This window comes from Bidens hawaiensis, unplaced genomic scaffold (genome assembly GCF_021521415.1).
Source record: "Bidens hawaiensis isolate Kalapana, Puna unplaced genomic scaffold, B.hawaiensis_p1.1 tig00031883_1, whole genome shotgun sequence".
Lineage (NCBI taxonomy): Eukaryota > Viridiplantae > Streptophyta > Magnoliopsida > Asterales > Asteraceae > Bidens > Bidens hawaiensis.
This window is the reverse complement of record NW_027505228.1, coordinates 137,306-209,394: the sequence shown is the minus strand read 5'-3', so window position 1 is coordinate 209,394 and position 72,089 is coordinate 137,306. Positions and strand designations below refer to the sequence as shown.

The following is a 72,089-nucleotide window of genomic DNA, read 5'->3' as shown; positions in this document are numbered from 1 at the left end:
TTGGTCGATAAAAGGTAGTGGAAAATGTTCTTTTCTTGTGGCGTCGTTAAGCTCCCGGAAGTCAATATAGACTCGCCATCCTGTGATGGTCCTCATTGGTATTAGCTCGTCCTTCTCGTTCATAACTAATGTCATTCCTCCCTTCTTGGGTACTACTGAACTGGACTAACACAAGGTGAATCTGAAATTGGGTAGATTAATCCGGAATCAAGGAGTTTGATTACTTCCTTCTTCACTACATCTTGCATGTTGGGATTGAGACGTCTTTGATGTTGGACCACGAGTTTGTATTTTTCCTCCATGAGGATTTTGTGAGTACAAAATGAGGGATTGATGCCCTTGATATCCATGATCTTCCATGCGATTGCCTTCTTGATGCAGCGATAAAATGAAAATGAAGATCAAAACACGTTGATTCTATGAATTCCCGTGTAGAACTTCCAAACTCCCAAATCCCACCCAAAAGGCTAGGGAAAATGAAAAAGAAATTAATTTATTATCAAATTCAAGTCTGTCCCTTTAGATTACATAACCAGCATATAAATAAAGAGTCTAATACGAAATGGGCGTAAAATGGGCCATGGGCCGAACACAAACCCAAAAACAAAAACATAAAAAGTGCTGAAAAAACATAAAAAGGCCCGAAACTTTATTTAGGAGGCGTTTTTGGGCAGTTTGCCACAACGTGTTCCTCGTCTCAAGTTTCGATTTGACTGGTAATAGGCCTGAAACGGAGCTTTATGGGCCAAGTTATGCCCGTTTTCGTGGGCCACCTTTTATAGCGCAATCTTGGCCTCCAAATACATAATAGCCCGGTCTTCAATACTTAGGCCCTCATCATTCCCCCCTGGATAGAAAAATATCGACCTCGAATCCGTAGCATCTTCATTATCAGAAGTGTCCCCGTAATAAGGTAGTAAATGCTTCACATTAAACACATTATAACAACGAACGTGACTCGGCAGCTTTCGACGATAAGCATTTGAGTTTATCTTCTCCACAATTTCCACGGGTCCAATCTTCTTAGCTGATAATTTGTTAGATTCCCCAACAGAAAAATGATCTTTTGTCAAAACAGCCCACACAAAATCACCTTCTTCAAATTCAACATGTCTTCGCTTTTGATCCGCAGCCTGCTTATACTTTGTATTGGCTCGAACCAGCTTGTCATGCACATCTTTATGAATTCCATGTAGCCCTTCAACAAAATCTTTCACCTTCTTGGGTACAGAACAAGGAACAAGAAGTGACATCAGATCAAGGGGTGCCCGTGGCTGAGCAGAATAAACCACTTGAAAAGGACTAAACCCGGTACTTCGAATGACAGCATGATTATGAGCAAACTCAACTTGACATAGCTTTTGATCCCAAGACTTCACATGATCACCCACTAGACATCGTAAATTAATACCACGGGACCGATTAACAACCTCCGTTTGCCCATCCGTTTGAGGGTGGTAGGCACTACTGAAGTTATGAAGAGTGTTCATCATATTCCACAGGCTGCGTCAAAAATGACTCAAGAAACGAGTGTCCCGATCAGAAACAATAGAAGATGGTAAACCATGCAAACGATATACACCCCGAAAGAATAACCGAGCCACATTAACTGCATCTGTCGTCTTCTTGCAAGGAATAAAGTGCACCATCTTAGAAAACCGATCAACCACAACAAAGATCGAATCGTGTCCCCTCTGAGTTCGTGGCAACCCCAACACAAAATCCATACTAATATCATTCCAAGGCTGTGAAGGGACCGGCAAAGGCATATAAAGACCCGCATTAGTAGCCGTGCCCTTTGAGACTTGGCAAAAACGACACCTCTTAACATAACGATCTACCTCTTTCCTCATAGTAGGCCAGAAGTAGGAAGTCTGCACCAAGTGTAAAGTACGGTCACGACCAACATGACCCTCCCCATGTAACTCCTGAATAATTTTCAACCGAAGACTGGAGTCAGGAATACATAGCTGATTCCCTTTGAACAAAAACCCGTCATGCAAAAGAAAGTCTGACTTCTGACCCGCTTGCACATCCTGCAACATAACTGAATGATACGGGTCAGTGGTTAACTGCTCATATAACATCCAACCCCAGCACATTGATTCTCACGGAAACCAGCAGATTTCCCCTCCTGCTCAAGGCATCAGCAACACGGTTTGAAACACCAGTTTTGTGTTTGACCACAAAAGTAAACTTTTCAAGAAAAGCTAACCAACGCCCGTGCTTATGAGATATCTTGTCTTGCGTGCGAATATTCCTTAGAGAATCATGATCAGTGAATAAAACAAATTATTCATGAAACAAATAGTGATGCCAATGCTTTATAGCTTGGACCACTGCATAAAACTCCAGGTCATAAGTACTATATCTCAACTTTGCCCCTGTTAACTTCTCACTAAAATAAGCAATTGGCCGACCCCCTTGACTGAGAACCCCGCCAATCCCAACCTTCGAGGCATCAGTATGAAGTTCAAAAACTTGTGAAAAGTTAGGCAATACCATAATTGGTGCGGTAGTGAGCTTTTCCTTGATAACCCGAAAAGCTAACTCTGCTCCCTTTGTCCATACAAACGTCTTTCCCTTCATGCAATCTGTCATAGGGGCCATAATGGAACTGAAGTGTGGAATGAACCGCCAATAAAAAGAAGCAAGCCCATGAAAGCTGCGGACTTCAGTAATGGTGGTAGGAGTTGACCAATTTTGAACAACTGCAACTTTAAACTCATCCACCTGTATCCCATCACCTGAAATAACATACCCTAAGAACAAAACTTTAGGGGTCATGAACACATATTTCTTTGTTGCTGCATAGAAACTGTCTCTGCGAAGTAAGGCCAAAACCTTCTTGACATGCACGATGTGCTCACTGAAAGAAGCACTATAAATAAGAATATCATCAAAATATACCACCACAAACTTCTCTATAAAAGGCCTGAGCAACTGATTCATCACATGCATAAAAGAACTAGGCGCGTTTGATAAACCAAATGGCATCACCAACCACTCATACAACCCTTCACGAGTCTTGAAGGCTGTTTTCCACTTATCCCCAAGTCTAAGACGAATATAGTAATAACCACTCTTCAAATCCAACTTTGTGAAAATAGTAGCACCACTAATCTGGTCAAGCAAATCATCAAGTCGAGGAATAGTAAACCTGTACCTCACAGTAATCATGTTGATGGCTCGACTATCAACACACATCCGCCAGGTGCCATCCTTCTTTGGAGTTAACAAAGCAGGAACCGCACAAGGGCTCATACTTTCACGAAAATGACATTTAGAGATTAACTCTTCAACCTGTCTACGCAACTCTTCGTGCTCCCTCGGGTTCATCCTGTAATGTGGTCTATTAGGCAATTGTGAACCAAGCTCCAAATCAATGTGATGTTGGATGTCACGCAAAGGTGGCAGCCCATCCGGCAAGTCATCAGGGAAAACATCAGAAAATTCCTCAAGTAAAGGAATCATAGCTTCTGGAATCTCAACTTCCTCGGGCACCGGTTTCCCTATCAAAACAAACACATTGTCTGCCTCCACCAACTCATCTTCAAACTGACTAATGGTCAACATGTTACCCGACTGCTTTGTGGCTAGCTGCTTGGGCTTGCTAGGAACAATCGTTATCTTTACCCCACCAAACATGAAGCTATAAGAATTTGACCGTCCGTCATGTTCTATACTTCGAACATACTCCCAAGGTCTACCCAACAACAAGTGACACGCATCCATAGGAACCACATCACACACAACATCATCTTTATATGTGGTCCCGATAGAAAAAGAAACAAGGGCCTTTTTTGAGACCGTTACCTCTCCCCCCCTTTTTAAGCCATTGAAGCTTATAAGGCTTGTGGTGACTCTCCTTCTTCAAGGATAACTTTTGGACTGCCTTTTCAGAAATCATATTGTCACAACTTCTAAAATCGATAACAAACGTGCAAACCTTCCCCAGAATGGTACATGTGGTGTGGAAGATGTTATGCTTAAGCCAACCGTCTACATCAGCCTTTGGTGTATAACAAGAACGAATAACCACCAAGTTCACCCCACATCACCGATCACAAACTCCTCCTCATACTCGGGTTCTTCATCATACTCTGGGCCTTTTCATATTCTTCATATTGTTCATCATCATATTCAACAAACAAATGCCTCTTACCCGCCTGTTTACAGTCAACTTGCCGATGACCTGTCTCACCACATTTAAAACACTTCACCCCGCTACTACTAGCCCCCTTAGAAGTCGACCCTGCGTTGTTGGCCCTCGACCTCTGCTGACTTGGCACGACACGAGATCCTCCACTACCCGACCTCGAATTTCCTCCAGCAGGAGCTGGTGAATACGAACCGCCTACCCGACGGTTTTGTTTTTCAAAAGCCAACGCCCGTTGGTATGCCTCGGCGACCGTTAACGGATCAAAAAGATTTGCAGAGTCCATGATCTGAACCCTTAAACCCCCAATATACCGAGCAACGAGTTGTTCATCGGTTTCTTGAATATCATTACGAGCAACCAAATGATACAACTCGGTCGTATATTCATCAACCGATCTGGATCCCTGTTTCAGATTCTGCAAACGTTGTTACATCAACCGTTGAAAGTTGTGAGGTAAAAAAGTATCCTGCAAACACTTTTTCATCTTGGCCCATGTCACGATCCGTGACTTCCCAAGTCTAATTCGTGTCATCTTCAACTGTTTCAACCATGCTAACGCCCTCCCACGTAGCCTAGTAGCGATCAAAGAGACCCGCTTATTTTCAGGGACCTCTCGGAACTCAAACACCTCTTCTACAATAACCAACCAATCGATGAACCCTTCCGGATCCAAACTAGTCCCATCAAATTCTGGGATATCAGTACGGATCCCAGCATCCCAATGTCGGTTTCCATCTCCACGTTTTTGTCTTGGTCCTCTCTCGTAAACTTCTTTGGAAGACGAACCATCATTACCAAAAAACGAATTATCAAACTCCCTGTTTTCAGGGACCTACCTTCTACGATTCATCAAGTCAGCCATTCGATCAGTGAGTCGATCGACCACTTGATCCAATCGTTGCTCCACCCGTCCCATAAATCGTTGTTCCAACTCTCGTTCATAAACTTCATCGATTGGTCTGCTTCTCCTTGGAGGCATTTTAAGCTAGGAATTCAGCTTTGATACCAACTGATGCAGCGGTAAAATGAAAATGAAGATCAAAACACGTTGATTCTATGAATTCCCGTGTTGAACTTCCAAACTCCCAAATCCCACCCAAAAGACTAGGGAAAATGAAGAGAAAATAATTTATTATCAAATTCAAGTCTGTCCCTTTAGATTACATAACCAACATATAAATAAATAGTCTAATACGAAATGGGCCTAAAATGGGCCATGGGCCGAACACAAACCCAAAAACAAAAACATAAAAAGTGTTGAAAAAACATAAAAAGGCCTAAAACTTTATATAGGAGGCATTTTTGGGCTTCATACAGGGACCAAACCGCCGTAGGCCATTTTCCACAATGTGCTCCTCGTCTCAAGCTTCGTTTTGACTGGTAATAGGCCTGAAACGGAGCTTTGTGGGCCACGTTATGCGCGTTTTCGTGGGCCCCCTTTTATAGCGCGATCTTGGGCCTCCAAATTCATAATAGACCGGTCTTCAATACTTAGGCCCACATAACTTCTTATGATTCTTAAGAACCTTAAGAAGTTCGTCTTTCTCTTCTTTAGGAAGGTGAGATGAAATAATTACTGGAAGTTGAGAGTCTTTTTCTAGAAAGCGTATTCGAGATGGTTCGGTAGTTCTTTTAATTCTAAGGCTGATGGTTCTTCAATTAATGGTTTTGATTTTTCATTACATTCGGTGATCTCACATATTACTTCTGATACTCCTTAATCGTCGAGATTTCTGTCTTCCAAAATGGGTTTGTTGATAATTTTGGTTAAGATTTGTGTTTCTAGTGGGTTAATGACGGAGGATTTCCGCACATAGCAACTCACGATAGAATTGATGACGTCAACACAGTATAATGTGCCATCGTTATGTTGCGGGTGTTTCATAGATTTTCCTATGTCAAAAGTGATTGCCTCGTCATTGACCCTAAGAGTGAGTTTGCCGGTGCAAACATCAATGATAGCCTTTGTAGTGGCAAGGAAGGGTCTTCCTAAAATCAGAGGTACACTTTCGTCCCTCCATGTCTAGAATTACACAATCTACTGGGAAAACAAATTTATCAATTTTGACAATCATGTTTTCAACAATGCCCCGAGGATATTTAATGGATCGGTCATCTAACTGAATGCCCATGCCGTTGGGGCATGATGCCAGTAATTCATTTATCTCGTGTTTATTTGTGTCTGTAATCGTTACTTTGTTCTTGTTGAACTTGTTTAGTTTACTTTAATGTTTAGCGAACTTGGGATAGCGAAGTTAGGACAACTTCGCCTAGCCTGTTAGGCGATGTTGTCGCATTATTAATACCTAACTTTGGCTCATTTAGTGTGACTTTTGACGGCTGCATTGGTAACCTAGGTGTTACGTGCTTTGGTGTTTCTGGTAATTACCTTTGCAATATAACAAGTATTTCTTTATACTCGTGTGTTTACGTGTGATTTACGTGTTCATCGTGTTAGCACTCGTATCGTATACATAGGGGATTCCACACCCTCGTGTTACGAGATACTCCTGTGTAGATCCGGCTGGGAACCTTCAATTGGTATCAGAGAATTTTGCTCGCGATTGTGTGGTTCGGTATTATCACACGAGTGTTAAAATTATTCCGATAGACTATTCTCAGAATCTTTTCAGGTTGATATACCGTTCTTTTGCTTGTTTCTCAACTATACCCTTCAATTCGCACCTCATTGTTACCCCCCACAACCTTCGAAATCAAAGAATCTAAGTTGCAGATCTAAGCCGAGCTCCCAGCGAAGTTGCCGTCACAAAGATTAGGGTTTCAGCGAAGATATAAGGTTTTAGCGAAGTTACTTGGTCAGCGAAGTTACAGGGTTAACGAAGTTATTGAGTGAGCTAAGTTGGGGACAAGGCGAAGTTAGCCAGTAGCGAAGTTCTGATAAGTTCGCTCTTCACTGTTCACAGAATATAGTTTTTGGATTTTAAGTCTCGTTTCGTTCAAGTATGACTTCGGTAAACATCACGGAACTGGTAAAGATCGAAGTTGAAGCTGGTTCAGCAACTAAAGCTCCAAAACTTCTAAAAGGAACTGAGTTTGTTGCATGGAAAGATAGGTTTGAACAATATGTAAAGTATCAAGATGTAAAAATGTGGGTCTGCATTCAAGATGGGTACATCCCTCCAACAGTCATGTTTGAAGGACGAGAGTAGCTTAAGAAGTACAATAAGATGGATGATGATGAAAAGAAAATGTATGAGGCTGAAAGTAAAGCATTAGCTGCAATCACCATGGCTCTACCTCAAGAGATTCTTCATACTTTCAAAAAGTACAAATCTGTTAGAGCATTATGGGAAGCATTAGAGAATCGCTATGAGGGTAATGTCGGGATTCGTAACTCAAAGTCGAAGTTGTTGAAAACTCAATTCTCAGTGTTCAAAGGATTTAAGAATGAGTCACTTGATGACATCATAACAAGATACTATCACCTGATGACAGAACTGAATAACTACTCCTTGAAGTACACCGAGCCTGAAATTGTAGAAAAGCTTCTAGATGCTCTCCCACCAAAATGGGATATATACACAATTTTGATGTGAGAAGATAAAGAGTTTGAAACGTTTGATTTGGAAACAGTGGTCAATAAGTTGCGTAATTACGAGTTAAATATGATAAGAAAAGAGACTCCTACTGATCAGGTTCAGGATCCGGGAATGTATGGTGCAAAAGGGTCTCCAAACTCAAGCTCTAAATCAGAATCGACTGCGTATTACTCAAGAGGTGAACCAAACTCTACTCAAGATGGTAATGTGGTGATGAATATGGTTGGTGACATATGCTTTATAGCGGGTGGAAATAGTTCGTCAAAATCTCAATCATCAGCTAGTAACTCCTCAGCCAATGTCTCTAACAAGAATTACTCACAGATTCCTATGAGTGTGAAATCAGCTGAACAACAGTTTGCTCTTTATGCCTCTTTCATCGATTCATATGAGAACTACATCAAGGGAAAGATAGTCGACCATGCAACCTTGGATGAGGATTATGATCACATAGATGCTGATGACATGGAAGAAATGGATCTGCAGTGGCAAATGGCAATGATTGTAAGAAGGGTGAAAAAGTTTATGAAGAAGAATGGTAGAAAATTCGTTGGAGAGAGACCGGGTTTCGACAAGTCAAAAGTTCGATGCTACAACTGTCAACAGAATGGACACTTTTCTAGAGAGTGTACGAATGAAAGAGTCGAACGAAGTCAGAACATGTCTACTCAACAGAATGGAAGTGGAAATAAGGTCAAGGCCATGGTATCTCAACAGAACGGTGGATATAATTGGAATATACAGGTTGAGGAGGTAATTGAACAAGCAAATTTGGTGAACATCAAGAGTGGAAGATGTGACAAAGAGTCAGTGGAGAATCAAGAATACATGGCAGAAGTAAGTGATAAGCTTTCAGAGGTATGTACTGAATCTCAGTGTGAACAATGTAAGAAATTGTTTGAACAATTAAATGCTTTAACTGATCGGTATGTTAACTTGGATAAAGAATTAAAAACGTTAAAAGAGGAACATCACTTCTCTAAAAAGAAAGAAAATAGTTTCTCTGTAAAAATAAAAGCTAGTGAAAAAGATATAAGAAGCCTTAAGGCAACACTTGCTGAGAAAATTCAAGTTATCGATTTAAGCTATGAGGTCGTGGAAGAAAAGACTAAAATTATAGCTGAAAAGGATAAACAGATAGCTGATTACCAAGTAAAAGTGGTGGAATTAAATAGGAAGCTTGAATAGTTTAGGAATTCATCCATGATGCTTGATCATGCCCTAAGTGTTCAACGTTCCCCTATCAACAAAGAGGGAATTGGATATAATGAGGTTCCACCACCTTTCAATAATAATTATACTTATAATCCGTGTAATCAGCCATCTGAAAGTGTTGAAACTAATCATACTGTAACAGGTAAAGTGAACGTCAACACGGTACCCTTTAAAGTCGATAAAAGCAATACTAACGTTAATAATAATGTTAGTAACGAAACTGGTCAAACAAGTTCTCCTGTCACAAGTCATGGCTCAAATTCCGTCAACTCTGTCAACAAAGATGATGAAGTTGTGTTACTCAAACGGGGGGAGAGTTATGTTTTTGATGAAAAGAATTCTTCTTTAAACCCTTTCGTTCCCCCCTATGTTAGACAACCTGTCAGTAACACAGCCCCATCTTCTGCTACAACTTCTGAAAGGAATGTTCGGACGGACACTAGTTGTCCCAACAGGAGTTGTTTTAGGTGTAACAAGATAGGACACCTTGTCAATGACTGTCCTCTGAAAAAGAGAAATTATAGAAATATGAGGCCAACTAAGACTGAGAATAAAACTCACATTAAAACTGATACTGGTAATGATAATAAAGCCTCCGACTTTAATCGTTGGAAAAATTCCATTTTTTAAAGAAATCAACCTCAATTTTACAGAAGAAACCACAGATCAGGTAATTTTGAATACAAGAATGCTAGAAACTCAAAAATGTTTAATTGGCCTCATAACCAATTTACTAGATATCCTCCATTCAGCTCAAATAGAAACTTCCCTAAAAGGAACTTTGGGCAGCCGAGAAGTTGGATACCGTATAATCGATTTGATCAACCCAAGACCAACAGGTCTTGGGTCCCTCCTTTTTAATTTGTTTCTTTAATTGTGCAGGAACAGTCGAACATGGCTGTAAACAACATGTGGGTTGTCGACAGTGGCTGTTCCCGGCACATGACTGGTAACAAAAAATTGTTACGTGATTGGAAAGCTGTTCAAGGATAAAGGGTTAGTTTTGCAGGAGAAAGAGGTGGAAAAATTACTGGAATCGGTATGGTTACTAATGGAAGAATAAAGTTGGAGAAAGTAAACTTCGTGGAAGAATTGAAGCACAATCTCTTGAGTGTCTCTCAAGTATGTGACAAGGAGTACATTGTACACTTTACGAAAGATGATGCACTCGTGCTCTGTCCTGGTTTTAAGATTCCTGAAACCTGGATTGTGATGAAAGCTCCAAGAGAGAAGAACACAAATGTAAATGGACATGCGGTCAACCGAGATCGCAACGGAAGAATCATGTCTACTATCAAAAGCAACGGAGTCTGAATCGGAACTGTGGCACCGAAGGATGGGTCATATCCATCTTCGAAAGATGAATTATCTCGTCAAGAATGGACTGGTACTTGGGGTTCCTTTAAAAAGTTTCAATTTTGAAGATCAATTTCTGTCATGCAAGAAAGGAAAATAGCACAAGAAACCACATTACTCCAAAAGAGTCAAATCTATTGCCAGAACCCTAGATTTGCTTCACATGGATTTGTTTGGTCCCATAAATGTCAAAAGTCTAGGTGGAACATCTTACTGCTTGGTTGTGACGTATGATTTTTCACGGTACTCAAGGGTTTATTTTCTGAAGACCAAAGATGAAACAGTTCAGTTGGTGATCAACTTGATTACCAAAGTATAAAATATTGTTGGGGGAAAGGTCAAGTTCATCAGAAGTGACAACGACACATAATTCAAGAATTATCAAATGGAGATGTTTTGTTTGCAGAAAAGGATTGAACATCAGTTTAGCGCACCATATACTTCGCAACAGAATGGGGTAGCTGAGAGGAAGAACAGAACTCTAATCGAAGGCGCCAGGACTATGCTGGCAGACGCTAAACTTCCCGTGGTGTTCTGGGCTGAGGCTGTTGCCACAGCCTGCTATATCCTTAATCGTGTTTTAAATGTTAAAGATTGAATAAAACCTGTTATGAAATTATGCATGGTAGAAAGCCTAACCTGAAAGGTCTTGAACTTTTTGGGTCCCCATGTTCGATCCTAAAGACTAACTCAAAGTTCGGTGAGAAGGCTGATGAGGGTATTCTCGTAGGCTATGTTGTTGGGACTCCACATAGAGAGTCTTTAACCTATCGAACAACCGGGTTGTGGTGGTCTGTAACACTGACATTACCAGTTATAAACCACCAAAGCCGAGCATGGGACCGGTAGAGGCTTTTATGACAAACAGAAAAATTTTTCTTACTTTTTCAGACACTCATCAAGACTTGACTCAAATTTTCGGGACGAAAAATTCTTTAACATGGGAATCATGTGACAATCGTCAATTTCAGGTTAACTCCGTTAACTCAACTCCGTCAATTCAAACCTAAAGATTACTGAATCTATAACGCACACCTCATTACATTTAAACTAGGGTTTAAATGACGCTTGACACTTACTACATGTGTAGTCTTTCGGGAATTGCACCGAAACGCAAACGAGTTGACGCAAACAATTGGTGAATAAACGAAAAACGTCAAAACAATAATTATGTGATAATTATGTGTTAACATATGTGTTACTTGATTATATTATGTGTGATGCTAGACAAGAAACAAGAACTAGTTAATTAAGCTAGAAAAGTAACAATTAAAAGTTGAGGGACTAAAGTGTAACATCTTGTTATTATTAATATTAACCTAGAACCCTAATCTCTTTCTCTCCTCTCCCTCACAATTGACGGCAGCCTACTCCCTCCCCTCTCCTCACAATCGGCTCACACACACACACATATCTCTTGATTTTTGATCTTGTTTTTCACAATTGAAGCATCCTACATCCGATTCTAGTCAAATTCTACCTTCCTCTTGCTTATTTTTGTGCCTTTGAAGGTATAATTATAAACCCTAGAATCTGGAAATTATATATATTATGTTCATATGACTTGTTTTGATTAGATGATGATTGAAAGATGTATTGATTGTTGAATTGATAACTAGTATTGACGTTATTGCATGTTAATCGTTTGTTTCTTTGATTTTAGTTCAAGCAAAACCCTAATCATGTATGTGATGTGTAATTGATGTGCATGAATAGTGATTATGGTGTCTAGAATGTCATATGAATGAATTATGGTCCATAGATAGTTAATATGTTGAGTTTGGATGCAAACAGTTTCTGGACAGATTGTGTTGTTGATGTTCAATTGACTATAACGGAGTGTAAATGTGAAAATTGGTTGAGGTTATTGATACTACAGTAAACTAGGTTGAGTCTAGATTCTAAAGAATATAAATTTGCAATTTTTGGACGTGTAAAAGTTAACCTTTATGATTTTACAAAAACATTGTGCAAAGCTGAGTTGTTAGACTTGCTGTTAGGTTGTTTTGTAAATGTTATATCTCATGAACTACGAGACCAATTGGGTTGGTTCCACTTCTGGAAGTTGACTTGTTGAGTTAGGAACCTAACGCAAGTGGTCTTGGATTTGTTGGATTTTTCGTTTAACGGGAATTTCAAATAACATTCTGTTGCGCATAAATTTGACTGTTATGAGTTTGCTGTGGTAAATTGATCATTGTGAAAATATATATGGAATAAAATACAACAAAATATGTTCTGGAAACCTAACACATACATGCTTTTGTGATGATTTTTGGTAAATTAATTGAGATGCTATGATTGGTGGAATAGACTAGTTTTACAAGTAGAATTCTGTCGTTAAGAAACTAGTTGCTGAATTTTGTAAAAGTTGCATGAAACATGGTGATTGCTAGCTACTTGTCGTGTTTTGACCAAATTGCCCTTGAGGGGAATGATTGCTAATTAATTGTCGTGTTTTGACCAAATTGCCCTTGCGGGGAATAATTGCTAGTTAATTGTTATGTGTGACCAAATTGCCCTCACGGGGAGTAATTGCTAGTGATGTACATTATTAATACATGACACGTAAATAATTGCTCACACATGTAATGGATCACAAATGTACTTGTTAAAGTCACACACGATTCACAAACGAAACACGAAACATATTGTGTGCATAGGTAGTATGTGATGAGTCTAGAGACTCGATAATAGTTCCGACACTTAGAAAAATCTCCTTGTTATTTTAGAACGCTAGAGAGAGTTTTCTGTGACGCGCATCACTTGGTGATTTATTTTGGGAATTCTTCGCAAACAGTGAGTTTCACTTACCCCTTTAAACTGTTTTAAACGCTTTTCACTTGGGGGAGATAACATACTCTGATAAACGCATTTAAGATTTTGTTAGTAAATTATATATCACTTGTAAAGGCTAAGTGGCAAACGAAACATTTGAAGTCCTACACATCGAACAGGTTAATATTTGGAATAGCGAGTCACTGTTGAGTAGTACTACTGGGTTTGACAAACCCCACCCAACGCTAAACTCGACTGGAGGTCGAGCGGGTGTAATTTTGGCTAACACGTACCATGGTCTGGATGACCTAGTGACAAGGCACTTGATAAACAGTGAGCTTCGGTGTCGGACACTTAGTAATACTTGTTGTATAGGCTAGCTACCTATCGATATATAATTGAGTTAACACTATCTGGTAACGCAAAACGCTGAACGCAAAATGCTGAACGCAAAACGCTGAACGCAAAACGCTGAACGCAAACGCTAAACGCTTTATTTTATTTAAACTTGTGAACTCACCAACCCTGTGTTTACACTTTTAGTATGTTATTCTCAGGTAGCCGAGGCGGGCGCGCGGTATAGGATCATGCATGGTTTTTGAACATTCTGATATGCGAACATGTTTTTAACTATTATTACTTGGGTTTTAAGTCGTCCTGCGTGACGCAACTTTTGTCTTTTGGTTTTTACGCTTCCGCACTTACTTTCATTTAAACGTTTTTATGGTTTGATTATAACTAATGATTCCGATCCTGTTAGTTCTCACCCTCTGACGGTAAAACTCCGTTAGTGGATTTTGAGGGTGTGACAGATTGGTATCCTAGCCATTGGTTATAGCGAACTAGAAATTGCATGCATACTAGACTATAACCGCGACGACCCATTAGTTATAATGATACGCACTGCATATGTTTGTGTAGTCTTTGTTATCTTATCTCTTTACCTCTTTCACTCATACGCGCGCGCATACACGGCTTACCTGTAGAGATGTCGACGCTACCATCATCATCATCTGATCAGATGACTCATGCTCATGGGAAGGAGCCGCAGCTACCTACCTCATCGCCACCCCGTGTAGTCCCGGAACTCGAAGCTCCTGCACCGAAGAGGTATCGCTTATCCGGAGGCATGTACGAAAACGAAGTTAGCTGGGATTGGTACCCTAATCTGATCAGGCGTATGGTTTATCGCGAACAAGTTCCCCCGCTACCCCACCCGAACCATCCTGCTTACCCCAACAACCTACCACCCATAACCGAACCTGTGTAGTGAGTTCTCGCAGCTGTCGTTTCTTGTTTGGAGCGTGATGTGGGTTACATGCGCTATACGAGAGCGAACGTTTCCGGACTGTTAAGAGATGGAACCGAAACTAAGGAGGAAATTTCCCGCCTGACAGCGGCTATGAAGGAAATGCAATATGCTAGCGACCAACAGATGAAGATTATGAGAAAAATGCAAGCAGATATGATAGATTTGCAAGAGCAACTTCTTGTGGCGAGATCCCGGACAGAGATAGCTCTAGAGCGATGCGATATCTTACAGACGCAAATTGCTCAGAATCCGAGGAAGATCCCGGGGAGGAACCCGAAGAGGAACCGGAGGAAGAACCGGCTGAGCCGGAGGCACACTGAGAGGTGTCCTCAGACGATGACATCTGAGAATGATAACACCTAGATGTCTGGAAGAAACGCTGGACACGGTCGCGGTAACATCAACTTAACTGCAGCAGAACTCCAAACCCTGTTGAATGACCATGCGGCGGCAGCTCTAGCCGCACATGTTCAGAATCAAGCTGGAGGTCCAACTGGAACGTGTACTTTCAAGAACTACCTAGACTGCAAGCCCAATTCGTTTAAGAGCACTGAGGGAGCTATAGGCTTCCTGCGTTGGGCTGAGAAGGCCGAATCGGCGTTTGAGATGTGTAATTGTCCCCCTGCCAGTAGGGTCAAATTTGCTGTTGGAACACTTGAAGATTCTGCCCTCACTTGGTGGAATTCAAACATGCAGATCCTTGGATTGGAACTGGCTAACGCTATGAACTGGGAGGAGTTCAAGAACATGATACGAGAAGAGTACTGTCCGAGAGAGGAGATTGCAAAGTTGGAGTCAGAATTTTGGTCATTGAAGATGGTGGGTTCAGAAATCGAAGCCTACACCACCCGTTCTCACGAGTTAGCTGTGATGTGTCCACGGATGGTAGACCCGCCGAGTAAGAGGATTGAAATGTATATTGATGGGTTAGCACCGCAAATTCAGGGCATGGTGACGTCTTCTAGACCAGCCACTATTCAACAAGCGATCCGGTTAGCTCACAAACTGACGGATCAAGCAGTGACCCAAGGTGCGCTACCACCTAGGAGTTCGACCACTAAAGCCCGTGACAAGCCGAGTACTAACAACAACAGCAACAGCAACCCGAGCAGCGGAAAGAGAAAGTTGGCAACACTAGATCCTCATCCTCGAACCCCCCACAGCAATAACACTACCGTAAGCCCGAATTCACTCGGGGCTTCAACAATCAGGGTCACAATATCAATAACGGGGGCAGGGTTCGAGCGGCTATGCTGGGAAATACCCGAAATGCAACAGGTGCAACTATCATCATGCTGGCCCGTGTGACCGTGTCAAATGTCTGAGATGCGGAAAAATGGGTCATCAAGCCAAGGAATGTAGAGGAGACCTAGCGGCAAAGGGTACTCCTAAACCACCTACGATGACTAAAGGATGTTTTGAGTGTGGTCAAGAGGGTCATTTCAGGAAAGATTGTCCCAAGCTGAAACCGAACGACAACAATGGAGGTAATGGAAGTGGCAGTGGTGGTGGAAGCAATGGTAAAGGAAGAGCTTTTGTTATTGGGTCGGGTCAAGCCCGAAATGATCCGTACGTGGTGACTGGTAAGTTCCCTGTGAATGATTGTTTTGCTTCTGTATTGTTTGACACTGGAGCTGATAGAAGTTTTGTGTCGAAAGCCTTTAGTCAACTCTTAGACTTAACTCCAACCCCGTTAGATGCTAAGTTTCCTGTTGAATTAGCTGACGGTAGGACTATAGTAACGACTCATGTACTTGCGGGAGGTAAGATAAAACTGTCAGGTCATATTTTTAATATCGACCTCATACCTTTTACACTTGGTAGTTTCGATGTCGTTGTCGGCATGGACTGGTTATCCGAGAACCGAGCGGAGATTATATGTCATGACAAGATAGTCCACATTACTACCCCTTCCGGCGAGATCATTTCGGTCCGAGGTGAGAGAAGCGGCATGACCACCAGCGTCATTACCCTCATGAAGGCGCAGAAGTATCTACGAAAGGGTCATCCGGCAATTTTGGTGGAGATTGTTGAGAAACCCGCGGAGGAGAAGCGAATTGAAGATATACCGATTGTGCGAGATTTTCCGGAAGTTTTCCCGGAGGATTTGCCCGGACTGCCTCCTATACGACAAGTTAAATTCCAAATCGAGTTGACCCCCGGTGTAGCACCCATAGCACGAGCCCCGTATCGGCTCGCACCGGCGGAACTTCAGGAACTGTCCACTCAGTTACAAGATTTATTGGATAAAGGTTTTATCCGACCTAGCTCATCGCCATGGGGAGCCCCTGTCTTGTTTGTCAGAAAGAAGGACGGGACTTTCCACATGTGCATCGACTATCGGGAGTTGAACAAGGTGACGGTCAAGAACCGTTATCCTTTAACCCGAATTGATGATCTGTTTGACCAGCTTCAAGGATCGAGTTTTTACTCAAAGATCGATCTACGGTCTGGTTACCACCAACTAAGAGTGCGCGAGGAAGATATTTCAAAGACGGCTTTCAGAACACGGTATGGTCACTACGAGTTTTCGGTTATGCCTTTTGGCCTAACCAACGCACCAGCCGTATTTATGGATCTCATGAATCGAGTATGCAAGGCGTACCTCGACAAGTTTGTGATTGTGTTCATTGATGATATTCTCGTTTACTCCAAGAACAAGGCTGACCACGAAGAACACTTGAGATTAATTCTGGAATTGTTGAAAAAGGAGCAACTGTACGCTAAACTCTCGAAATGCGAATTTTGGCTTCGCGAGGTTCACTTTTTAGGACATGTGATCAACGAGAATGGTATCCATGTCGATCCCGGCAAGGTAGAAGCCATCAAAAACTGGGAAGCACCTAACACTCCGACTAAGGTGCGGCAATTCCTAGGACTGGCCGGCTACTACCGGCGTTTCATCGAGGGATTTTCAAAGATTGCTCAACCCCTCACCGCTTTGACTCACAAAGGCACTAAGTACAATTGGAGTGGCACACAAGAATCCGCTTTTCAACTGTTGAAAACCAAACTCTGTAGCGCCCCTATTCTAGCCCTACCCGAGGGAACGGAGAATTTTGAGGTACACTGTGACGCATCGATACAAGGTCTCGGTTGTGTGCTGATGCAACTCGAGAAGGTTATAGCCTATGCCTCTTGACAACTACGGATTCACGAGAAGAACTACACGACCCATGATTTGGAACTCGGAGCTGTGGTGTTTGCTCTTAAGATATGGAGGCATTACTTGTACGGTACCAAGTTTACCATTTACACCGACCACTAGAGTCTCCAACATATCTACGATCAGAAGGAGCTGAACATGCGACAGCGTCGTTGGGTCGAGCTGCTTAAGGATTACGATTGTGCCATCAAGTACCACCCTGGCAAGGCCAATGTAGTGGCCGATGCCCTCAGCAGAAAAGAAACAGATAAACCCAGACGAGTGCAAGCATTGCAACTCACGATTCATACCAACTTACCCGATCAGATTCGCGAGGCGCAACTCGAAGCTTTGAAAGATGATAATCTTCCATCGGAACTCATGCGGGGCATGAACAAGCAACTTGAAACCAAATCAGATGGGGTTCGATACTTTGAGAACCGAATTTGGGTTCCACGATACGGAGAGTTGAGAACTCTAGTGATGGACGAAGCTCACAAGTCCCGATATTCTATCCACCCTGGCTCAGATAAAATGTATCATGATTTAAAGGCATTTTACTGGTGGCCGAACATGAAAGCCGACATTGCCACCTACGTGAGCAAATGCTTGACTTGTGCTAGAGTCAAAATAGAATACCAGAAACCATCTAGCCTGCTACAACAACCGGAACTTCCAATGTGGAAATGGGAACACACTTCAATGGATTTTATCACGGGATTGCCTAAAGCACCGACGGGATGCGATACCATCTGGGTGATCGTTGACCGGTTGACTAAGTCGGCACACTTTTTGGCGATTAAGGAATCGGACAAAATGGAAAGACTGACTTGCGTCTACATGAAGGAAGTAGTGTCTAGACACGAAGTGCCTGTCTCAATCATTTCTGATCGAGATTCTCGTTTCACTTCGCACTTTTGGAAGTCGCTACAGAGCGCACTAGGCACCCGTCTTGATATGAGCACAGCATACCATCCTCAGACGGATGGGCAAAGTGAACGAACTATTCAGACCTTAGAGGACATGTTGTGTGCATGTGTATTGGATTTCGGAAAAAGTTGGGAACCTCACTTACAATTAGTAGAGTTTTCATATAATAACAGCTACCACGCAAGTATTAAAGCAGCGCCGTTTGAAGCACTGTACGGACGGAAGTATCGATCACCTCTCTGCTGGGCAGAGGTGGGTGACAGCCAAATCACTGGTCCAGAACTGGTACTCGAAACTTCGGAAAAGATTGTTCAAATCCGAAACCGCATGGCAGCAGCACGAGATCGCCAAAAGAGCTACGCCGACAAGCGCCGAAAACCTCTCGAATTTCAAGTGAATGACCAAGTGTTACTCAAAGTCTCACCTTGGAAAGGTGTGGTTCGCTTTGGGAAGCGAAACAAACTCAACCCACGATACGTTGGCCCTTATCGGATAACTGAACGCATTGGTGCGGTGGCGTACCGACTGGACCTACCAACGGAACTCAGTGGCGTACACAATGTATTCCACGTATACAATTTGAAGAAATGCCTATCTGATGAAACCCAAGTAGTCCCTTTGGATGAACTGCAAGTTGATGAACAGCTACGCTTCATTGAAGAACCAGTTGAAGTTTTGGATTGGGAAACCAAAATGCTCAAGCACAACAAAATTCCAATCGTTAAGGTTCGTTGGAACTCGAGACGTGGACCGGAGTTCACGTGGGAACGCGAGGATCAAATGATGAAAAAGTATCCTCACCTTTTTGAAGGGCCGACCAAACACCGAAAACTGCGGAACCCGGCAAACCTTCAGAAATCACAGGAGGTATGAATTAAATTTCGGGAAGAAATTTCTTTCTACTAGGGGATGATATGACAAACTGAAAAATTTTTCTTACTTTTTAAGACACTCATCACGACTTGACTTAAATTTTCGGGATGAAAAATTCTTTAACATGGGAATCATGTGACAATCGTCAATTTCAGGTTAACTCCGTTAACTCAACTCCGTCAATTCAAACCTAAAGATTACTGAATCTATAACGCACACCTCATTACATTTAAACTAGGGTTTAAATGACGCTTGACACTTACTACATGTGTAGTCTTTCGGGAATTGCACCGAAACGCAAACGAGTTGACGCAAACAATTGGTGAATAAACGAAAAACGTCAAAACAATAATTATATGATAATTATGTGTTAACATATGTGTTACTTGATTATATTATGTGTGATGCTAGACAAGAAACAAGAACTAGTTAATTAAGCTAGAAAAGTAACAATTAAAAGTTGAGGGACTAAAGTGTAACATCTTGTTATTATTAATATTAACCTAGAACCCTAATCTCTTTCTCTCCTCTCCCTCACAAATGACGGCAGCCTACTCCCTCCCCTCTCCTCACAATCGGCTCACACACACACACATATCTCTTGATTTTTGATCTTGTTTTTCACAATTGAAGCATCCTACATCCGATTCTAGTCATCTTCTACCTTCCTCTTGCTTATTTTTGTGCCTTTGAAGGTATAATTATAAACCCTAGAATCTGGAAATTATATATATTATGTTCATATGACTTGTTTTGATTAGATGATGATTGAAAGATGTATTGATTGTTGAATTGATAACTAGTATTGATGTTATTGCATGTTAATCGTTTGTTTCTTTGATTTTAGTTCAAGCAAAACCCTAATCATGTATGTGATGTGTAATTGATGTGCATGAATAGTGATTATGGTGTCTAGAATGTCATATGAATGAATTATGGTCCATAGATAGTTAATATGTTGAGTTTGGATGCAAACAGTTTCTGGACAGATTGTGTTGTTGATGTTCAATTGACTGTAACGGGGTGTAAATGTAAAAATTGGTTGAGGTTATTGATACTACAGTAAACTAGGTTGAGTCTAGTTTCTAAAGAATATAAATTTGCAATTTTTGGACGTGTAAAAGTTAACCTTTATGATTTTACAAAAAGGTTGTGCAAAGCTGAGTTGTTAGACCTGCTGTTAGGTTGTTTTGTAAATGTTATATCTCATGAACTACGAGACCAATTGGGTTGGTTCCACTTCTAGAAGTTGACTTGTTGAGTTAGGAACCTAACCCAAGTGGTCTTGCATTTGTTGGATTTTTCGTTTAACGGGAATTTCAAATAACATTCTGTTACGCATAAATTTGACTGTTATGAGTTTGCTGTGGTAAATTGATCATTGTGAAAAATATATATGGAATAAAATACAACAAAATATGTTCTGGAAACCTAACACATACATGCTTTTGTGATGATATTTGGTAAATTAATTGAGATGCTATGATTGGTGGAATAGACTAGTTTTACAAGTAGAATTCTGTCGTTAAGAAACTAGTTGCTGAATTTTTTAAAAGTTGCATGAAACATGGTGATTGCTAGCTACTTGTCGTGTTTTGACCAAATTGCCCTTGAGGGGAATGATTGCTAATTAATTGCCGTGTTTTGACCAAATTGCCCTTGCGGGGAATAATTGCTAGTTAATTGTTATGTGTGACCAAATTGCCCTCAACGGGAGTAATTGCTAGTGATGTACATTTTTAATACATGACACGTAAATAATTGCTCACACATGTAATGTATCACAAATGTACTTGTTAAAGTCACACACGATTCACAAACGAAACACGAAACATATTGTGTGCATAGGTATTATGTGATGAGTCTAGAGACTCGATAATAGTTCCGACACTTAGAAAAATCTCCTTGTTATTTTAGAACGCTAGAGAGAGTTTTCTGTGACGCGCATCACTTGGTGATTTATTTTGGGAATTCTTCGCAAACAGTGAGTTTCACTTACCCCTTTAAACTGTTTTAAACGCTTTTCACTTGGGGGAGATAACATACTCCGATAAACGCATTTAAGATTTTGTTAGTAAATTATATATCACTTGTAAAGGCTAAGTGGCAAACGAAACATTTGAAGTCCTACACATCGAACCGGTTAATATTTGGAATAGCGAGTCACTGTTGAGTAGTACTACTGGGTTTGACAAACCCCACCCGACGCTAAACTCGACTGGAGGTCGAGCGGGTGTAATTTTGGCTAACACGTACCATGGTCTGGATGACCTGGTGACAAGGCACTTGATAAACAGTCAGCTTCGGTGTCGGACACTTAGTAATACTTGTTGTATAGGCTAGCTACCTATCGATATATAATTAATTTAACACTATCTGGTAACGCAAAATGCTGAACGCAAAACGCTAAACGTAAAACGCTGAACGCAAACGCTAAACGCTTTATTTTATTTAAACTTGTGAACTCACCAACCCTGAGTTGACACTTTTAGTATGTTATTCTCAGGTAGCCGAGGCGGGCGCGCGGTATAAGATCATGCATGGTTTTTGAACATTCTGATATGCGAACATGTTTTTACCTATTTTTACTTGGGTTTTAAGTCGTCCTGCGTGACGCAACTTTTGTCTTTTGGTTTTTACGCTTCCGCACTTACATTCATTTAAACGTTTTTATGGTTTGATTATAACTAATGATTCCGATCCTGTTAGTTCACACCCTCTGACGGTAAAACTCCGTTAGTGGATTTTGAGGGTGTGACAACTTTCGACTATGATTAGTTATTTAAATCTTTTAATTTGCCTTACTTGGACTTTGCAGGGACAGAAGAAAGAATGGCCACTCAATGCTATTAGATGAAGAAGAGACCGTCATACATCGTCCAGAATGTAGATAAAAGCACACTACCACTCCAAATGCCATTGAATCACCTGCTGTCTCAAATGAAGAAGACTTCTTCAATCCGTTTCACACTCAACACAACTCAGATGAACTCTCTTCGAATCTTGAAGAAAACTTACAGGTGGATCCCGTTCAAACTACTAAGATCCACAAGGATCATCCCCTGGAGAATGTAATCGGTAACCTCTCTGACGGTGTGCGAATCAGAAGAAGTGTGGAGGAAAATACCTGTGTGTATGCGAGCATTAGAGACACTGGTATTATGAATGAATGCTTGTACGCCTGCTTCATTAGTCAGATTGAACCAAAGAACTATCAGATGGCATTAAAGGATAGCTCGTGGGTAGAAGCCATGCAAGAAGAATTGGCACGGTTTGATAAAATGGAAGTATGGAGGTTGGTAGAAAAACCACGAGATGTGACTGCAATCGGTACTAAATGGGTTTTCAAATGCAATAGAGATGAGAATCGAGTAATCATTCGTAGCAAGGCAAGATTAGTTGTCAAAGGGTTTAACCAGCAGGAAGGGATAGACTACAATGAAGTATTTGCTCCTGTGGCAATATTGGGGGCAATCCGACTGTTCTTTGCCTTTGCTACACATAAAGAGATGAAAGTGTTTCAGTTGGATGTTAAAAGTGCGTTTCTTAATGGAAAAGTCGATGAAGTGGTATACGTCGAGCAACCTCCGGGTTTCCCTGACCCAGACTTTCCAGATCATGTGTACAAGCTCAACAAAGTATTATATGGCCTACATCAGGCCCCACGAGCTTAGTACGCAACTCTGTCAGACTACTTGCTGGGAAATGGACTTGAGAGAGGGAAGATTGACAGCACTTTGTTTGTAAAAAGGAATGGGAGTAAATTTCTTCTTGTCCAAGTCTATGTGGACGACATCATCTTTGCTGCTTCAAAAATCTCTATGTGTCTGGAGTTTGAAACAGTAATGAAGAAAAGGTTTGAGATGAGCGCCATGGGGGAATTAACTTTCTTTTCGGGTTTACAAGTAGATCAGAAGAAGGATGGCATGTTCATTCATCAGACTAAATATGTCCACGATGTCCTCAAGCGTTTTAAGATGGACGACTCCACCCCGTTTGACACTCCAATCTGTGTGAATTACAAACTGGGTGCTGATTCAGAAAGTGATGATGATGTGGATCCCACTCAGTATCGAGCAATTATAGGTTCTCTTAATGTATTTAACTGCTTCTAGACCTGATATTATGTTTACAGTTTATCTTTGTGCTCGTTTTCAGGCGAACCCCAAGGAATCACACATGAAGGGAGTGAAGAGGATTTTGCGGTACATTAAAGGAAAGCCCAAGTTGGGTCTCTGGTACCCAAAAGGAGGAGATCTGGAACTGGTAGCATACACCGACTCCGACTATGGAGGATGCAATCAGAACAGGAAATCAACAACAGGTGGCTGTCAGTTTCTTGGAGGAAGATTGGTGTCGTGGCAGTGCAAGAAGCAGACCTCTGTAGCCATATCCACATGCGAATCAGAATACATGGCAGCATTAAACTGCTGCTCCCAGGTTTTATGGATACAACAACAAATGCGCGATTATGGTCTGAATTTCACTCAAACTCCTATTTGCATTGATAACACTGTTGCTATCTTAGTAACTAACAATCCCGTTAAACACAGTAAAACTAAACATATTGACATTCGTCATCATTTCATACGGGATTGTGCTGAGAAGAAATTAATTGTGCTTGAAAAGGTTGATTCACTGGATAATTTTGCCGATCTTTTTACAAAAGCGTTTGACCGATCCCGTTTTCAAAACCTTGTTGAGCTTAATGGGATGATCAATCCCGAGTAACCTTGTTTTCCTTGTGTTTTTATTTAAAAAAAAAACATCACTATCGCTGAAAACTATGTCGGTATCTTAAGTTTGAAGGACATATTCCTGAATATGTTTGGTCCTTACATCTACATGTAGACTATAAGGATAGCCATTAACCTAATAACTGAAAGCGACCGGGGCGGTTATGATGGATTTTATTCGTTCGCTGAAAATTAGTCGATCATACTTAGTCGGAAGGACACATATTTATATGTGGTTGGTCCTGCTGATCCATTGGATCTTCAGGATAGCCGTTTACCTAAAGATTTTGACTTGATTAGGGCGACTGAATTAAAAAAAATTTTGGGAAATGATATACTTTTTCAGTCTATAACTTCGCAAGAACTTTCATTATTGGTGTTAAAAGTGAAAATTGATCCAACCTTGGAAAGTGATAGATAAACAGATTTTGTGTGCCTAACCGGTAAAGTAATTAGGCCTAAAAGACTCTAGAATGGTCATTGTATGTTATGGTATCTTTCTATGGTGCGTAAAAGTAGATGTGATACAAACTAAAACGACTCGATTTACTGTGGAGAGTCATTTTGATTTGTGCATGTCTCCACATATATCTCTCCGAATGATAGGCAGAAAAGTGATTACCCAGTCATACACGAGCCCGTGAGTGTCTTGATCCCCCGCGAAGATTGTGTTAGTTTTCTGTAGTGATCCAGATTCGGGACTTGCAGGCATTCGTTATAAAATATATATATATATTTGTTATCGTTAAGTCTTACAAAGATTATTTTCTCTTAAATATCAAGGAAGAGGCATCGACTGAGAACAGTGAAAGCATATTCAAAGTATCAGAAAGCTCAGAGAGTCGACACTTAATGATTGATCAGACACTACGGGTCGAAGTCAAATCGGGGTGATCTAGGGAAAGCCAAATACGCCTTGAGAATAGATAGGAGGCAACAAAATTTCTCAAGTGATGTCCATCTAAATTTTGAGCTTAATTGAAATTAATCCGTATCACAGAAGCAATGAAAACCATACTAAGTTCTACACCTGCCTACAACCTGTTTCTCTATGTCATAATAACGCTGAACATGGATCTGTGTGACAGCCTCTTAATCTGTATGATTCCTGTTCGGATCTTTTCTAAAAAAACATGTTGGGTTTCTGCAAGACTGAAATTTGATCTCATTTATTTATTTAATCTTTGTTGTGTAGTTTATCTTATGGTTTTACTTATAAAATTCTTGGTTACTCGTTTTTGTTTGTCTTGTTTAAAAATTAACTTCGCTAAGGCGAAGTTGTCTTCCTAGCGAACTTATCTTCCCTGGCGAACTTAACAATTTGGCGAAGTTAATATAACTTCGCCGCTGGGTTTTTTTCAAAAACTGTAAAAGGTGGACTTATGATCAAAATTAGTCAAACTTTTTTTTATCATAAACCCTTGGCGAACTTACCTCTGAATCAACATCTTCTATATCCATTTTTCATCTGCGATTAAGGTTTCTCAAGTTCTCTTGAGGCATAATTTGTATTATTTGTTTATTAATATGTTACTCAATGCCAGTTTTAATTAGATGTTCTTATAAAACCCTTAAGACATCTTTTTCAACTCGTGTTAAGATTGTTTTGATATAAATAAGCTATTCGATATCTTAGTCGCTTTATCCTATTCAAGAAATCAGTCTCTGATTGACCATTCGTCAACTTATCTGGGTGTACTTGATGCGCCGTTTATGAGGCGAAGTTAGGGTTTCAGCGAAGTTTACTGCAACTTCGCTAACTCAGGAACTTCGCCAACGTTGGAACTTCGCGGCATAAACTTTGGTTTCCAGTGGTATCATTCTCGCTTGGGTACAGGATTGCATCAAAGTTTTACATATCAAGAGAACTTTTCAGTCAAAATGATGTTGCCATCTTCGCTTAAAGTCTCAACTTCGCCAGTGATATAACAGGCGAAGTTATAAACTGTTAGCACCTTTGTCTAACTTAGCTCGTCTGTTGTGCAGATATGGCTGTTGTGGCAGGTGCTGGTGGCACTGGTGGTGATGAAGGCGGAGATGATAAGAGACAATTTTTCTCAGGTTACAACATGTATATCACCTTGGATCCGGATGGTCGTGGAACTGATAACTTTCATGAGATCATTTCATTTCTCATTCTCTCACGTATCTTTCATACCATTACAACTACTCTACCGATATCTTTACCAAACATTGAAGATTTCTGGAGGACAGTTGAATATGACTGTCGGGTTGAACCTCCAGTGATGTGGGCTACTGTTAACAATCAAGTGGTACAGTTCGTGGCTAATCAGATCAGGGAAGCTTTACAGTTTGGGGTTGAGATGACTGAGGACCCTACTGAGTTTTCGGCTACCTTCAGAAATGGTGCGTTTGTTCGTATGGGGTATTCAGGTCCTTTGGAGGATTCTCAGAGGCGTAAGGGGTTACTATTGGATCATTGGAGGTTTTTGATGCATGTGTATATTGTGTGTATGTATGGTCGCAAGGCTGGTTCCGATGATATGGGTGCGACAATGCAATCTGCAATGGCTGCTCTGACTTACAACAAGCCTTATAGTTTCAGTCAGATGGTAATTTATGTGATCGATCGTCAGCGACGAGCAGTGGCACGGGAGCGATTCTAAAAGTATCCATGATTCTTACAAATGATTCTTAATCATGTTGCTCCCAATCTGGCACAACGTCGTCCTATCTCCTTTGTGGAAAGCATCAACAAGATAAATTTTGCTCAGTGTCGGTCCTCTAGTGCTTGGAGCAAGCCTGAACTTCGTCTGAGACACACTGCTCTATTTGGGTATCTTGTAAACCATGCTTATGTTGTTCCACCAGAGGATGAGTTCAATGATCCGGCTCCGCAACAAATTGATATTCCTCAACCACCTCCTGTGATACAACCACCACCCGTGGTATAACAAGCTCCTCTTGTTGATCCAGTTGCAGCTCCTGCAGATCAGGTTGATCTTAACGTTGCCTTTGGAGGGCAAGATTTCTTTGATATGGGTACGGTAGATCCTGCTGAACTTCAAGCCTCTGTAGCTGCAGTTTCTGGTGTGAATGTGGGTCTGTCTGCTGCCTCTGTGGAGGATTCTGAGGGGACTTTATCTGATTCCTCCACTGATGACGTTGTTGAAGTATAGCGAGTTCTTGCCAAACAAGAACGAATCCATTGCAAACGAAAGAAAGACTCAGATGATAGTGAATCAGATTATGAGGAGGACATGTATCGTTTGGTACGAAGAGCAAAGAAAGCAAAAGTTGGTGAAAGTTCAAGGGTTGTCCATTTTCCCCCGCCATCGTTATCTGGTATGTCTATGTTACCTGCTTCTTCGGCTGTTCCATTGCTGGTGACCTCAAGTGTACCTTTGGTGACAGTATCTTCACCATCTAGTATAGCTCCGTCTACGGTACAGATTCCAGCACCGGAGATTGTTTCGTTTCCACCACCTACTCTCACTCCAACTGAAGTGGTAGCTATGTTTGTTGAGTCTACATTGGTAGCTACTGTCGGGTTGTTTGTTTCAATTACACCCTCTGCTACTATACCACCAACCTCTAGTATTCTTGTAAGCTTGGAAATTCCACCACCGAATGCTCAGGATACCTCTCACATGAACTTTGATTTTGATCCAAATTTGTCTGATTCTAAGAGAATTGCAGCTCTTGAAAGGGTGGTGTTGAACAGTCGAGAGTAAATGTTACTCAAAATCAATCTATTAATCGTCTGGTGGCATAGAATCAACTTCAGACTGCACAGCTTGTTGAGCATGGTAATTTGTTTGATCAGCTGGAGCAGTTCTTAGCATCTCAGGGGGAGTCGAGTTGCAAGGGTGATGAGTTAAGAACAAAGAATAGACAGGACAGAGATGATGATCCCAATGCATCGAAAGATGCAGGTGGTGAGCTGCCAAGAACTGAACAAACTCTTGGAGCTTCCACATCTCAGGGGGAGTCTGCTGGTCCATCGGGTAGTGCAGGTGATGAGACAGTGGTTGTTGATTATGAGGATGTTTTGGGTGATGATGTGATGACTGTTAGTGAGATAGAGAAAATTTGTGAACAAATAGAGATTGATAGTGGGTTAGAGGAAGGTGAGATAATTGATGATAGTGTTGAGCATGATATTCCAAGTATTGATCAAGAAAATGTGGTTCAAGAGGAAAATGTGTCGGCTGATTCTGAATGGGAAGAGCAGCCAAGAAGGAAAGAAGGTTGTGCTCAATGGTTCATAAAGACAAAGAAGCCTGTAGTACCGGCAATGTTCAAGAAAAGTTACAATATCAAGGGTTATGCTGAGTCGAAGAAAGGTATTATTTGCTGGTTGTATGATGAACAGTTAAAGTTGTTTGTGATAAAGTGATATGTTGGGGTTCAATATTTTGCTATGGCACTGAGATCGCTTAACACTTTGCCTGAGTGTGAAGTGAAAGATTTGGCTCGATTGAGATTGATAAACAGAAGTGATGATGACTTTGCGAGATGGGTTGGAAGGATAGTGTGGAAAGAAAGTGTGAAAGATAAAAAGTTTGAGCTTCTGAAGTGTCAAGAAGGGAAGCTGATTGAAGATAAGGAACGTGGAATGCGGGCTGATGGCAAGCCCTGGATGGTAATGAAGTACAAGCCAATTCGGTGTTTGAAAGAGGTTCATATGAAACTTATTCCCAAGGATGTGTTGAAGGATCTCAAGTGGTGGTACATTGATTGTCAAACTGCTGAAGCAGTGATGGAAGATGAAGATGAACAAGAGATCTTGAGAGTATATGATCCAATGCACTTGGTTAATTTGTCTCAAGCTGATTTGCAGGTACTCTATGGTAAGAAGATTTTCTATATTCCTGCGTGGAAAGACGAAGCAAAGAAGTATCAGAAGGTGGTCTCTGTCTGTGTGAGACAGTGCGTTCATGCTTGAAGACGGTGGGTACGTGATTTTTGGATTACGAGACACGGGAAAGATTTTAGAGATATGAAGCTACTGCCAAGGGGGAGTCTGTTGGTGCATGATGCAGTAGTTCGTTTATCTCGTGTCTATTTGTGTCTGTAATCGTTACTTTGTTCTTGTTGAACTTGTTTAGTTTACCTTAATGTTTAGCGAACTTGGGATAGCGAAGTTAGGACAACTTCACCTAGCCTGTTAGGCGAAGTTGTCGCATTATTAATACCTAACTTCGGCTCATTTAGTGTGACTTTTGACGACTGCATTGGTAACCTAGGTGTTACGTGCTTTGGTGTTTCTGGTAATTACTTTTGCAATATAACAAGTATTTCTTTATACTCGTGTGTTTACGTGTGATTTATGTGTTCATCGTGTTAGCACTCGTATCGTATACGTAGGGGATTATGCACCCTCGTATTACGAGATACTCCTATGTAGATCCGTTTGGGAACCTTCACATGCGGGTGGGCTTTGGTTCTCATATCCCTATTTTTGCAAACACCGCATAAGGCATTAAGTTAATACTAGCTCCTAGATCGGCCAGGGCATTGCTAACAGACAAATTTCCTATGAGACATGGGATAGTAAAGTTTCATGGATCGGTCTTTTCAGTGGCGGCTTGGTCTGGAGGACAGCTGAGCATTCTTCACTTAGGGTGACATGTGAGAGCTCCTCCAGCTTCCTTTTGTTGGTCAGCACTTCTTTGAGAATTTTTGCATATTTCGGCATCTGAGAAATGGCTTCATCGAAAGGGATGTTGATGTGGAGTTGTTTAAAGAATTATATAAACTTCCCGTACTGAGCTTCCAATCTCTCTTGTTTCTGCCGTCCAGGGTATGGAATAGGTGGAACATAAGTTCAGACTGGTTCCTTAGGTTGTACGGTGGCTGTTGGGATCAGTCTCTCATGCGTCTTATCAGGGACTTCATTCTCCATAACTGGTTCTGAAGTTGGTGAGGTAACAGTGGTTGTGCCACTTCTCAGTGTGACAATGTTGGCTGTTGCATTAGGGTTGATTACAGTGTTGCTTGGAAGAGCGTCAGGTGGTATTTCAGACAATTTTCGAGCAATCTATCCGATCTGAGTTTCTAGATTATGTAATGATGTCTGTTGACTTTTTAGGTCAACTTCATGTTTTAACAATACTCCGCTAATATCAACGGATCTTGTGTCAGCCTTCTTTTCTGCTTCATTTGTCTTGGTCATGATTTGGATCAACATTTCTTTAATTTTTTAGTAGCTCGGATTATGATGGATACTGGAACTTTGTTCTTGAAATTGAGGTTTAGGTTGGAAAGATTGATTCATCGGCCTCTTTTCGAATCCGGGTAAAGTTTGCGTGTTACCTCCGTGCTTCCAACTAGAATTTGGGTGGTTTCTCCAACCTGGATTGTAATTGTTACTGAAAGCGTAGTTTTGTCATGTGATTAAATCAACTTCTTCCATGGCCATAAGGACTTGTTTGCAGTCACTTGTCTTATGTGTTCCACCATAGGTGTCATAGGTGATCTTAGTTTTCGATACTTCGGCTTGAAGTTGTTCGAATTTTTTAGAGGGTGCTTCAAGTTGTGTGGTGGCAAGAGTGTTGAAATCGACGTGGTGCATTCCTTTATGGGTTGGTGTAGATATTGGTGGGTTATAAGCGAAACTCTTCTTTGCTACCTTCTCCATGATTTCAAATGCTTCGTTAGGTGATTTGGATCTCAGGTCTCCACCGACAACTTGGTCGATAACCTGTTTGTTTTGACTGGATTGTGCGTCAAAGAAAGTTTATACTTGTAAACATACGCTCAGTCCATGATGTGGGCATCTTCTCTGATACTTTTGTATCTCTCCCGTGCTGCGTGTGACTCATCATCATCGGTCCAAAATCCGATAATGCTGGCTTGGTATTTTGCAGTTTTATCAGGCGGAAAGTATTTGAGGAGAAACTGTTCAACCATCTGGTCCCAGTTAGTGATGGAAACAGAAGAAGGAGATTCTATCCATTCTAAGGCTGGTCCCCTTAAAGAGAACGGAAAGAGTTTGAGTTTTATCTGATCTTCTGAACAATTTTGGATTTTAAAGGTTCCATAGATTCGTAAGAATCGAGATATATGAGAAAGAGGGTCTTCGTCGAGGAGACCATGAAATTGAACTGAATTTTTCACCATATGAATGGTGCTTGATTTGATTTCGAAATGTTCGGTTATATCGGGTGGAGCCACTCAATTGCCATAGCCTTCGAGAGTTGGCTTGGCATACTGGCTCATGTTTGGTTCATTGTTTTGTGCTTCCATAATTTCTTCGGTTTGATTTTCTCCTAATGTCGTGGCGTCTACTAACTCGTCTTTTATTGTTTCAGCGATTTCTGCAGTCCTTTTATGTATTCGTCGACGAAAAAGTCATTCTGGTTCAGAAATTGGGGAAACAAGATCAGCTCCGAATGTAAAGGGCATGGGATTAAATCAAATTTTAAACTATCAGACTACAGCTTAGTTAAAATTAAGCTAAAAGTTAGGTTAAGCTATGTTAAAACTAAACTAAAGTATAAGTTAATTAAGCTAAAGTAAATTTTAGGCTAGCCTTTAGAAAAAAAAATCTAATCTAATAGTTAGTAAAAATAAAATAAAATAAAAGTTAAAAATTTATACAATTATAAACAATGTAAATTAAAACTTGGATCGTTCTTAGAAACGTACCGTGTCCCCGGCAACGGCGCCAAAAATTTGATGTGATGCGTTGAGTGCTTATAAAATATATGATATGGGAGATTTAGCTTTCGCACAAAATCGTGTTTTAAATTTATAAAAGTGATTTCTATTAAGACTAAACACACACAAAATATGCAAGTATACATATCGTATATGTAGAATAATATTGGTAAGAACCAAGTATCGATTTGTGGACACAAATGTTTATAATAATGAATCTTCGTTTTAGTTCAATCAGAGAGTTTTAATCATTTTGGGGTTAATTTTTAAACTTTTTATAAAATAGAAATACTTATATATATAATATGTAGGTGACATGATGAGAAATTTTAAATGAGTAATTCAATTATATGAAGGTTACCATCTAAGATCAAGAATCCACTCCACTCTTCCTTGATGATTATTAAGTAAACATGTGATAAACTTGCCTTAATAATATATGATAGAATAGTCCTTCCTTTCTAAGTGAACATGTTTTATGACATAGAAGAAAGTAGCATGCGTATTTTCAAATCCATCGTTGGTTAATCTCATACTACCACGAGAATGTCAATTTAAGTAGGCAAGTAGTTTAGTAAAGTAGAAAGATTAGGATTGACTTTGATTTCTAAAATACCAATTCTAACAACTTTGGGTGATTGTAGTTAACTCAAACAACCTCCCCTTTGTTGATTTAATTAGGTTATAATTACACATTCCATTAACATATGATTTCTTTAACTAGCATTATAACCTAAGCAATCGTGTTAACAATGTTATTTCAAAATTATCAAAACTAGAGAAATAGATCATAGCTTATATCTCATCATTTCTAACTTCAATATAAGAATCCGTGTTTTATCTTGAATAAGTTATCAAGGTATTATTTTTACTATTTTTAGTCTCCAAGAACATGAGTGAATCATGAATGATTGTTAATCATCAACCTTGATGTATTGAGTTAAAGTGATAAAACGTTTCTTCATCAAAGGATAATTGCAAAATAACAATGTACTTTACCAAACAAAATCACATGTTCAACATAATCATCAAGAAAAACAAAGCTTCTTCATAGAAGTTAGATGGTAAATGGAGTTTAGCTCATAATGAGCATTGTTATGATCACTAAAAGAGATGAAGATAACAAACACATGATCAAACTAGAACAATCTTACCAAATGTGAATGTTACTTCCTTCTTCAATAGTGATGGATGATGATGATGATGACCTCCAAGCCTTTAAACTCTCCACAAAACCTTCAATATAAGTGTAAATTGGGTGTTTTTATAAGAGAAACTCGTATAGAAGTTTTCTTCAAGCACACCCAATCAGTGCAACATGCTCATCTATTTATAGGATGTCTGGGCACTCAGGCACGACCTCGTGCTCCATGAGGCATGCACCCGTGTCCACGTGTCCAGTCGCATTAAATGCTCTGTCAGATCGTACATGCTGACTCAGCACGGGGGCGTGCTTCTAAGGCACGGCCTTGTGTTTTTGGTCCTTTGTTATATTTCTTTTGTCTTTTCTTAAAGGTGACCACAGCCCCTTGCCTTCTGAGACACGGCCCCGTGTCCACGTGTCCATTATTTTGTCTTTTCTTGCAGATTTTTGTCTTTTCTTGCATAGGAAAGCATGGGGGCGTGTTTGAGTGTTTTCTTGGGTTTTCTTTCATTCATTTTTTTTTCGGCTTTTCGCTTGTTTCTTCGTTTAAGGCTTGGGTTTACCTGAAAAAATATTTTTTTATGATAACTAGCTATTTGAACTATATTATTTGATGGAAGTTGCAGTTTTTAGAGATTATTTGATGCTAAAAAGATGTATATTTTCATATACATTATGTTCCTTAATGAGTTTGCGTTTTTCTTTTCAAAGTTTCATGGTAGTTATTATTTATTTTGGTTTCATTTCGGTTTTAGTTTTTATAAATTTGTTTCGTTTCGGTTCGATTATTTTTAATTTCATTTTAGGTGGGTTTAAATTTATTCAGTTTTTCGTTTTGGTTTTTACAGTTTCCGTTTTTGGTTCGGTTTCAGATTTATCGGTTTTAGTTTTCAATTTCATTTCAGTTTTTGTTTTAATTTTATTGGTATTTGGTTTTATTTAGGTTTTCGCTTTTTTATTTAGTTTCGTTTCAATTTTTATTTTGTTTGTTTGGTGTTTAGTTTTAGTGCATACTGAAAAATGAAAGAATATGGAGGGTTCACAAATTAAATGAATGTTCACATGAGTTTCAACTTTCAAGTAGGTTGAAGTCATTGAAGTTTTATATTTATTTTATCTTCATAACCAGTAATAATAAATTCACATTTGGTATATAGGATTTAAAATTCTAATAACGTAGTATGTGTTACGTTCATTTTTCTTCTTAGTCTTCAAGTGTGCTATTTAAATTTTTATTTACATTTATGAAATTGGATCATTTTAGAAATGTTTCTATTTGCTTTGCTTGGGTCAAATTAGATCATCTTAAAAGGGTATCAGTTTAGTACTGGTCAATGAGTCGGTATAAAAAGGTATCGATTTTGTTTGGGTTTCAACGGGTCTTTTTAATTTCGTATCAATTTTGTTCGGGTCAATTTTGGAAGATATTGATTTTGGTTCGGGTTATAATGGGTCATTCTAAAAACTTAACTATTTGACTCTGGTCAAGCATGTTATTTTAAAAAGGGTTCGATTTGGTTTTGGTTCTTACATGCGCTTTGGACGTGCTTCAGTTTATTAGGGTGCAAGACTTTTCACATGAAATGTAAAACAGTTTTCTTAGTCAGTTAGTCACTACATTGTTAGATTGTTGTATGAGTATTTATGTCATCAACTGTGTTCCCGGTCCAGGAAGAAAATAAGCACGAATTATTCTTGGATGCTTATGGAGAATCTTTCATGGATGCTTATTTTCTTATTTGCTTGCTTTCCAGACTAATGTTAGTGAAATTTGTTTGTTTTCAATTAATATATTTTTTTAAAGTTTATGAAATTTATGTTTTAAAGTTTCTATGTAAACATTCTGCTATGTAAAGTCATTCTTTGTAAGTTAATGTATTTCAATACTTTGTTTGCGTATGAATATGGATTGCAATTAAAAATCATGTCGTTGTCTCAAAAAATATATTAAAAAATAACTTGTCGTTTGAAATTACATATGTATTTACTTGACGATTTCTATATTTTCACATGTTTCGTGCACACGTCAATAACCTAGTATAATATAAATTTGTTAAAGTATAATAAAGGTGCTTAAAAGGTAATAAAAACAAAGTTACCATTAAAATCTCACTTATAGACCAGAATCTATAAGACCATCACTACAAAAAAATTAGCCTAAGACAACCTTTATTTCACAAAAAAAACTGCATTAGGTTAAGTTGCATTAGATTTAGTGCAACCTTTTTGTTAGATAACGCAACTGTTTCTTTCAAATGCAACACTTTTAAAGGGTTGCATTAGAAAGAAACAGTTGGATTGTCTTAAAAAAAGGTTGTATTAGGTCTAATGCAACTTAAGCTAATGCAGCTTTTTTTGTGAAATAAAGGTTGACTTAGGCCAATTTTTTTGTTTCTATGGGAGTGTTTTACATCATGAGGCGCCACGTCACCATAGGGGTGTTTTGACAAAAATGAGTGTAACCCCAACTAATCATTACATAATTATTATTTTATATTATTATTTATAAAAAACAAATAAAAACCGCACCACCAATCATATTCCACCCTTTACTCCTTATCCGATGTTGTGTGAGGATCGCCCCCCCCCCCCCCCTCCCTTTCATAGCGCCCTGATGGGCGGCGTTCTCGACGCTATGAGGCACATTAAGAGTGGGAAGCACCTAGAGTGAGAAGCACCCCACTACAGGTGGTCTAAAGAGTGCTATGAGAGGAAGGCTTTTTAAAAATCCCATGAGAAAAAAGTTTCTCCTAAAGAGACCTCCTACTCAGCATACCTCTAATTACTAAAATCCAACATACATCTGAACCGAAGGAGTTTGGGTTAAACCGATTTTCACCATGCAACGTACTCCTCTAAGGTAAAGCATAAATAAGATCTTATAGAAACATATATTATAATTATAAAGACAAATTAGATTAAATGAAAGATTTGGTGCCCATATAGTGACCGGGCCAGTGGCGGAACCATTGATCTAGTAGTTTGTTTTTTTAGTTTTGATTTCGTAATGAACATATAAGAAACCAATCAAACGTCAAATTTTTAGTTTTACCATCGTAACAAACGTGACCGAATTCATGTAGACTCAACGCATCAACTCCTGGGACTAGCAACACTCGGGTTTGACCAACGCCCGGGTTTTACCGACTGATGTCACTGTCACACCCCAACGTAAGGCGGAAATGTCGGGGTGTGAGCTGATTGTTCATAGCTCTCAAGGTACTATTATGCAATATTTAAAAGTGACAATATCTATTTAATTCGATTAAATGATTCAAATAACTCAAGTGCAAGTACAAAATCAATAATCATACAACAATACAATTTATATCACAAATGCTCTTGATTAAAAGATTTCTAACTTAAATTCTTCACTAAGTTTTCACCAAATCTTGCAACTAGTTCAAACAATAACTTGCATATGCGTATAAAACAGAAAGGTTTGTCAACAACACATGTTGAGTGAGTAAAACACTAATTTAAGACACAACAATAATATATAATAAAGAAAGAAAGATGCAAACTGTTCCCATGAGAATAAAAAGTTAAGCCATAGCACATAAACAATCAATCAAACCATAAAGAAAGGGCTCAACCAATTCCATATAAATAGACATTGGTTACCAAGCAAGGACTAAACCGTTGCCATAAAAATGGACATCGGTTGCCAAAAATAGTCGTATGATCATACTATAATGAGGAACTTCACCAAAATGCGTTCAAATAAAGCAAATAAGCAAATAGCAAGTTAGGCATAAACTGATATACACATAAGGATTAAACAGTTGCGGTTTTAAATACTAGATAATATACAAATACTGTAATACGCATATGTCCCCTAAAAAGTTTAAAAAATAAGTAAAAAGGGGAGTGATTCCTAACCTTAGCGATTAAGCAAGAGATAATGAATAGGTAAGAAAGCGGTAAGTCAAGCTCTTCGGGATTCACCGATGAGATATCCTAATAAAGAATAATTGCGAGAGTAAATATAATTTGAATGACGGAACTAAGATTCGATAAAGATTCGAGATTCGATGATCGGGTTCATTCTAATGAAAGCTTAATATTGCAAAGATTTATTACTATTTTATTATTGTAAATAGTATATTTTAATTAATAAAATCCTTAAATAAATGTTTATAAAGTTTTGGATAGTTTATATAACGAGATTTGTTTATTACAATCAAACAACACATTTAAGGTATTATAAATATATTTTTTTATTATTACTAAAAATTTTTCTTTATTAATAATAAAAAAATATATTTATAATACCTTAAATGTGTTGTTTGATTGTAATAAACAAATCTCGTTATATAAACTATCCCCCCCCCTCCCAGCCAAAATGAGCTTAACACACCCACTCATAGCCAACAGGCTAGGGGGTTTAGTTGATTTTATCTCAGAACCGTAATTACAAGACTAGTCAGTTTAAGATCCATATTTTAACATAAACCCTAACTAATCAAATCGGTTAATCTCATGTATAATTGTTCGATCAATCATAGGGTTAATGCAGAGGGCCTAAAGACGATCACATCATTATAATTAGTTACCTGGTATTATGTTGATTCAATGACCAATTAAGTCGATGAAAGCCAGCGCTGAATTGATTAAGAATGGCATAAACGATCTGAGTTATACTAATTAACGTTAGGGGTTAGATTGGCGATGCAAAGAGGATACTACATGAGCGTTTAATTGAATTATGATATTCGTTTTCTTGTATACTAGTTAACAGGTTGGCGTCGGTGGTTAATATAAGAAATACGAATCCCTATTTGATCGATTAACAAATTTACGAGTGTCGGCAGGTCTCATAAGGCAAGATTAATAGATCCAATGATTTGATTTCCAAGTTAAACGCTATAATTAAGGTCCAAGAAACATAAACGGGTCACGATTAAAGAATTGGATTGGGTAAACGGGTAATGGTAAGTGGGTTATTGGGGTTTGTATAATAATAAAACAATAATATAACAGATTTTACCATTTAGTCCTCAAACTATGAAGTTGGAGACAGATTTGAGTTAAAGTTTATGTTTGAGTAATTTTTGCACATTTTCCAAAGTTTTATTATATAATAAATATAATGAATAATAATAATAATAATATAATAATACTTATAATAAACAATATAATAATATAAAGATAATTAATATTTTGTATCGATTTAAATTTCCCGAAAATGAAATGGATCGGGTAACAATTAATAGAATAATAATTTGATATCCGAGTTGTTACAGTCACCCCATTTGTCCACCTTATTTTTATAAGTAATTTTTTTGTTGTTCTTTTAATTCCGATACCGTAAAGAACGTAACCAAAACTGTAACGAACACACCGGAAACCGACCTATTCACGTAGACTCGCCAACCGACAACACTCGGGTTTTACCGACACCTGAGTTCTACCGACCGACCAACGTCATCCCAACGGTTCACCAAAATTTTTATATATTTTTATGTTTCATTTTCACTACAGAAACAAAAATAAGCGAAACTGGCCATATTCACGTTGAGTTATCACCTCAACGCCCAGGAACAACGCTTGGGTTTTACCGTCACACATGTTTTACTAACCGAATAAATGCCGTTTTTAAATAGGGAGTGGGCGATCCAAAATGTCACGCGAGGACCGCGGAGGCGGGCTACGATACGCAAACAGGTCGAACGCATCTTGATCCTTCGTAAAGTATCCATACCGACCAGGTGCAACAAGAGTAGGCCCATGTGGGTATGTAAAATGAACGGGGCGGTTGAACATGAGAACTAGGTTGTTAGTATAAAATGATTGTGGTATATACCCTTAAAAACTCGAGCTCGACTGGCTCTCACGTTGGAACCACGTCCTCTACCGACTCCTCTAGCATCGAACCGGTTCACACATTCTTTAAACTCTCTGTGATTTTTTGATTGGTTGATTGTGGTTGAAGATTGGTATATCATTTATAGAAATGAGCGTGTTTTTGAGTTGTGTATGTAAAATGGTAAGTGACTGAATATAAAATTGAGAAAAGGTTTTTATTTTTTTAAATCTTAATGCCCCCCCCCCCCCCCCCCCCCCCCCCCCCGATGTTCAAAATTTTCCATTGGGCCCTGTCCAACATTTGAGGTACCCGATTTGGCCATTAAAAACAAGGTGGCGGTGTTACCGCTCGTCATGGGTACCCGATCAACGTTTAACGACGGTGTCCCTTAACCCTTAACCAACCTAAAGTTAAATTCAAGTAGGAATCTAAAGTTCTAACTTGATTTTATTTTTCTAAAAACGGCTTACGTAGAAATATGAAGACTATTTGGCTTAGTGTCAAGTTATGTCATTATTTTATTTTATGAAACCAGCCTTGTATTGACTTTGATTTTGGTAATCAAACGTGAAGGCAATCACTTGCAATCCCTTTTTAAATGAATGCAGTATGTTGTTTTTCACTTCTATTAACTTTGATTTTGGTAGAATTTAATTTTTCTTTGAAAAACTTTATGGATTCATATCTTTTAGAAACAATAACATTAAAAAGGTTTATATACCTATATCTGTCATAATATAGGAGTAAGGGATCTCTCAAATTTTAATAGATATCGCTCTTGTTGTATATGGTTCAAATAACAAGGCATATAATTTTAAGAATGTATAAGTAAAATAGTCTTTGCTTATTCCAAAATAATATACAACAATGGTCCTTCAACTTCAATAAAATTTTGTTAATATATTAAATAGTTACAAATTTCCCCCTAATTATAAACCACATACCCCACGAATTTTACGGTCGTAACTTTTTCACACATTAATATTTTTTCTAAAAAATTTACACCATAAAAACGAACATTTTGTTCTCTTTAATTTGAGTAAAGTATTGCTATAGTTTATTATTTTTTTTAAAAACTAACATGCTACGTGATTAGTTATTATCGACAATAGGTCGGGAAGGTTCAGCTAATGGTGTCGGATGGGTTAGGGTTGGAACAGGTTAATACAAAAGGGTTAATTTAGTTCATGTCGGGATGAGTTTAGATCGAAAGGTTTATGTCAAAACGGGCTTCGGGTTAAAACGTTTTCGGTTCGGAACAGGGTCGTCAAAACGGACTGGGTTTTGAAATTACTGTACATTTCATCTTTGCTTCTTGCTTGTCGCCACCAGTTACGCGAGTTCAAGCATCAGTTATATGGATGACATTGTTTATACATACCGGGCTGCTCGCGTATAGGCATTATGTGGCGCGCTTACTGGCACTGGTTACACGTCCGAAGCCACGTTTTTAATGCATTTCACCTTCGGGTTACACGCATACCGTTGCGAGGTTACAAACATACTAACACCGGTTGCATTTGCGCACATGTGTTAAAAACTAAATTTATTCCTTATAAAAATTAAAACAAAAAATGCACTCTAGTTACCCTTTATTCTGGTGTTAGTGTATTATAAACAGTTAAACACGTCAAATTAATGAACCAAATCACAAGTCATATATGTTAGATACTGTACATCAATCATAATTTGGATGCAGTTAAAATTGTGTATATCAAACGTGACCTATGTAACCAATCTATCTAATCGCGTCAAACTTGTTGTTGCGTTGACCTTGTAATTTTATATTACAACTTTAAACATGTTGGTGGCTTGATATATCAATGTCGGATCTTGAACAAATAATCTAGGTGGACTGTAAGATCTCGATTATATATTCTGGATGGGCCGACTCAATACATGTATATTTTTTTAATTTCCCGGAATATCACACTACTGAGTGAAAAAATTGGGTGAACCGAGGCCCGCCTGACCCAAGCTATGATCCACCAATGCTTGACATGCTAAATTAAATAGTTTAAACGTGTCAACTCATTTAATTTAACAAGTCAACCAGAACACAGCATTTTTATTAAATAGGTTTTTGTGAACAAAAAGTCAAAACCTTAGTGTAGGGCTGACATATCGTGTAAACACGTACACGATAAGACACAAACACGAAACATGTACACGACACGAAAACTTATTGTGTACCTGTATCCCAAACCCGAACACGAACATGTTAATACTAGTTATACACGATAAGACACGAACATGTTAATACCGGTGGCGCCGCTGCAACTGCGAGGAGGCCGAACTGCCGGAGAATCGAAGATGTGAGAGGTAGACGTGAGAATCGAAAGGTTGTGACTACCAGAGATGTAGAGGGAAACCATCGAACTACCGAAGATCTGAAGAGTGAGAATCAGAGAAGGGTTTGTATCCCGTCTGTTTATGTTAGATTAGAATGATGTGCGTCGTGTTCAATTGTTTGGTATAAAAATTATGGTTAACTATTTAGGGTATATAACATATTATATTATTATATATTTTTATTTATAAAAAATCTAATCATGTACTTAACAGGTAAACATGTATTTTACATGTTTAGACACGAAAATTAACAGGTTGATTCGTGTCTACCTGTTTAGTACACGAAACTCGTTAAATCCATACATGATATCTGTTAAAGTCGTGTAGGTTCGTGTACCGTGTCTAAATTGCCAGCCCTACTTCATTGTTTTCATGGCGTGTTCATGTCATGGTAGAGCATTCGCAATAGGGGTGCTAAGGAACAGTAAAAATTCGTGCTACGTTAGTAGTCCTTTCAAATTTTCACTCATTTATCAAAAACTAGTTTGAGGTCCGTGTATTACACGGGTAATTGATAAAAATTTTAAACTTTAACTATTAAGTGAATACAGTCAACAAATTGATCATATATTGTTAATACAATTACAATTTACATTAAAATTACATAACTAAGATTACACAAATATGTTAAATAAGTAAAAACTTTATTTTACATTACACTTGTGATTGTATTAGTAGGTATACATTGTTTATCAAAATCAAAAACTTTAGTCAATGTCTGTTTGTAACTCTTAATAAGATAACATATATGTATGCTTATAACTCTTGATACAGCCACACATAGTTGTTTGTGTGACAAAAAAGATTCTTCAAGTACATATAACTCTAGATAAATGATAACATATCCATGAAAATAATTAAAACAAATACCCACACTCATAACATATCATACCTTTTAATCAATTAATATGATGTCATTTGAGAACATCTACTCATGTTTCTAAAAAAAAACATGATTATTTCAAAAACCATATTACCTGAACTTTGATGATATAATAATCCCTAGAATCTTTAGAATTTGAAATTGATTAATTATGATAAATTTATTGTCATTAATATTATGTGTATGACAAATTTTTAATTGACTTTATATTTTACAATTAAAAATTGTATAGTCAAGCAACATAAAAACCGAAAATTAAAATATAACAAAATGATTTAATTCATTTCATATGAATGTATTGTCAGGAAAATGACAAATACATACTTACATTAAACCATGTTTAATAATAGTGATTATTCTGAGTTAGAAAAATATTAGAAGATTTAAAGTTGAATAAAAAGTAAAGGTAGTAATTTTTATTTATAATAGTTGAAAGTAGGGTTGTCACTTTTACCCATAACCTGAAACCCAACCAAGAAAACCCGTACCCAAACTAACCCTACCCGGGAAACTCAAACCCAAGAAAAATACTAACCCGAGCCTGAACCGAAGTAATTTGAGTTGGTTCTTGGGTCCGAATTCTAGGCTTCGGGTCAACCCGAATAAACTTTTAGTTTTAAAATAATATATATTTTTAGGTATTAAAGGCTAAACCTTAGCCGTTGGCGTTATCATGATTTAGTCCAAGTCGATTGTTATCATTACACATATTATGAAATGACTTTTATCTACATTTAATAAAAATAACGTTTATTTACATATTGAAATGACTTAAAAGATAAAGACCTTATATTAAATTGGTTGAAAAAAGGGAAGGAAGGCTATGAGATTGACAAGTGACAAAAATGGTAGTCTTTTATTAGGGGGGAGGGGGTGGTTCATTGTGATGGTTTTTCCATCACTTTAACCACCCAATGATGATGTGCCACATCACCCCACCCAAATCCATCACTAGTGATGGAATTTAGTGGGTGGTGGTAGTGTAATGGTTTGTTTGTTTGTTTCTCAACGGTCACAACACAACGCGTGATCACCATCATGCTTTTCCCCCATCACGCGTGATGAGGGGGACCGGTGGCGGTGTTCCACGCTATACAAAGCGTGGTGGAGCCCCGTCACGCACCACCCCCACCCCCTTAGAATAGATAGATACTAGTTTTCTCTCTGTTAGTAAAGGCTAAAGTGTTGAAAACATTGGCAAGACATTGTCTTTTATATTTAACTTTTTTATAACGAAACTAACAAATGTATATAGTATAAATCCACGGGTAGAGAAGAGTATGGGGAAGTGAAATGAGTGTTAGGGATGAGCTCGGTTTTCTATTCCGATTTTCTTAAAAACTTGTTATCGGTACAAAAAATGTTCGGGGGATGTGGTTGATTTCCCATAAAAATATGGGGTTGGGGTACGGGGATTAGAGATGGAATGGAATGCAATTTTATGTGTGTGTGTGTTTCAATTGAAGACTAGCTGTTAAACTCGTGTATTACACGAAATTTGTCAAATGACCGAATAGGGATTTCCTTTTGAATTTGTAGATTAATTTTAATATAATCACATACACACACACTTCAAATGTTACATATTTAAATTTTATTACATTTCTTAAGACCGAAATAATGTTTAAGATGACATAAAATTATATATTGGTATCTAAACATATTATAATATGAATGTAAGTTAAATGGTGTTTTACAAATTGATTGTAAGATTATAAATATTGTATTTATTTAATGAAATTTGAAGTACACAAATAACTAAATATCTATTATAAACATAGGTCATTAATTATTATACGATAATGGTTCGTTAATTTTTTATTTAACTAGCTAATAATTCACTGTTTGATTTTAAACTTATTATAAATATTCAATTATTTATACGTTTTTTAAATTACATTAAATCCCTTCTTCACATGAGTTACAACTAATGACCCATGGATAGCAAGGATTAAGGAGAGTGAAGATTAGAAAATATAAGGGAAATTAAAGTTAAGATCGATTGTGGTTAGGACACGTCATCATCATCATCATTATTTTTGTTTATTAGTATAGATAGATGTAGATGGGATTGGGAATGGGAGATGGGGTGTGATTGCTCTAATAATATACAGACACCAAAGCGAAGCTCCCGTAAGACCTAGATTTTAGCTCGTTCTTGATAGTGAAGACAAAGATGGATTAGTGTGAGCCAAAGAAACAATCAAACAAGTATATAAATAGAATGTAGATAGAAAGCTATGATCCCAATCACGACTTGTATTCAAACATAAGTGGCTTACACATATAAAACTGACACTCACATATGAAGGCCTAGTTCCTTATTTATAGACCATTGCGCCTTGTTCTCCAAGCAAACCACCACTTTATGAAGAACCTTCTAGTTTCACAAACCACCATGAAGTTTCGCAAGCATTCCTTACATTTGTTGTAGTTTCACATAAGCACTTAGCGAAACTAGCATATCCAACATGGCTTTCGTATTTTTCATGGCTTGTAGTTTTTCATTAGAAATATGCGAAACTAACTAATCCTTGCGTAGCTTCATGAAACATCTTCAAACGTCAAATCTTTCGCTGCATAATTTTCTAACATCTGCAAATATTATGGATTGTTTAATTGATATATCATCCTCAAATCTCAGACCCAACACACAAAAACTCTCATTAGTATGCCAATGCGTCTAATGTTAAAGCTAAATCACCATTTGTGCGACCACATGGTTAATGCATCCTTCATTGATTTACAACCCGTAATTCATTTTATTTAACCATTATACGCTACGAAGTGGTACTTTGGTGATTCAAGCATCACAAATTACAAGCATAAAACACGGGCTTGAGTATGAAGTGGTACTTTGATGATTCAAGTGTTTACAAATTACAAGCATGAAACACGTCTTTTGGGCTTAAGTATTTGTTTACCTAAGGTCTCCAAATGTTTAAACGAAAACATGCTTGATTCACTTGATACATTTCCAATTATGAAAGAAATTTTTTAGCCATGTTTGAGTTCTCAATCGATTTGTAGTTGTTAATAAGCGAGTTCTATACCAATTTTCAAATCAAGCATGTATCTTGCTCAATCCTTATTATCCTCTTTCGCATAGAACTTTTTAATTACTTTATGCAAAAGTGCTTTCTAAGTATCAATTTACATATAACCAATCAACCCCAATCAATCCTGTCTTTTTGTGTTCAGTTTTAAACTCTATAAATTTGATCCTTCCAAACATTATTAGACAGTTCGCTATGGGCGCGGTAGTGGGCTCCCTTGGGGCGTGGAGGGCGCGGTTTAGGGGGCGCCGAAGGTGGGGGCATCCTTGGAACGACCGACGCACTTGGATTAATTTTGTGGGCCCTCCTCAAATTCGCCCTCTCTCTCTCTCCCTTACAAACACACACACATGTGTGTGTATGTATGTGTGTGTATATATATATTGGGGCGCACAAGGGACTTTAAACAACAACAAGAAGTTATGAAGAAGGACTTTGAAGCCCCATTTTTTACGTGGAGATAACGTGACAATGTGAAGGAGCTTCGATACCCCACCACCATAAAGAAAGAACAACCTTAGGCACAAGAATCGTATGTAATTAACCCAACATAATTTCTCCCCCCCCCCCCCCCCCCCCCCTCTTCACCTTTTGGAGTATAATTAAAGATGCAAACTTATACGTATACTAAATACATGGATATAAAATTATAGTTTGATTAAACAAACACCATGTTTCTTTTGAAATATTCATATTTATAAAACCCATATAATAGTTGCCTTCTTTATTTCAACCACTTCATTTGCTTTTTTTTTGAACGACGAAAAAAGGAATATTTATTAAACCACCAAATGGTATAGCAAGAAACTAACCGGGCCAGGTACAATCTACCTCCCGAAAGAAAGAGAAAAAAACACCAAGAAACAAAAACAAACACCACAAAAACCTCCCTACACGTTAAAAGATCTCCAACTCTCCCACGTTATATCCGTCATTTTCGATCTATTAAGCACCCATAAAAAGCCCAAAGCTTTTATATTTCCCACTACAATACCTAAACGAGCCGACTTCCCATTGAAAATCACGTCATTCCGGGTCTTCCAAAGATACCAAATTGTCGTAAGGCAAATAGCATGGAAAACTTTAGCCTTCCACTTTGGGAATTGAGTATATTTATACATCTCCAAAATATCACGAGTACCGAAAGCAAAGAAAGACGGGACCTTACACCATTGGGAGATCACTTGCCAAGTTGCTTGAGCGAAGGGGCATGAAACCATAATGTGCTCCGCCGATTCTTCGGTTAAGCCGCAAATTGGACAAACAAACGTCGAGACCGCAACGTTCCGTTTTACAAGCGACAGTAGGGAAGGAATTTTCTCCATTTCAGCTTGCCACGCAAGAATACCGACTTTTTTCGGGACCCAATTGTTCCACTCGAAAACGTAAGTTGTTCCGCTCACCACATCTTTTGCCATAACTTTCTTAATGTTCCTTACGGAGAATTCAACTGAATCATCAAGTAGCCAAACCCATTGATCATTTCCTGCACTTATATTAATATGTTGACAAAGTTGCAAAAGGTTTCTTAATTTCATAATTTCCTCCACAGTTACAGGCGCGCAAATCCACTCCCAAGTCCTATATATCGCTCCGCCATACATTAGTAACCGGTTCGACACCAAACAAGATTTTACCAACTCAAGTTTAAACAGTAAAGGGAACCGTATGAAAGAGGCTCTTCGCCATTCCATCGCTCGAGCCAAAAAACATTGTATTTTTACCGTCACGAACATTGCTCTTGAAAGCATTGCACAAGTTTACCCCCAAGCCTTCAAGATCCCTTTTTATTCCAACAATCTGCTTCCAAGGACCGGCAACCGACATCTTACCCGGAACCGGTAACCACATCCTAGACGTATGATGGAGAGCCCACATTGTCTTTCGCCACAACCCATGTTTCTCCCTTTTGAATCTCCACCACCACTTTGCTAACAAAGCCAAGTTAGCCTCTCGAAGCGCACCCAAACCTAGCCCTCCGCTCGCAACAGGCGCAATAACTCTTTCCCAAGCCACCCAATTTATTTTTTTATTTTCGTCCGACCCGCCCCAGAAAAAAACTCGTCTTAAGCGTTCCAACTTTTCCAAGACTCCATCCGGAGCTTTATACAACGAGAAGTAATAAGTTGGGAGGGAATTTAGGACGGATTTGATTACCGTAACCCTGCCCCCGACAGACATTTTTTTCGCTTTCCAAATAGAGAGTCGTTTCTTGAACATATCCTCCACTGGATCCCACTCTTTAATTACATTCATATTCCCTCCCAGTTTCAAACCCAAGTGCTTGAAAGGAAAATCTCCAGTTTTGCACCTTAGCAAATCCGCCATTGCCTTCCTTTCCGATTCATCAACTTTAGTAGCATACAACCAACTTTTGGAAAGGTTAATCTTTAAACCCGAAACCAAGTAAAAACATCGCAGAATACGTTTTAGATTTAGTACATTACTTTCTTCCCAATCACCTAAAAAAATCACATCATCGGCATAGATAAAATGGGTCAACAGCGGACCATCCACCCCACATTTAATACCCCGGTATAGACCCCTACTACTTGCTCGTTTCATTATCCAAGTTAAGGCTTCCATAGCTATTATAAATAGAAACGGGGAAATGGGGTCCCCTTGACGGAGACCTCAGGAACACAAGAACTCATGTGTAGGATACAAACAAAAATTCAAATTTTCACAAAACTCAAGATCATTTAATGTATACATTAAATAACTTTCTGAATCAAAACCATTTGTTTTAAAAGTTAACATATCCATCCAAATACAATTAAATATTTAAATCTCCTCTTTAATCCCAAATAATTATATATATTAAATAATTTTTCATAGACTTTAGTTTTAAGAGAATGTGGAAGTGATTAATATGTCCAGTCTGTTCATTTGACCTTAACTTTTTCTTTAATTTCACTCATTACTCCTCTCCAAAACCATAATTATTGTACAACCTTTTCAACTTTAAATCCACCAAACCAATTTAACCCAAGCAGTTAAAACCAGACCCATGTCGGTTATGGCCGCCTTCATATACTCAAATAATCTTGAAATATTTAAAGAAAGAAAAAGTTGAAGCATTTGCCACTTTGATTGATGCTTGCGTTTTACTATTATTATTAGATATATTTATCACCTACTACTTATCATCTTCTTCCCCACCACCCACATTCACAGAATTCCATGTGAGTAGTTAGTTGGTTGTGTATTCTCTGCAATTACAACTATTCTATTCTCATTCTCTTCAAATTCAAAATAAAAATCCAATCTTTATTCATTTTAAGGGGGCTGTTGAGGTTCTTGATTTCATATTCAGACACCCTTTTGGGAAAAAGACTCTATACACATTTTTGATATTGTGATTCTTGATATGGGTTTGGTTCAATTTGGGTTCTTTCGTTGGAGATCTAGATGTTCTTGACAAGTTGTTGATTCTTTTGAGTTTGAGTTTCTACTCAAGCATCTTCACATTCAGGTAAATCTGTAATTAATGCTCATTATTTTATATATCCTTTCAGATTCTTAAGTTTGAGTTTTTATTGTGTTTGATGGTTTTTGTACCTTTGAAGATCTGAGTTTGTGGTCATTTTTGGTCTTTGTCTTTGAATCAAGTACTTGAAAACTTTGGGTTTGCTTTAACTGATTCAAATTCAAACTGATATTAGTTTTCACAAACTGATTTCATATACATTGTTCTGGATCTACTCAAATCTGAAAGGACACTTGTGTTTTTCCACCTTTTTAGATCAATCTGCAAATATTAAAGAAATTTGGAACTTTGCCAACACTATGAATAAGCTATGTTTCTCAAATCATGATTTTTTTTTAAAAAAAAAATTGGTGAAATAAATTTCTATCATTTCTATTTCAGCAAAATTGTTTTGATAATATTATTATTTATATAATAAAATCATGGTGGACCTTGTTTTGAGATCTGGAGTTATATTATACAAATAGGATTAGGTTGTTTCAATGCTTGTATCTCTTATGTGTTCATGATATTTGGTCATGGTTATTTACTTCTTTATTAACTTGTAATTGTATAATGATTTTTGTTTTAAAATTATAAAATTTGGAACTAAAGTTGATTGCCAATCAAGAATTTGGATTCCAGTTCTAGTTTCAAGAAACATGAAATGAATTATTTTGTGAAAAAGGCCTAATAAGTTTTTTTGACCAATTTCAAAGAAAAAAACATCTTTTTTTCTCACATTTAATTCAATTTATTAATTTTCAGGGTATTTACAAGTTTTTGCAAATGGGTCTCAAGAAAGAGATGACAGAGGAAATTCCATCATTGAATCTTGAAGTATGGCATCTTATAGCAATCTTTGTGGCATTATCCATTGTGGTTGTTTTATGTCTTCTTTGGTGTTACACTGTCACAAAAAACAAGTCTAGAAGAAAAAACGACAGGCTTCCGGTTACTCAAAGACCGACTGTGGTGTCGGCTGAGATCAAAGACATAAGAGTTGACCAAAATTCAGCTAATGTATTCGTTGGTCAAGATTCAAATCATCACACTTTATGGGACAAGTTCAGTGATAAAGATAAAGATTCAGACAAGTTATTGACCCGTCCAAGTGTCGATAAGAGCAAGTATGGTGATAATAGTAGCCAATCGGGATCGTTTAACCACTTGGAGAAAGAAGATGTGGGTCCCGGCTCGGGTTCACATCCGATGACCAGTAGTTCACCTTTATCTGGTTTACCTGAGTTTTCTCATCTTGGTTGGGGCCATTGGTTTACTTTAAGGGATCTAGAAACAGCAACAAACCGGTTTTCTAAAGATAATGTGGTTGGTGAGGGTGGGTACGGTGTTGTCTATCGTGGTCAGCTTGTTAATGGCTCGCCTGTTGCCATCAAGAAGATTCTTAACAATGTGTAAGTTTTGTTTAGAATTTTAAACTTGTTAGTTTTTAACATGATTTTTTTTAAAGGGGTTAAATCTTTTTTGTATTTTAATTGTAGAGGACAAGCTGAGAAGGAGTTTCGAGTGGAAGTGGAAGCAATTGGTCATGTTCGCCATAAAAATTTAGTCAGACTTCTTGGATATTGTATTGAAGGAGCTCACAGGTTTAGATAAATTTGTGCTAGTTAAACTATTTTACACTTGATTTTTAACTTCAAGATGAGCATTGTGACGATTTTGTATTTTAACTTTTATTATTGAATAACATTTTAGGTTGTTAGTATACGAGTATGTCAACAATGGTAATTTAGAGCAATGGCTTCATGGAGCTATGCGACAGCATGGATATCTTACTTGGGAGGCTCGTATGAAAGTTATCCTTGGTACTGCAAAGGCGTAAGTTACTATCTTTTATCTGACTTACTTTAAATTTAGTTACCTTTTCATCTTGGTTTCTTGTTTCTTGAAATCATTTTTGTCTAAAACAAGAAACCATATACAGAAAAGTTAATTTTTTATTGGCAATAGCTCAATATACAATTCTTTTGCAGGCTCTCGTATTTGCACGAGGCCATTGAGCCAAAAGTGGTGCACCGAGATATCAAGTCAAGCAACATATTAATAGATGATGAATTCAACGCCAAACTGTCTGATTTTGGACTTGCTAAGTTATTAGGTGCTGGCAAAAGTCATATTACAACTCGAGTGATGGGCACGTTCAGGTAATAAGTTATAACAATAAACACCTTTGAACTGCAACTATTTAAAAGCCATTACTTTTATAATACTCACCTCAATATTTGATGTTGTATAGGTATGTAGCTCCAGAATATGCAAACAGTGGTCTTTTGAACGAGAAGAGTGACGTGTATAGTTTTGGAGTTCTGTTATTGGAAGCGATTACTGGAAGGGATCCGGTAGATTATAGTCGTCCAGCAGATGAGGTATGTGTTTAATGTTTTATTTTTAGTTTAAATAAAACCACTTAAAAGTCAATTTGTGTGGATTTTAATGTTTTGTTTTTTTGGAATCTTTAGGTGAATCTGGTTGACTGGCTCAAAATGATGGTTGGAAATAGGCGGTCAGAGGAGGTTGTTGACCCTAACATTGGTACTAGACCATCTAGAACAGCACTGAAACGCGCACTTTTGACCGCTTTGAGATGTGTTGACCCTGATTCTGAGAAGAGACTTACAATGGGTGAAGTTGTGCGTATGCTCGAGTCTGAAGAGTATCCACTAACACGAGAGGTTAGTTTTTAGACTAGAGGCGGAAAAATGGGTGTGTCAGGGTGGTAAATATGGGTAATTTTTTTAGGACGTGTCAAAAACATGTTGGGTTGACTCAAATCACTTTTTCGTGTATTTTTCTTGAAAAAGTGATTTATAAATTAACAACGGGTCAAATATGGTTGCAAAGGCTATATCTTTACAACATTTATAGATTCTTGGTTTTCATGATCCTTAACCACTGGGTACTTTTTAAAATGAGTCAAATCACAGTGTACTCATTAGTACGGGTATGGGTCAAACATGTTAAGTTGACCAGAGTCACTTTTACATCTTTTTTTTAAAGATCAGTTATAAATTAGTAACGGGTTAAATATAGTTGCAAAGGTTAAATTTCTTCAAGGATTCGTGGCTCTTGTTTTCTTTACTGCTCTTGGTACTAAAAGTGGTTTGACCACAGGGTACTTTTTGAAATGGGCCAAAACTGGTTGGGTTGACCCGAATCACGTTTTTGTTTGTTTTTTTAGAAAATCATCATCATCATCATCGTACTCAGTATATCCCACCAATAGCAATGCTATGGTAGGGTCTGAGGAGGGTAAGATGTAGACAGCCTTACCTCTATCCCATAGGGATAGAGAGGCTGCTTCCGGTTGCAAAACTTTATTTTTTTAGAAAAAATAAATATATATAATCTAATATGTGTTGCATATGGTTGCAAAACATAGATGTTTACAACAATAAGAGTTTTTTGAATTTCTTGATTGATTTTTGGTACTAAAAGAGGTTTGACCACAGGGTCGAAGACGGCGAAGGAGTCAAGCAAATGCAACGGAACCGGAATCTCTGACGGAGAACTCTGATGTTGAAAAGGGCACCAAATAAAGTTTGAAGTGATGGACCAACTTCCACACAGTACAGCAATGAAGTGCAGAATACTGTTCTTGGAATCATTGAAACCAAGATGATGATAATGATGGCAAGCTAATACCAGACACACATCTTATTATTATTTATTATTATGATTATGATTATGATTATTTACATGTAGATGATGATGTTGGAGAGATTGATTTGTGTATGATGAAAGTCAACTTTAAAGAGATATTACTGGTGTGTACAGTTTCTTTCTTTGTATGGGTGTGATCAATACTAGATTGGCATGACCTTAGTTTTTGTAGTAAGATTTTGGATGCATTTGTCTTTTTTTTTTTAAAGAATGATGGATTCATTTATATACATATTGTTTTCTGTCATTTGCAGCAATCTGGTTCTAAAGTCATACTATAGGAATAACAGTAAGAACTAAGCAATTGCTTTTATCAAGCATTTGACTTTATGTTTTGAGTGCTGATGTGATGCCTTTAATCTTAAATCTTAACTGCTACTTGATTCCTTTGGGTTCATATGTTGCTGATGATACTTGTATAAAAGTCGGTTCGAGGAGTTATGAGTTAACTAGAATTACAATGTGATGCTGGTTTGTGGTTTATATTCATGTTAAAGCCAATGCCAATGATGTTGATAGTCATTTCTAAGATTGTAAGCAAACTAATCAAATTTACTTAATCATAATCAAACTCGAAACTCTTTCTAACAAAAGTGACACCATAACTAACGCCTTAAAATGAAAGTCACTAGTCAAATTGATATCATGGTTACTGTTGATCATGATCGGTTTAAATCGTGAAACCGTCTACTATTTTGTTAGTCTTTACTTATTTTATGTTTTAACACTTGATAGCTTAGAAATTCTTCTTATTTCTACTATTATTAATGTTATTATTTTTGGTATGTTCTATGTTGTGATATTTGTAGTTTCAAAAATTCTGACACTTAGATATTATTATTACTATAATGTAGTTTTAGGAATATGATGTTATGATATTCTGACATTCTAATGCTCTTACATTATGTATTTTAAGTTTGATCATGTGCCCTTCTATATAGTCTCTATATTAGTTAAAACTTAAAAGAAAATTATGTTAGGACTTTTAAAAAACTGTTAACCAAATTTTCTGTTTGATGACAACTTTATAAATTTTGTTAAGCATTAAACCATCATTTTTCATCTCTAAAAAGTTAACTGTTGAAAGCCTCTGTGTTTGAAGAATCGAAATATTTGAAAAGCTTTTACTATTAGATTCATTTTGCCAACCTAATCCAGGTTGTCTTTTCTAATATATTTTATTTTCACATGCTTTTGAAACTTTTGTTTCTTTAAAATAATCAGAAATTCAAAACTGCTTGTGTTGTCATTGCTTAGTGATAAAGATACAAACTTGAAATTTATCTCACAAATAGTGGTTTACTTTCATACAAACATGTAATAAAAATAACAAAAAATAGTTTTACATACTTATTTGCAGTGGTTCAGCTGCCACAAAAAAGGTAACGGGTTACACCCGAATACCATGGATAGGGTCTGGTTCGCGGTTGCTGCAATTTTCAAATGTATAGTCCGGATCGGGCCCTTTTGAAACCCACAAAACCCTCCATTTATATTGTTTCTTATATATTGTTAATTAAGTCAAGTCAATGAACCATGAGTCTATTAAAACTATACATCCATGGAATCCTAGGTTTGGGTTACTCTAGATGTGTTGGTGTCGATTTCGGATCAAACTACGCTTAGCTAAAAGGATTGTATTTGGTTCAAGAGACAAAAACTTGTACTAATATGTTTGTGGGTAATCAAGAGGCATGCTAATTCGTTGATGAAATTAACAAAGGTTTATGAATTAATTGTTTTAGTATAAGAATACATTAATGGCACGTGCCGTTCTATATTATTTGAAACTACAAGATTTTTCGATAGTAATAAACAAGTTTGGTTGAACGGAACCTTAATGCTCAAACGAACCTACTGTATACGATATCCAACTTGTTTATTCTATACGAGGAAAAACTTGTACTTTCTTTTACTCATTCATATATTAATCTTGAATGTCACGGGCCATTGTGAATCATGACGCAACGTGAAAACAATGACAAAGTCCATAAACTCGGTAAATCCTTCCCGTTCAACAAAAGAAAAAGGAAGTTCGTCCACTATAATGGCTATATCAAATTATGCTTATACTATAAAAATTCATAAATCTTGGTCAGTTATAGACAGCTTAAATCACCGAATTAGCATAAATTTTGTAACTTGAATCAAATACGATCCTTATAGTTAAGTGTGCTTGCAATCGATCCGAAAGTGCCCAGATGACACTTAAAAGTAAACCCAAACCTAGGATTCCATGGATGTATAGTTTTTATAGCCAACCGGTTGTTGTTTAACAATAAAGAGACTATTGAACCATGTGATTAATTAAAAGAGGAAAAGTAGTATTTTGCATCTGGATCTTCAACAATTTTGCAAAGAAAAAGTAGAAACATATCGAACACATAGAATAGTAGTAAAGATATCTTGCTTATTCATATATAGTTGCCATGAAACATGAAGATATATCATAGTTCATGCATGCATGTTGGACGAACAGTAAATTCTCGAACATGAAACAAATCTATAATTAAACAAGATTCATGCAAATAATATATAGCTAGGTTATGAAAAGTGAACATAATAATATCGGATTATAACCCAAGCCAAAGCCCAAACCATACATTATACTTTGTTGTTTATTGATAAATGAAAACAAAAAAAATCGGCCACACGTAAAGTATGATTATATAAAAAAGATGAACTCTGAGTCCTAACTTTAGTATAGCCTGAACACAACTTATTTAACTCATTTATTTAAACGTGTCAAGCATGTTGATAGGTACTAATCAAGTTGTAGACGTGTTGATCAGGTTGGTGGAAAAATTAATTTAGTGTATAATGGGAAATCATAACAAATTCTTGAAGGGAGTTGATTTGGGCATAAATTGTATATGGATTTATTTGAGTCTTCATTCTTCAATGGGTCATTTTGGGTCTATTTAAACTAGTCAAAAGGTCAAAACTGATCACTACAATAAAAGTTTGTTAACCTAAACGGGTCCAAACAGGGTGGCATAACTTACAACCATTGTCTCCACCACGTATCGGTTGTCGCAACACTATCGCGACGGCCACAACCTCCGCACAATCTCTGCCTCCGTCTCCACCTCCAATACCTCATAATCCCCCGCGTCACCAGCCACTATAAAAAGTTATAGTCGGTGAACTTAGGTAAATTTTGTCTAAAACTAATTTCAACCCGACTACAACTTTGGTCACCTTGACCTGAACCAAATTAGTGACTTTTAAAACTAAACGTTTTAACCGTAAATCATTTTGCTCAAAACCCATATGACCTGAACGCGGTTTTACCACCGACAATAAACGGGCCGACCCACCCAGTTTTCGAGGCCTTGTTGAATGTGTTAACGAGTTGACCTGTTTAATTTAATGGTTTAAATGTCAACCCGAATACGACCCGTTTATTAAACAGGTCTACTTTGACAATCCAAAACCTAACTATTTTCGTGTCTTGTAGGTAAAAGTAAAACCACATTTCCAGGAATAAAATAAAAATAAACTTGTTTCTTCAGTACATAAACAGTTCCTTTGCACCTAAATAAATAAATCCCTTCCCTATTTACCACAAGAAAATCTTGAAACCTTAGCCAAACAAAAGAATGTGCATCAGCAGTTGTAGAATGATTCTTCCACACAACAAACATAAATATCTGCTAACTGTATCTCGATTATAATCAAGCAGCAGCAGTAGTGGTCTCACAGGCCCGGCTGGTTCTAGCCGTGGATTCACAAGTGTGGTGCTTCGGCTTGCGGTCCAGCACGCACATTCAACAATGGCTGCAATGCTTTAACCACAATGCTCATGTTTGGCCTGAAATCGGCCTCATATTGCACACACAATGCTGCAACCGCCGCCATCTGTCACAATTAAAGAACACAATCCAAATGTTATTTTCCAACAAGAGTTTCTAAATATAAAGATTCAATATTTAGTAAATTAATTGAATTATAAGAAAAGAACATATAATGATTCAATTTTTAGCAAATCAACTGAATTATAAGTAAAAGTTAGTTCTGAATTACCTTGGCAACTGACTATTTTAAGATTGCATGTAAAAGATTCAATATTTAAATATAAATAATATATAAAGATTCAATTTTTAGTAAATTAATTTGATAATACAAGTAAAAGATTCAATTTTCATATGATAAGAAAAATATAAAGATTCGATCTATAATAGATCAATTGAATTACAAGTAAAAGTTAATTCTGAATGACCTTGGCTGCTGCGTTTTAGAATTGAAAGATCCATTTTTTATATTATAAGTAAATACAAAAATTCAAATTTTAGTAAAATAATTGAACTGTTATGAATTACCTTGGCAGCTGCCTGTTATTATATTACAATTAAAAATTTTAATTTTTATATCATAAGTGGAATATAAAGATCATTTATAGTAAATTAATTGAATTATAAGTAAAAGTTGATTCTTAATTACCTTGCCAGCTTCCTTTATCATATTACAAGAGATTCAATTTTAATAACCAAGTAAAAATAGTGATTCAACTTTTAGTAAATTAATTGATTTATAAGTTAAAAGTTAATTCTAAGTTACCTTGGCAACTGCCTTTCTATATTACAAGCAAAAGATTCAATTTTTATATTATAAGTAAACTCAAATATTTAGTTTAGTAAAATAACTGAATTATTGGTAAAAGTTAATTCCGAGTTGCCAAAGGCAACTGCCTTTTTCATATTGCAAGCAAGAGATTCATCTTTTTTACATTATAAGTAAAATATAAAGATTCGACGTTTAGTTACTTATTGAAATATAAGTAAAGTTAATTCTTAATTACCTTGGCAAATGCCTTTTTACATTATAAGTATAATATAAAGACTCAACTATTGGTAAATTAATTGAAAAGTAAAATTAATTAGGATTACCTTGGCAACTGCTTTAGGGGGGTATTCTCCATTAAGTCTAGTGTCAACACACTGTTTCACCTTATCTTCACTCAGTTTAGGTGTAGCCTGACATATTAATATGTTATTTACAAATAATTTAGAATTTAAAAACAAAAAACGAAATTAAAGTAACACAGAGTGTGGCATACCCATGTGACAAGACTCTGTTGACCACGAGGCAAAGTGTGGTCAACGGGCTTTCGACCCGTCAAAAGTTCTAGAAGAACCACTCCAAAGCTGTAAACATCACTCTTTGAACTCAACTGTCCAGTCATCGCGTATCTATCATATATTTAAAATCAATAATTTCAAATCGCCAACCAAAAAAAGACTTAAAAAACTTCATGAAATTAAAAATAAACTTACTCAGGCGCATGATAACCGAAAGTACCAAGAACACGAGTAGAATGAAGGCGTGCAGCCATATCCGGTGCTTGATTTGACAAGTCAAAATCAGCAATCTTTGCCACATCATCATCAAAAAGCAAAACATTACTAGACTTAATATCACGATGAATGATATGAGGCTGCTCCTTTTCGTGCAAGTATTCAAGCCCTTTTGCAGCGCCAACAGCAATTTTAACTCTTTGAAACCATGATAAAACCGGACCCGGTTGTGCACCTTTAACCCCTTTTCTTCCTACATTCATATAATAAATATGTTACTTGTCACATAAACTGATTATAACCTCATGATAACAAACTTATGACCATAAAAACACTAACCATGCAGAATATCATGAAGAGATCCATTTGAAGCATACTCATATGCCAACACTCTTAAACCACCATCAATGCAATACCCGAGTAACCCCACAACATTATCATTTTTAAGCCTTGATACCATTGAAACCTGTCATGATATGCTAAAATCATTAGGAACCAAAAATAACAAACAGACATGCAAACCCAATATAATCCCACATAGCATAAGCCATTGCTAGGGTTTCGGGAGGGTGTGATAGGGGCAAACACTTCCTCTAGCACATGAGCTAGAGAGGCTGATCTTAGGCCTGTAAATGTAAACGAACTGAACGTTCAGTGAACCATTTGTGAAATGTTTGGTGGGAAGTTCTTTTAATTAATAATCAGACGAACATGAGCACATGTCCCTTCCATTCATTTATGTTCGTTTACGATCGTTCATTTACGTTCGTTTGACTACGTTCATTTATGTTCCATAGTTTACGTTTAACTTCGTTCGTTTACATATTCATGTAAATTGTCTAGGTCTATTACAATTTACTATAGTTTAATGATTAAAATATTGCCCATTACAATATAGGTCTAGTTTTAATAAGTTTTTAAGCCCAACAGATTTATGTTCTTGTTTACATTCAATTGGTGTTCGCTTATGTGTCGTTTGTGAACCGTTTGTTTATATTATTAACAAACTAACATAAACGAACACGAGCAAGAAAACCTCGTTCGGTTAGAGTTGAACGAACAGACACGACCATGCTCCATTTGTGTTTGTTTATAAGTCTAGCGGGCCTCGGCTAAGACTCTCGGCTCCAAAACCACTTCAAACATTTTTTTAAGATTTACAAGTTTGAAATATAGTCTCATGTAGCATATAATTCAGCTAAGACAATCAAGACAAACAACCATACTAAAGTACTAATAATGGAAGTTGTAAACTACCGCTAACAAACAATGATATGATGATGAGTAAACTATAGTAGCTACACACAGAAGAAGTGCATGGACACGAAAAGGAAGCACTAACCCTTGTGCCAGTACCCTAATCATAATAATTAAGTCATTTATGTTGTTTTATGAACAGTATTTAGAGCATACCTGGGCTAAAAATTCTTGATCCGGTTGCTTACTTGAGTCTAACTTCTTGATGGCGGCTGCTTGCCCGCTCCTCAAAACACCATGGTACACCCTTCCATAGGACCCCTCACCGATTAACGATTTGGTGCCAAAATTGTCGGTTATTTCTTTGAGTTCATCCACTTGTAGAGCAGGGACTGCAATCGGTTGCATGGTTACAGCCTGTGTGTCCTTTGGTGCAGCCTCGGTGGCACGATAACCTGCATTTTGTCCTGAAACCGTGGCTTTAAGTAAGTTTCCTAAAAGGTGTATATATGCAAATATATAAGGTAATTCATTTATATAATAGTAATCACCTGCTGCGTTATTTGTCATGAACGGTCCGTTATCGTAAGACTTGTGCATATCATCTTCTCCGCAGCAGCCGAAGCAACTCATGTTCGGTTTCCTCTACTTCACAAAAGCTTTATAAATCATTGCTTCATTATTCATAATCAAGCAGAATAACTTTGTAAACCGAACCAAATATACCAGAATTATGTTCATTCAAACAATTCTAACCAATGGTAGGCCAGCATGCATAAACTTCTTGATCTAGACAAACAACTAGCTCTGTAACTTATTATCTTTATTTGATAGTCTTAAAAAACTCATCTTTAGACTCTTTGATGACCAAATAGAAACCAAATCAAGATTCAAGAAACTGCAAACTTCTATATACATGCTACACCATTAAAGATAACAACTTTATATCACCAATCAACATAACAAATACCAAAATTCAATTTGACAGCACAATTCCCAATAAATCATCAAAAGACAAGATTTTTATGCATAGTTGACCAAACAATATCAAAATTCAACTGATCTACTTACAAACAAGCATGGAATGGATCAATAAAGATCCCAATCTCAAAAACTAATCTAATCATCACAGACACACAGTCAACATAAGTCAAATTTCACACTTGAAAGATCTGATTATCAGTAGAAAAGTAAAGGGTTTCAATAGAATTTGTTAATATACCAAAGATGTTGTTTTTGCAGGTGGGTTGAATCAAATCAAGAAGAGGGATTGCTTAAAGAAAGAGAGGATATTTATTTTGGTAAACTGAAGAAAAGAAAAGAGGAATGTGTATACACAGTGTGTCTTGGATATTTTTAATAGGTGGCTAAGATGCACCGAATAGGGCGGCGTAGGTTAGAATAAAGACAACCATATAGAGGTTGAAAATTGAAAAGTGGGTTTATTTTCCATTTCTTTTTTCAGTCTTTAGTTTTTTAATTTCTTGAAATTGTCTTCCATTGAAGTGGCCTTAAAAGGAGTCTTTTAATTGGATGTGTTTGTAGTTTTGTCAACTCTCATAGTTAATTTAATTAAATAAATACAAATTTATTGTTTAACCCATCCTCTAAAATTACATAAAGATTTTGTAAATTATAGGATGAGATTGTGAGTACAAGTTATATAATAGAGAAATAAAAGATATTGATTTTTTTGTAAATTTAAGGAAACTTTGTTTGTCCATATTTATTTTTTACTATTTGTTGAATTGGTTGTGTAAAGAAGAGAGAAAACTGTAATAATAAATGTATATAAAAATATTATTCAATTGAACATAAAAGAGAAATGTAGTGTTTTTAGTGTAATTATTAAAATGGGGAAGATGGACAAGCTGAGAATGCTCTTAGGCTAAGAGGTATGCACCCCTCAACACAACTCCCCATCATTCAACATCACCCTTCAACCAAGGAAATACACTATTCTCATCATTCTCCACCATTCTTCATTTTTAGTTTTTTTATATAATATGCAAACATAAATAATTAAATTTAAACTTAAAACATTATAAATAACATTATAAAATAAACCAAAACTAAAAAAATCTAGTCTTCATTGTCGGGAAGAGCCGAAAGAGACCATATATGTTCGACCAAGTCCGAACGTAACGCGTCATGTGTATATTGATTTTTCAAAGCCAATCGATTATATTCTCTTTGTGTTTCGTCAACTGGTTTATATTGGATGTTGTATTCATCTTCGTTGTACTCGCAAATTGCACGTCATCGTCTTCAATAATCATGTTATGCAAAATACATATTGCATACATTATCCGTCTGATTTTTTTTGCGTCCATGTTCGTGTCGGGTTAGCCACTACGTGTCACTTTTTTTATGACACCAAAACATCTTTCAATATCTTTTCTTGCCGCCTCTCGAGCTACCTTAAATTTCTTTCGTTTTTCATCTTATGGGCACATGAAGGATTTCATAAACATGGACCAGACGGATGTATCCCGTCACCAAGATAATACCCGTGCTTGTATTCGATTCCTGAAACATGAAAACTTGACTCTGGCATCGTACATCCTAGTATGTTATTGTAAAATCTCGACTGATGGATGACCGTTAAATCATTATTTGTACTGGCAACACAAAAAAAACACGCCAAATCTATAGATCTTGTGAAGCAACTGCTTGCAATGATATAGTTGGGTGTGCATGATCACCTCGCATGTATTGACCGTGCCAAGCATTTGGGCAGTTTGCCCACCCAAATGCATACAATCAATACTACCAAGCATCCTGGAAAATCCATGCTTTGTTTCATGGCATTCATATAATTTTTGAATATCACTCCAAGTAGGGCTACGTAAATATTTTCTGCTATATAACTTAATAATATTTTTGGTAAACTTATAAACACTATCGTGTATCGTTCTTTCGGACATTTGAAGATACTCGTCTAAAGCATCATGAACTGTGTTGTATGCCATATGTCAGATCGCTGCAGTGCACTTTTATAGTGAAGTAAAACCTCTTATCCCTCTCGCATTCGAACGTAACTCAAACCATGGATCTGTTCTCAATATATCGTCGACTATTCTTTGAAATAGACGTTTACTCATTCGGAAGCGCCTCCTAAAATCTTCGCATGTGTAAGTTGCGTTTTCGGCAAAGTAGTCGGTTACCAAACGGCCGTGTGCACCTTTACGATCTCGATTCAACCGAGCTTTTCTTGTGAGAGGAGGCAATGTTTGGTTGTCACCAAATAAAACATGTTCGATATTAAACTCTATTGCATGCAGAAAAAAATCTGTATCGTCAAACGAAGAAAAATCATTTGAATTTTTGGGTTAAAATTATATTCTTTTGGTTAAAATATGTAGACTTGGTTTGAGAATGGTTGAAATGAATTTTATAATATAATAAAATCATTTTTTTTAATTGGACCGTTGCCAACGATCAAGAGAGGCAAGAGAGTGTTACTGACCCTACTGATGGTTGTCAGTACCCTCAGGTCACGCGTGACTAAAAAAGGGGGGGGGGCATGTTCCAGTGAGACCAGTAGAGTGAGGAGTGCCATATAGCTGTCACGTCAGAACAGTGGGGGTTGCTCACTGGTATATACCCATCAGCCTTATGGTGTCAGTGAAGACTGAAGTGGGAAGACAAAAAAGGAAAAACACATATTTTCTCTCATCAGATGCAAATCACATGTTAATTCAACCGTTATTTTAAAATGTCTATAACTTTTTCATACAACATTTGTTTAAAAGAAAGTTCATCATAATAACTAGTGTCACTATCAGTAATATGAGCATGAATTTGTTTTGGAAAAATAAAAAAACAATAGATATTACATCATTGTGTCTCTCCATTTATCTTTGTTTGTATGCTCATCATTGTGTTTTTTTTCAAAAGTATTAAAATCTGAAAATTGCAATAGTAAAACAACTCTATTGTGTAATCTTAATATGCAAATATAATAATAAAATAACAACAAATTTATATAATACATAAAACACAATGATAAATACATATTATGCAATAACCTGAAACGTAAAACACAATATTGAATACGTATTACACAATGAACCGAAATGCAAAACACAATGGTAAGTAAATACATAATACACAATTACCTAAACATAAACATAATACACAATGACTAAAACACAATGATGAGTAAAAAGACACAATGATGAACAATATGATAAAAAAACCCACTAAATTTTTTAATTATTGTTATATCAATATGGTGCTCATATTAATAATGGTTAAAAAAACGTTTGTTATTATGATTGATTTTTTTTTTTGAAAAAAGGATTGTCGTGGGAAACAATTATAGTCGTTTTATAAAATAATAGTGGAATTGACTTATGTCTTGCACATGGAGAGAAAAAAACAATAAATATAGATTATTCCAAAATAATAATAATTTAATCAGATACACTCATAACTGATTTTTATTTCAATTAAAATGCTAAGATTATTTTAAATAAAGACGAAAGCTAAGCAAACAAAGTTATTTATCCGTAATAAAGTGATTGTCTTTGATAAAGAGATAAAGAAAGTTAAAGTTAGAAGGGTTATCGTTAAGGGAATATCTCATAGAATAGTAACCAACTTTCAAAAGTGTTTTAATTAGGTCACTCATGCATATTTTTCTTAAATCTGGTCACTAAATCTTCAAACCGAGTCTCACTGATTTTTTTGTTTATTAAGAAAGAAATGGAGGATAAGATGTGGGGGTCGGAATTTGCAATATATGTAGTTATATTTTTAAAAAATTAAAAAATGTTAATTATATTAAAATTCAAAAATAAAAAATAAAATCCACGTCGCCACTCAACGTCAACATAAAAAAAAAGATAAAAAGATTTCCTGTGTGAAACAAAAAATAAAAACGTTAAAAAACATGTTAAAACCTTTAAATTAATAAAATATGAAAGTTGAGTGACCTAATTGGAACATTTTTTAAAGTTGAGTGACCTAATTGAAATACTTTTAAAACTTGGTTACTATTTTATAAAATTACAAAGATTACTGTTGGCTAATATCATAATTTAAATTATTAAAATTTAAAGGATGAAAGTTAAATTTTTTACTTTAATTACATGCATGCAGTTATAAAAAATATAATAATTTATAAGTAATTTTCAGAGAACTAATACTATAAAATATATAACTAATATGAAAACGACATATTATTTGTAACCAACCACCATATATTTTAAGAGTTGCAAATATATATCCAAATTGCATGAAGAATGAATATTCTAATCGTCTACTAAATTATTTGATTAATATTTGATATGCACTTCTCAATATGTTATTGTTTGAAAAGCGTCAATTGGCATATGTTATGGTTTGCTTTGTGAGTATGTGAAAAGAATAAGATATTTATGATATTGGTTAGACGATGTTAATGGAATTAGAAAATAGAAATGGCTCTGAGACACTTTGAAGTTTGAAACCATATGTCTCATGTATATAGCGTAATATGAAACTAAACTATTCTTCATCATAACTTGAAATAGTTTTCAATGCATGATTTGTAGCGCATTTAAATTATTAATAATACTAAATGTAGATTATTTGTAACATCTATGCATTTTCATGTATGAAATCGCTAGTTCTATATTCGTATATAATAAAGTTCACATATTAATTCATCATCTATATTATTATGGAATCATATATTACTTAATTCTAGTTAGTAGAATTATTATCATATGCGCAATTACACAATTCTATGTTTATTTACACTACGTGAATATTGACCTTCAGCCACACGAAAAAAGTGTGGCTATAGGCCTTTAACCACACACATTTTGTTCAGGTCATATGTGGCCAAAGGTCGTGACACCGTAGGTATGATATGGCCACACACAGTTTTTGGTGGCCTTATGTGGTAATAAGTGTGGCTAAAGGATACAGGCATTAGTTGCTGGCCATCAAGAAGTCTCTCCAATAAGTGTGACTAAACGGTAGAAAATGGCCACATGAGTATTTACTATGAGTGACCATTGCACGTATATAACCACATGAATTAATGTTTCAGCCACATGAATTTTATAATAATGTGGCCAATAGGGTTGTGTTAAGCGTGCATTTTGACCTATACCGTGTGGATATAGCAAAGCAATGGCCACTTAAATTTAATAATAGTGTGGCGAATTATATTATATAGACACTGGATATTATATTAAAAGTGGCTAAATATATTTATTTGCCACTCAAAAACTCCTTTTTAGTTTGTGGTGTGGCCATTGTCTTACCGTTTGTCACACAAAATGTTTTTCCTAATATAAAGTGTGGCTATTGTAAAACTTTTCGTCACATATAGTGAAGTACTGTGTGGCTAATCATAACTTAAAGACACTGGAGATTATTGTAAATGTGGCTAAAAATGTGAACTTGCCAGTCAAAAACTCTTTTGTAGTTTGTGGTGTGGCCATTTTCTTACCGTTTGTCACACATAATGGTTTTCCTAATTTAAAGTGTGGCTATTGTCACACTTTTCGTCACACATAGTGAGGTACTGTGTGGCTAAGAATATCATATAGACACTAAAGGTTGTTGTCAATGTGGCTAAAAATGTGAAGTTGCCACTCAAACACTCTTTTGTGGTGTGGCCATTGTCTTACCGTTTGTCACACATAATGCTTTTCCTAATTTAAAGTATGGCTATTATCAAACTTTTCGTCACACATAGTGAGATACTGTGTGGCTAATAATATCATATAGACACTGGAGGTTGTTGTCAATGTGGCTAAAAATGTGAAGTTGCCACTCAAACACTCTTTGTGGTATGACCATTGTCTTTACCGTTTGTCACACATAATGCTTTTCCTAATTTAAAGTGTGGCTATTGTCAAACTTTTCGTCACACATAGTGAGGTACTGTGTGGCTAATAATATCATATAGACACCGGAGGTTGTTGTCAATGTGGCTAAAAATGTGAAGTTGCCACTCAAGCACTCTTTTGTTGTTTGTGGTGTGGCCATTGTCTTTACCGTTTGTCACACATAATGCTTTTGTAATATAAAGTGTGGCTATTATCATACTTTTTGTCACACAAAAATGTTTATGTTGTGGCTAATGGTCATTTATAGACTCTAATTTTTGTAATTTCAGGTACTTTTGGCCACACCTATTTAATATGTTCTATGTGGCCAAATTGTGTGTAATTAGGCAATATATAATTATTTTTATTTTTGTGCAGTAATATAAAACAGCTATAAGCAAGCATGACAAAACAAAATTAGAAACAAATTATATTAACAATAATATTCACTTAAGCAAATGTATATGCAAAATATCTTACAAAATACAAAAATAACGACTACCTATATACTAGCTAAGGCGTCGGTTTTTTTGGCACTGCTCCTTGTCTTCTGTTTGGTCACCCGGTCTATCGTTGTTGCCTTTGCCTTTGCCTTCTTGCCAGCTCTGTCTGGTTCTTTTGAGGATGGGAGTGGTGGTAGCTGGAACAACAGAATATGAAAAACAAATATGTATAATTAATGTCGTATTTTGTAATTGAATAGAACAAAATAGTATGCATACATACATACCAACGTTCGTTTAACTGTTCGTGAACCTTTCGGCGGGAAGTTCGTTTATCTTTGTTCAATTACGTTAGTTTAGATTATTAACAAACGAACATAAACGAACACAAGTGTTCATTTTTTAAACTAAATGAAAGAGAACATAGATATTTGTTCGGTTAAGTTAAAAGGGAACAAACCTCCTGGTCACATAAGATTAGGTGTTCTGGCCAAGCAACAAAAGAACCACGTGCGTTGCCAACAGTCACAATTTCACCTGCCTCACAAGGAATAATTGCTTGTTCCTTTATGACTTCATCAATACTAACTTTATAGCAACCCTCCTGGATTGCTTTTCCATGCAACTGTTGTGGAACCGGTGACCAATAAACTTTACCATTTGCCACCTTGTTACGCTTGTCATGCACACACAAACGACACTCATACACCTATAAACCAGCATGTGAAATTAACAAAGTTGAAGTCAATATATAAGTACATACCCATGTTAGTGGGAAACTAACAATGTTTCGCGCAGTACATACATTTATTTCAGGATGTGGGGAAGCTTCATCCGTAGATACATCAACTTTTCTTTTACGGCTTCTCCGTTTTACCTAAAAACCATTCAATGAATCAATCAACAATTAAAGGAAAAACTGAAATTACCAAATACTTACTGATGGTTTTTTCGAGCCGTTACTATCCGGAGTGTGGTGTAGTTGTGTTGATGCTTGGTCAACATTGTTCTCTACAGGCTTCATTGGTAATATAACAGAAATTGGAATTGTTAGGACTTATTAGGTTATAAAATATAAAAACTGAAATTGCCAAATACTTACTGATGTCGCGCTATGGGGATCGACTACCGTTTGGTCAACACTTTTTTCCACAGACTTGACCTGCAATTCGGTAAATAGAAAATGAGCACACTCACATTGGAAACGAATTATAAAAAGTAATGAAACTGTCAAATGCTTACTGATGTCGCAATATGGGGAGCAGGTACCGTTTGGTCAACACTTTTTTCCACAGACTTGGCCTGCAATTCGGTAATAGAAAATGAGCACACTCACATTGGAAACGAATTATAAAAAGTACTGAAATTGTCAAATAAGTACTGATGACGCGATATGGGGAGCGGGTACCGTTTCGACAACTATTTTATCCGCAGACTTGGGCTACAATTAACTTATGCAAAATTAGCACACTCACATGGAAAGTTAATTATTAAAACAAATCAATCAAACTGTCAAATGGTTACCTGAGAAGCGGATTCTTGTTGCACAACCTCACCTGAGGTTAAGATGTTTCCCATAGAACTGGCCTACAAATAAATTTATTAGGTTATGAAAAATGAAAAATCACATGGAAAGTTGTAAAAAACAAAGAAACTATCAGATACTTACTGGTCCTGGCATTTTATTTTGCGCCACAGCACTAGTACTTTGGTTAGAACCAACCTGGTTGGGAACAGGATTTACCTACGAATTGTGACAAAAACAGTGCCAATTATATATGTCGAATGCATCAATAATATGTAGCATACGTCACTTACTTGACTTGCCGACATTTGCGGCAACAATCCTTCAAGATGTCTGAACCTGGCCTCAAATGCTAACTGTTCCTTCTCACGGCTTGCTAGCATAGCACTCGTGGATTCAAGTAGAGTCGTCAACCTGTTCACCACTTCATCTCTCTGCACCGCCTCATACTCAAGTTGGGCAATCCGTTGCTTAAACGAGCCTTTTACCCGACTCACACCCCAATATTTATCTGTTGTCAATCCGTACCCAATCCCTTTTAAAAACCCACCTTTCTCTTTTCCAAGCACTAAGGTGACGACATCTGTGCACGGTTCAAGTGCCAGGGCTCCGGAGGCGATCTGCTCCTCATGCTGAGCCTGCAAGAAAACAAATATTATAAAACACTTGTAACACGCTTATGTATCCACATAAAGTGTTGAGACAAGTTATACAGACTCAAGTTTTTTTGACACCAATATAAGGCAATGAATTGACTTTAACATGATTTAAAAAGTTTAATACTAAAACATACTAATTTGGTTGCCACGCCTTCGACAACAACATTCTTGTATGCACCATCTTTGTCCTCCCTTCCTTTCATCCACATTAATGCACGGCCGGGGATCTCATCCGGTCCAATTTCCTTCTTTTTGACCTTGTAAAATATTCAAGAGAAAGCAGCTGACGGTCATGCGTTAGACACATAACCAACAAATCATTTAACTAGAGAGAAAGCAGCTGACGGTGATTACCAGTTTCTCTCGAAGGTAGGTATAACCCCCTCGTCCCATGTGATGATCAAAAACATTCTTTGCTCGAGCTCCCTTTGATGAAGCCCATTTTTTCTTCAACCACACATTATAATCATTTCATTATATTTAAACAAAAAACATAAACCATATATAGTCGATCAATCTACGTTGATTTATACCATAAACAGCTCTGATTGTGTGTACTCAACGAAGCGATCCCAGTCTTCTTGGCTGATCATCGTCCTGTGTCCCTTGGGTATCGCCTTCAGTTTCAGAGGTTTACCGATGTTCGACATAATGTATTTGGCATACATTTTTCTTCGAAAATCCCAAAGAAGGTGTCCGAGCCGATTCATCACAGAAGGCCTGTGACACGCCTCAATCTCAAAATATTTCTGCATAATATAATACAGTAAAGGTAAATTACATCTCAAAATATAAAATTCACAAATAGAAATAAAGAATAACCGTTATTTGTTCCCACAGTTTATCTCTAAGCTCCTTTGTGACCTCCCTCCAACTTAAATTTCTCAAGCCAACTATTTCCCTTACAACATCCCCTAAAAAACTTGCAAACTTTGATCTGTTTTGGCCAGTGAACCTACCCAGATTATCAAACTCCACTGCCAGTTTGACACCACCAGAGTTTGCATATTGGGTACGCAGCTTAGGTATCCTCGTCAACCCCCTTGTAGGTTTTTTCGTAGTAGCAAAACTGTTGAGGGGTTCGATAGCCTCCAAACTGTTGAGGGGTTTGATAACCATCGTCCCTATAACCTCGTCTGCTTGACCGTCGTCGTCGTTAGCTTCCTCGCTGGAATAGCCTTCAGTGTCGTCTGATTGAGCGTCGTTGGCTTCGTCGTTGGCTTCCTCATCGGAGTATATAACATGTTCTTCTTCGATTGTTTTTTAATAATTTGGAGTGTAATTTGGAGTATAAATCACTGTCGGCTGATTTGTGGAGTGGAAAATTTTTAATAATTTGGAGTGTAATTTGATTTTTGGAGTGTTAAATGTAATTTGGAGTTTTTGAATACTTGGAGCCAATATTTTGGAGCTTTTTGAGTTTTGCCTCCCTTTTAATTAAGAACCAATAGATTATTGGCATAGTTTTTACGGCAGAGAACCTGTGGCTGAAAATAGACACTTTGACAGAAGATGGTTGGATAAGCGTGTATTGCGTATTAGGATATTTATATATGTTTATGTATATTAGCGTGTTACAAGCGTAATAGTGTTTTTAACAAAGTGTTTTTTGTTTTATTTGTAGATTTAACCATAATTACCATTCATTAAAAGTTTTCATACAAAAGGCACCATTACAATACATTCCATGAAACAAAATAAGAGTGAATAACAAAATAGATGATACAAAAAACTATAAAATTAAAGCATATAAAAGCTAACCAACCAACATTCAACACAATAAACTAAAAAGTGTATCAATACAACCATACATATACAAATAACCAACCAAATCACAAATGTTCCAAAATTCACCAAACACGTCACCAAATATTTCCCAAATGTTCTAAACATCACCAAATCACTAATCAACTTTTGAAACTAACAACGTAGCTTCATTGAAGTCATATTCAAATCTGCACTTATCACCAATCTGTATTTCATTTTCCACCTTGAATTTTTTCCATTTTGGTAACCGATATCTGAATTTCAGGTCCGACAGTTCACCATGAAGTCTCATTTTTTTACGACCTTCGGGATTGACCAAAGTGATTGGCATTCCATCATAGGCATCAATCTTGGTGCCAATGTGACGCGGAAGACGCTGTGAAAAGCAAATTTCAAAGATACTTGTAAATAAAAAAGAAATTTAAAAATTCAGTTTACCAATTTCTTGGTGACGTTCATGTGGAAGACGATTTTAGAGTCATTATCTTGCTCATCAAGATGAATTGGGTTTTGGGAGGAACTACCTTGATTGCTTAATTGATAGTTGAGAAACAACTGATTTGGACCAGGAAGGATAAATTCTATGCCATCTTCATGAAAGACATTAAAATGAAATGTCTTATCTGATATGATTTCAAACACAACAAACGAACCACCTTTCAAGTTGGTTTGTTTAACAACCTCAATCCATACATCCTCTAGCCTACAACCCATTCCATCCCAAAGACATGAAACTTTAAACATATATCTATCTGGAGCAATAAGCTCAAAAAGAAAATTCATGTAATTGTCACCAAATTCTTGAATCACATACCACTCAGGGAAATCCTATTAAACATGTTAATTAAAAGACATTTGAATTTTGAAAAAATCATTAAAAACAGAAATTAAAACTTACCAAGTAATGGACATGTCGGTTTCTGACTGGAATACATATCATAGTACAGGATTGATCATTTACGTTTCTTTTGAAAGTAAACATATTCAACATAGATCTTGATTTAAGCTCAAAAACAACATATGTTCCAGCTTGTATACAACATTCTCTGATTAATTCAGTCCAACCGGTTCCAAAATAAAAGTCATCAAGTACTTTGATTATAACAACAGAAAACGTTCTACCACTTTGATCATAAATCAAACAACAACCGGTGTTCGATTTCATGTCAGCAAACATTGGTTGAAAAGCTTTAGGAATGAGCTATAAGTAACACAAAAAATGTTCTTAGAATGTATATGTTGCAAAACTGTAAAATGTTTCATAAAAAAAATTAACCAGATAACATTAACATACCATCCTACTCATGGAATCGCTGTCGATATCTACCAGGAACTTAACTCCATTATTGAGACGTGGCATTTTTATTTTCTTACCAGGATAAGCGATGTCTACGAATTACAGTAAAGCGAAGTAGAAGTCGATTTAGGGTTTTGAAGTTAAAAGGGTTTTGAAGTTAAAAGGGTTTTGAATTTTGGTTTTATTTATTTCTACACATTTAATTATTTATATATTTTGGTTTTTTGTTTTGTAACTGTTGGTGCATGATGTCAGTAGTTCAGTGTCGAGTGTCTGTAATCGTGTTAGTTAGATTTGAGTTTTGTATGTAAGCGAAGTTGCTAACAAGTTCGCTTATATGGGCGAACTTGTTAGACAAGCGAAGTTAGGGACAACTTCGCCTGAACATGCCAGGCTAAGTTGTCGTGTCTATATAAGCTGTTTGTTTACGGCTTATTCATTATTATTAAGAGTTTTAGTTTATTCGTGTATTCGAGTCAGAGAGTTTGTATTTGGTGATCATAGTATCACGTGTTTACGGTTGGAATACAACGTGTGTTTGGTTATCGTATCGTGTGTTAGCTCGTATTGTTTTCTATACTCGTAACGTCTTACGTAGGGATTCCGCACCTACGTAGAACGCGATATCTCGTGTAGATCCGGCTGGGAACCTACAATTGGTATCAGAGCTTTTGCTCGATTGTGTGGTTCGGGATTATCACGCGGGTGTAGAAATAGTTCCGTTCGACTATTCGCGGGACGAGTTTTCTGAGTTTTTGTGCTATACTCACCTTCTACAATCATCAACAACCCATAACACCTTCACACACCTCGAAAAACCCAGAAATCTAATCTGCAGAAAGTTCGTGTTCATCAGGCGAAGTTGCCGTCACTGTTAGTAGGGTTTCGGCGAAGATATAAGGTTAAGCGAAGTTATCCACAACTTCGCCTACCTCTTCAAGTTCGCTTACCTCAAGCGAAGTTACCCACAACTTCGCCTATATCAAG

General features: G+C 37.0%; 3 protein-coding genes across 6 annotated transcripts; 2 read left to right on the top strand and 1 right to left on the bottom strand.

Moving 5' to 3' along the window:
• Nucleotides 1–7,371: 7,371 nt before the first annotated feature.
• On the top strand, nt 7,372–7,719 carry LOC143611657 (uncharacterized). Its single transcript, XM_077085831.1, has one exon. The coding sequence runs from the start codon at nt 7,372–7,374 to the stop codon at nt 7,717–7,719; it is 348 nt and encodes a 115-aa protein (XP_076941946.1).
• A 40,380-nt stretch (nt 7,720–48,099) lies between these two features.
• Nucleotides 48,100–52,113, top strand: LOC143611658 (putative receptor-like protein kinase At5g18500). Of its 2 annotated transcripts, XM_077085834.1 has the most exons (9): nt 48,100–48,122; nt 49,175–49,821; nt 49,909–50,013; nt 50,123–50,245; nt 50,401–50,571; nt 50,664–50,793; nt 50,887–51,099; nt 51,877–52,026; nt 52,059–52,113. In XM_077085834.1, the coding sequence occupies exons 2-8, from the start codon at nt 49,196–49,198 to the stop codon at nt 51,961–51,963; spliced, it is 1,455 nt and encodes a 484-aa protein (XP_076941949.1). In that variant the 5' UTR covers nt 48,100–48,122; nt 49,175–49,195; the 3' UTR covers nt 51,964–52,026; nt 52,059–52,113. The 2 variants fall into 2 exon arrangements, with proteins under 2 accessions (XP_076941949.1, XP_076941948.1); XM_077085833.1 differs by lacking the exons at nt 48,100–48,122; nt 52,059–52,113 and adding an exon at nt 48,193–48,412 and having other exon boundaries at nt 51,877–52,037.
• A 3,432-nt stretch (nt 52,114–55,545) lies between these two features.
• Nucleotides 55,546–59,919, bottom strand: LOC143611659 (pto-interacting protein 1-like). Of its 3 annotated transcripts, none has more exons than XM_077085837.1 (8): nt 59,804–59,919; nt 59,133–59,240; nt 58,798–59,048; nt 57,724–57,850; nt 57,364–57,637; nt 57,147–57,279; nt 56,977–57,063; nt 55,546–55,948 (listed from the first exon to the last, which is right to left on the bottom strand). In XM_077085837.1, the coding sequence occupies exons 2-8, from the start codon at nt 59,212–59,214 to the stop codon at nt 55,817–55,819; spliced, it is 1,086 nt and encodes a 361-aa protein (XP_076941952.1). In that variant the 5' UTR covers nt 59,215–59,240; nt 59,804–59,919; the 3' UTR covers nt 55,546–55,816. The 3 variants fall into 3 exon arrangements, with proteins under 3 accessions (XP_076941952.1, XP_076941950.1, XP_076941951.1); XM_077085835.1 differs by having other exon boundaries at nt 59,133–59,229; XM_077085836.1 differs by having other exon boundaries at nt 59,133–59,224; nt 59,805–59,856.
• Nucleotides 59,920–72,089: the final 12,170 nt, after the last annotated feature.

Coding starts and splice junctions, on each gene's coding strand:
- LOC143611658 (XM_077085834.1), top strand. CDS start 49,196: ATGGGTCTCAAGAAAGAGATGACAGAGGAAATTCCATCATTGAATCTT. Junction 49,822..49,908: donor AAGAAGATTCTTAACAATGT/GTAAGTTTTGTT, acceptor TTTTAATTGTAG/AGGACAAGCTGAGAAGGAGT. Junction 50,572..50,663: donor CGAGTGATGGGCACGTTCAG/GTAATAAGTTAT, acceptor GATGTTGTATAG/GTATGTAGCTCCAGAATATG.
- LOC143611657 (XM_077085831.1), top strand. CDS start 7,372: ATGTATGAGGCTGAAAGTAAAGCATTAGCTGCAATCACCATGGCTCTA.
- LOC143611659 (XM_077085837.1), bottom strand. CDS start 59,214: ATGAGTTGCTTCGGCTGCTGCGGAGAAGATGATATGCACAAGTCTTAC. Junction 59,049..59,132: donor CATGACAAATAACGCAGCAG/GTGATTACTATT, acceptor CCACGGTTTCAG/GACAAAATGCAGGTTATCGT. Junction 57,064..57,146: donor AACAGAGTCTTGTCACATGG/GTATGCCACACT, acceptor TTAATATGTCAG/GCTACACCTAAACTGAGTGA.